Here is a 72,089-nt window from a genome sequence, read left to right on the forward strand (position 1 = left end):
GTGTTCATTATTTGGTTGGGTTTTGTGGTTTTAAGGTGTTTAAAAAAAAATCCCATTCTGTTGGTAGGTTGGCTTCCTGAAGACGCAGCATCGTTATGAGATAGTGTTCACCCTGCCGGAGGTCCCTGCTCTGGGTAAAGATGTGGTTCCAGCTCCATTGCCCAACCCACACCTTAAAATCACCAACATCTCAGCAGCGCCTGAGGGTAAGATGCATCAGTCACCCTGCAGAAAAACAGAAGCTAAGGTTTCTAACCTTTAAAGTAAAGCTCTACGCTCAGACACCTTACAGAACATTAGCCATCCTAACTGTTTAACTAAATTATTACTTTGGGCTGAAGATGATCGGCTAAAACCATTAAAACCATCTAAGTCAGATCAATATCACCATAAGGGTGGATATTGGATTAAATGTAACTATTTTTTATGATGTTTTACAGTAGGTGCTGCAGCTGATTAGGGATCTGGCTAAAGCGGGAAAGGCCTGCGTGAGGCCAGCATTGGATCAGGTTACAGTTTAACAGGCTCTGGGCAGCGAGTTGTGTGCTGCAGCTTTATTTAAACACTCACCCGAGCCTGTGGGTCAGGATGTGAGCACTCAGCTGCTGTTCAACACGCTGCAGATGATGACAATAAGGTGGTTAATTAGTGCAGGTAATGGGTGGGCAAGGAGAATACAGAAGGGTACAGCAGTTACTATGCATACTTCTTTTGATTTAAATCATTTTATGGATGAAATATGTCAATAAACAGCAAAAGTTTAGACTTGACTAGAAATTATGCCTTGAGTAAGTAGTGTTTAACAAAATCCTTTTAATTTAGTATTGCTTTTGATGTTAAGATAATGTATTTTTGTTTTATAGCTTAATTATTTATTCCTTAGCAGTTTGGAGCTAAAGAGATTACCGTCCCTGGGTGGGCTCGAACCACCAACCTTTCGGTTAACAGCCGAACGCGCTAACCGATTGCGCCACAGAGACTTGTGAAGCCCTCTGGATGTATCCTACAGAATTCTCGTCAGGGTTGTGTCATAGAAAGCAGAATAGAAAGCGATTTTACCACCCCTGAAATCACTTTCTATTCTGATATGACAAAACAAGGGTTCAGGTTCATTGCAGCAGCCCTAAAGAATTCCTGTGTTTCTTACCTGTGCAAGATTATTCATACTCCGTGCAGCTTTAATTTTAAACTCATCTAACCAGGAAGTTTGCTCGTGACAGAAAAAGAGAGGCATTTCCCAAAGGAAAACCAACATAGACCTTTAATGGCAATGAAAGCCTCAGTTTGCCCTCGATTAATTTTCATCGTGAGCTCTCAGGGTTATTTGCTATCCTTCTAACCTTTAGGTCCCTCCAGCAAGATTTTAGTCCGGACTCTGTCATGGGTTCCCTAGAACAGGGGTTTCCAAACATTTTAGCCTGTGACCCCAAAAAATAAAGTTCCATAGACTGGTGATCAATGAAGAAACAACATATTTCACTCACTCTGTCTGTCTGTCAGCCCTACTAAAAGGAAATGTAATTATTTAATAGACCCCTTTTCTGTCTACATCAGTCTGTTAGCTGAAGGTAAATCAAATTTGACAACTGGAGGCAGACAATACAATCTAGCACATTGTCAGCTACACTTAAATTAGCTTATTGGGTTGTTTTTGGTGCCAGAATCAACAGAATAAAGACAGTTTGAAGTTTTATGCAAAACCCGTGCCACTGAGGGAAAAAAAAAAACTATGGTGGCTGTGGAAAAACACAATACACAGAAACTATCATCAGACATGCTCATGTATGCAGCGCACACTTCTTAGCAGGTAAATGAAGGTATAAGGCATAAGCTATTATGGATTATGTTTTGGTCATGTTACTCACCCAGCTGTGCAAGTGTAGTTTGTCATCAAGATATGGCTGTTTCTTCTGTTTACCCAAGTTTTATGGGTAAATGGAAACCTTTTCTGGCATTGGCACAGTAGAACTATGGATCACCCTTTGCTTTTTCAGTATGCTAGGTGTAGATGTCACTCAACTCATCTACAGCCAGTCCTGTCAGATTGTCCGTCCATTAAGTGGGTGTTTACAGGCCGGCCGATCTGGTTAAGTCCGTGAAAGTTAACTTCTTTAAGTAAATATCCCAGCCCCAGAAAGTAAATAACCTCAGGATACATATTCAGTTAATATATTTTCTACAGGTGTTTTCTTGCTTTATACCATTGTTAAAGTGCTCTGCAGCAATCTTTGTGCCTCCAGCTAGGCTCAATCCACAGAAATACGTCACAATGTTTGCCTACTGACTATTGTACATTGTCTAATGTACGGGTTGATTAAGTGTACTATTTGAAACCAGGTGGTCCCGACCCATACTGTGTGAACCCCTGTTCTAGAACATTAATGTCACTTTTAGTCAAGAGAAACATTGTTGTACCTTTCTTATACCTAGATTCAAAGGAAGTGCATTCTTTATTTGCATGTTATTACCCATACAGTTAACATTTGCATATCAGTAGCTGCATTTCCATTTTGATCAGATGGCACATACTGTAATCATGCAAATTAATTCGCTAACTGTGATGGAAATGTTACAATTTAATAAAGATATTTATATATATATATTTCTTTTTTAGCCGTATTGGAATTGGAATCTCCTTTGTCGCATGGCATGAGTCATGTGATCAACAGCCAGATGGTATTAATGGCAGACAACAGACAGGAAGTGGTAGTAGGAGGAGTTATCATGTTAGCATACTTAGTCATGGGATTTTATTCACATTTCTTAATTAATAGAAACACTAAAAATGCGTAATTGTACGCTTTTGTTTTTTTTCTTCTTTGCCTTAGTATTATCAGCGTTTTATATTGAAAATCCATGTTGTTTCATACGGCAGAGGCACAGTCAGGGCAGAGGTCCGCGCCTGTCAGTTATGCTCCGTCTTGATCAGAGTTTAATACGGATCCCACCTGCCCGTCGCTCGGCAGCAGGGCCGTCATTATGACCTGCAGGATAAGATCCGCCCCTGCCTCCATCCGGGGCTGGAGCCGGTCCGCGGGCCTAGACTTTAACATATTAGGTCTAACCAATACAAGATATGTGCTGCCTATTTTTATTTTGGCAGATTTTTTATGCAGATTTTTTCTGTCTTCCTCCATTTAAACATTTAAAAATGACACAACTATAATAGCTGTTATGCAACTTTAATGTAAACAAAAAAAAAACAACTTTGCACTGGATGAATGGCCATGCATGTGGCTTACATGATCCTGAGAAAAATATGCAAATATCAGCCAAATACATCTGCTGCCTGATGTCTATGTTTATAAGGGCTGGCTGATTAATTGAGAAATTCAAATATTGGAAATTTTTGTGAAGATTTGTTTTCTCTCTTTGGGCTTCCATAGCTTAAAGTCACATCAGTTCATCACTTTTTTAGGGCTGAAACAATTAATCGGATTAATCGTTAACTTGAGTGTAGAGACCCACCTAGAGCAGCAATGATACCAAGATTTTAAAAACAAATGTATAAACATTTTTCATACAAGATTAAAAAAAAAAAAATGTCTGTCAGTAAGGTCCATTCAGAATTTCTGAAGTGGAAAAATTTGAGCTTTATCGGTTTTATTTCGCAATTTCCTCATAAGTAATACCAAGCTCTCTGTGTGGTGCCACTAGCTGTAAACATTTAGTTTATTCTATTTTTATTGGTGTGAAACATGATTATTTTCTTGCATCTTTCACAGCTTGAATTTTATTGCTCTTTACATTAAGGTCACCTCCCTGAGCTGATGATTGAACAAAAAAGGATAATTTTTGAAAGAAATGTATGTTCTTGAATGAGGAAACCAATTGATTAATCGGAGTTTGAAGGAAAGAAAATTAGATTTGATTTTTAAACCTTATTGCTGAGCTCAAATTTCTAGTTTTTACATTCTGTTGAAGTTAACCATATAACACAAAGTTTTGTTTTATAGCTCAGAAGAATCTTATTTTTCGACTAAATTATCCAAATGATGTGAAGGTGATTTTCTCATGACAGTCTGAACTAAAGAGTCTCTGTCCTTTACTTTTAGCTCACTGTCACACCCTTTATATTACTGTCTAAAACCTCTCAGCTGACCTGAGCAGGTGTGCTGCTGTGTTTATTTAATTTAGAGCTGGTTGGACGTCATGTTTGCTTGAGGTGGAATTATTCTGAACAGCATTGAAAGAATGTAACAGAGCTTGGAAACGAAAGGAAACCTCACCACTCTTTGTTTTTTTTTTGTTTTTTTTAAAGGTGGCCTGAAGGTAACGTGTGAGTACTTGGCCTTGAAGGAGGGCGTCCTGTGTGAAGAGGTGCTGCTGCTGAGCGAAACCAACGACGATGTCTGCGTCAGGGTCAAAGTTCACGCCAGAGTCATGGGTGAGGTTATTTTAACAGCATGATAAAAACAGCCGACCTCATTTTTTCCGCGTTGAAGAGCTCGTATTGCTCAGCTAACTCTGACCTCAGCTGCTGGGTGAGCTCTTTGAATTGAGTAATGAAGGAAATTCTGGTTTTGCAGAAGTCACGTATTACCCTCTTTAGCACTTGACTTGTAAAGTAGAAAAGCATCAAACACTGAGTTGCTATTATGGAACTTTTAGATGCTTTCTGTTAACCTAATAAACACACTGAGGACAAATTCATATTTCATCATACTTACCTTTTATTTATCTTTATATGCCAATCATCTAACACTGATTTGGGATTAAATAGTTTCCCAAATTTCTTAGAACTGCTAGATTTATTTTTTATTTCTTGAGAACCAAAAGATAGAGCAGTCCTTCTTAAAAGTATTTAGAAAATAGAAAAAATAGAATAAAAATAATCCCTTGCTTGTCCCACAATGGGGAAATCCTGATATTTATTTATTTATATATGAACTCTGAATTCTGCCAAAAGGGCACACACTTAATAAATACTATGAGCAGTTTTTTTTTTATTTAAAAAACGCACATTTACTATTTTTTACATATGTTTTGAATGCATATAAAATCGATACTATGAGCCACACAATTTGTCGCTAGCGTGAGTTCATGCTACTCTGCTCTCTTGCTTTTTATGGACATTTAGATTAAATTAGATTATTTTCATTAACAAAACTGAACAAATGATGAAAACTAGCATTAAAAAACATTTGTTTACTGCAATACTAGTAAAAGATAGACCTTGCAAAGAAAAAAAAAAAAACCCTTTAACTGTAATCAAAGTAATTAAAACTAACAGAATTTTAAGAGAGTAAGTGCTTAGTTTCCTTTATGTCTTTATCATAATGCAGGAGGTCGTGTTCCCATTCGCTTCTTTTCTTTTCTTGGCTGTACCGCACTACGCCAAGGGACAGCAGGTACAGCAGTCGGGTCATTTGTGTCGCTGCAGCCGTCTGTCCTTGTCTGGGATTTCATTACCGGTGCTAAGGAGGTTATGTTTTCCACCTTGTTCATTCATCTGTTAGCAGGATTATTTGAAAAGTTATGAACGGATTTGAATCTGGTATTGAAGAGATCATGGACTGAAACAGTTACATTTAGTTTATTCATTAAAGCTACAGTGTGTAATTTTTAGCGACATCTAGCGGTCAGACTGCAGACTGCAGCAACATGAACATCTCCCCCCCACCGCTTCTCCCCCCCAACAGTACGGCGAGCGTTACGGGACAAAATGTCTTCCACGACGTCCGCATCACCTACCTTCTCAAGTGATGAGGTTTGTTTACATAGATAATTTTACAGATAGTATTTCATTAGTCTGTGTGTTCAGTACCGTCTCAGTTCATCTCTCTCAACTTGCCGTAGTTACTTTCGAGCGTAATGGGAGATCTCGCAATCGCTAGTTTGTTGGCTCTGCGCTGCCGTAGTGCAAAGATGTCTGCCTCCATGGCTGCGAGACCCGCTCCTATGTAATTATAAATAACGAATTCTAGGGCAACGCAAATATTAAGGTTAAGAGGCTGAGCTCGTAGATAATGATAAATAACATAGTTATGTATAATATATTACATTTCTGACTGTATATCCCTGTAATTTTTACACACTGTAGCTTTAAAGCTAGCTGCAAATCCAGCAGACTATAGAGATGCTATAAGAATTAAGATGAATGCATTCACTGTTATATTTTTGTGTTATAAGTGCTATTAATGTGGTACGGCAAGCAATATTATATAATGAAATTGGTGGGTGGGGAGTTTACAGTAATTCAGTCAATTAAAACAGAAATGGTTTTACAACAGGGGCAAAAATGATGGTTAAAAATAAATATTTTGCTTTTTAAGACCCAAAATCAGTTAAAGGCGAGACTGTCGCTAAGTTAAACTCTAATATTTGACCAGTTGGTCACAGTTTCTCTGAATTCAAACAAAAAAGGACAGCATTGTTTCCTAATACCTGAGAACTGACAACTTTTCCTCCTGAGAACTGAGGATGTCCTAAAATTTGCTCTGTACTGGAGGCTTCTGGCTTGCTTGGATTGTAATTTAGCTGGTGTGCTGATGCCCCCTGCTGGAGATTTTGTGAACTGACTTTTTTGTTCACATTCAATTCAATTCCTAGATAGAATCTTACTATTTTGATCATGCTTATCATAATTTTATGATATTGTAAAGAGACAGTGATAGGTTTACATAGTTAATAAAAAACATATTTGGCAGGTTTTTAAGTAACATCCTGATAGAGAATATTATTATAAAATACGTGCACCAGCTGTTATTTCATAGTTTCTTTATTTTCAGTTTTTTTTATTATACGTACTTGCGTAAATACATGAAATACTTGTGGTATATTTGAGGATAATATATGTTTGTTGTGCTGCTTTTCATCATGTCTATTTTACCCTCTTAGTGCAGCATTCTGAACATCTGTCCAGATGTCAGCTTGTAATTTAAGCTTGGATGCAAACCAGATCAATGGATTAGGCTGTGCCTCCACCTCAGTTGTTGTTGTTGTAGTTGGCTGCACTGTGGCTCTTAGATACAATCCTGAATAATGAATATACTACATCCTGCTCTAGGCTGAGCCATCTGTCTTTATCAGATACACCTAATATTTAAACCTTATTAAATGAAGGCATTTGGTATTTTCTATCATATTAAGATCACAAAGCATGTTAGCACCTTTATTACTATTATAGAGATTACAGCTTGGATTGCTGGAATCTCAGGGGATTTTATGTACAGCCTGTTATGAAAGACAAGGAGTCCTACTAAATTGAGGCGTTTCTGCAATGCTTGTCAAAGGTGTTGAAATATAGTTATTTTCTAGTGTACAGCAGATTTGTTGGGATCGGAAAAGGAAACAAAGTTGTATTGGCCTGGAATTGAACCCTGAGCACCTAAACAGTTTCCCATTCATGTTCTATGGTAGTCCTAAACTACTATGGATGCAATACACTATTTGACCACTACCTGATCTGGCGCTGTTTCATCTAATTTTGTGGCAAAGACAAAACACTGTACAGGTCCTTTACAAAATATTAGCAAATTGTGATAAAGTTCATTATTTTCCAAATTGTAATGGTAAAACTTGAACATTCATATATTTTAGATTCATTGCACGCTAACTGAAATATTTCAGGTCTTTTATTGTCTTAATACGGATGATTTTGGCATTCAGCTCATGAAAACCCAAAGTTCCTATCTCACAAAATTAGCATATTTCATCTGACCAATAAAAGAAAAGTGTCCTTAATACAAAAAAAGTCAACCTTTAAATAATTATGCACAGTTATGCACTCAATACTTTGTGTGGAATCCTTTTGCAGAAATGTCTGCTTCAATGCGGCGTGGCATGGAGGCAATCAGCCTATGGCACTGCTGAGGTGTTATGGAGGCCCAGGATGCTTCCATAGCGGCCTTTAGCTCATCCAGAGTGTTGGGTCTTGCATCTCTCAACTTTCTCTTCACAATATCCCACAGATTGTCTATTGGGTTCAGGTCAGGAGAGTCTGCAGGCCAATTGAGCACAGTGATATCATGGTCAGTAAACCATTTACCAGTGGTTTTGGAACTGTGAGCAGGTGCCAGGTTGTGCTGAAAAATTAAATCTTCATCTCCATAAAGCTTTTCAGCAGATGGAAGCATGAAGTGCTCCAAAATCTCCTGATAGCTGCATTGACCTGCCCTTGATAAAACACAGTGGACCAACATCAGCAGCTGACATTTCACCCCAGACCATCACTGACTCTGGGTACTTGACACTGGACTTCTGGCATTTTGGCATTTCCTTCTCCCCAGTCTTCCTCCAGACTCTGGCACCTTGATTTCCAAATGACGTGCAAAACTGAGCAACAGTCCAGTGCTGCTTCTCTGCAGCCCAGGTCAGGCACCTCTGCTGCTGTTTCTGATTCAAGAGTGGCCTGACCTGGGGAATGCCGCACCTGTAGCCCATTTCCTGCACACGCCTGTTCACGTTGGCTCTGGATGTTTCTACTCCATACTCAGTCCACTGCTTCCGCAGGTCCCCCAAGGTCTGGAATCGGCCCTTCTCATCAATCTTCCTCAGCGTCCGGTCATCTCTTCTTGTTGTGCAGCGTTTTCTGCCACACTTTTTCCTTCCCACAGACTTCCCACTGAGGTGCCTTGATACAACACTCTAGGAACAGATTATTCATTTAGAAATATCTTTCTGTGTCACACCCTCTTGCTTGAGGGTGCCACTGATGGCCTTCTGGACAGCAGTCAGGTCGGCAGTCTTACCCATGATTGGGGTTTTGAGTGATGAACGAGGCTGAGAGTTTTAAAGGCCTCAGAAATCTTTTGCAGGTGTTTAGAGTTAATTTGTTGATTCAGGTGATTAGGTGCATAGCTCGTTTAGAGCTAGAGAACATCCGTATTAAGACAATAAAAGACCTGAAATATTTCAGTCAGTGTGCAATGAATCTAAAACATATGAATGTTCAAGTTTTATCATTACATTAAGGAAAATAATAAACTTTATCACAATAGGCTAATATTTTGAGAAGGACCTGTATTTACTAATGAGCATTGTTGGAAACAAATATTTGGAAAAATGTTAGTTAAGCTTGATGCTTAAACTTTAAAATATGGGATGTTTTTTACACTTGTGATGGCATTTTAGCATGTTATGCTTGTGTTCATGCATATATTTGTACCACCACTGTACTGTTTACTATTAATATATTTAATAATTCTATGTAATGTCACGGTTTTTTCTATTCCTTGCCAAATTTCTATCAAGTGTATGCAAAACATGAAAAAAAAAAGTGATCCCTGTTGCAGAACTGAGTATGTTATAGACCACGAGATTATGATCTATAAATTATAAGTGTAGAGGGACCTTTTTTATAGTAATTAATTTTGTTGAGCTGTGTAATTAAATCTGTGGGAGTGTTTTTGTCTGCTAAGAATTTAGGTGAAACTTTTTGTAGTAAATTGTCTCAAATAGCTTAGTAGAAATCTGATCACAGTATTGTCTTGTACATGTAGCTGGAGTGGAAAATGTTTTAAAATATGTTTCCTCTACTATTAGACTCAGTAATTAATAATCCTAAGTTTTGGACAAGATTTATTCTAAAAGGTTTTTATGTATTTCTTTGAACATGATCCAATATTCTTCACCCCATAACAAGAAAATAAATTGAAAATCATCTTTTATCTTGGGAAGATTTGTAGTTTTTCACAATGGACTACTCCATACATCCTCAGTATTTTCAGGGAAGTCCTGAATGTTTCGATACCATTTAAGGAAGAAATCAGTTATTAATTCAAGCATTTGTAAAATCGCTGCGTTATATCAGTCTGATATCCCACGTTTTGTTTTCGTAGTCTGTTTTCTTTTTAGTAGGGCTGTAACCAAACTCATTCTAGGTGCATTTCTGACATTCTGTTCCTTTTGCTCATTCTGGTCTTCTATCAAGCAGCACCTTATTGTCAGATTTGCAGCATTATCCCAGTATTTATTATTTCTTCCAGATAAATTTAGTTCTCAAAACTCAAAATTAAATAGATGGGGATCTAAACAGCTCTATTAGAAGCTGGTTTTCCATGTTTATAAGAAACATCTACTTTCTGCATTGATCTAATGTCTAGAATATATGTTTTTTTATAAAAATATAAGATTTAACTTTTATGTTATATAATAATATTAAATATGTAATTACTTATCCGTTCATCTAAACTTTTACGATTTGTAAATATTTGCTTGTTGAAAATAATTTAAACTCCCCATAGATCCGCCATAAAGAAGGTATCTGTGTATCAGAAGAATTTCTTGAAAAAAGCAAATTTATTTGTTTTGATTTCTAGGAAAGTCTCAAAATATGACAATAACTCTTGTTTTCAAGACACACAGAGAAAATCCTATCATAAATAAACAAAAATAATTCAGATGTATTTTTAGTTATTAAATTATTACAGCATTTTGGTTTTATAGATTAGAGCAAGCACTGATGCTATCCCTTATTCATTGGTCCTGCTATGTATGCAGAAGAATGTTGGTTTTTTTTAAATCTATGTATTATATACATTATTTAAACATTAAAAATAGGTATATGCAAGTGGCTGAATCGTGAGCATGGAGAATTCTACTGGTGATAAGAATATGACAGTGAGGAAATCCCCCACGTCACATACGGAGCCAGCCCCTGGATGCCAGGGTTCAGTGGAGGACAGGTTTTCCTTGTCTGTACGAGTAAAGCTCAAACAAAGAGGAGATTATCTGATTTCGGTCATCATAGATTGAGAGCTTTCTGTTGAATATTAGAGCTTTGCAGCATCTGCTGCAGCAAACTTCTTTGGTGGAGGATCTATGGGGGCACACGTTGACCAGAAAAATGTAGAAAAGAAAATGTGGAAAAGAAGAAGGGGGAGGGGTTTAACGGGGGGTGGTAATAATAAACGAGGGGCGAAAGGATCTTATTTTGCCTGCGGAGCCTCTCAGCCAGCTCTTTGTACATGCTTCCATATTTATATTTTTTTGTCAGTTTTTTTTTTTATACACCACACCAATGGGGGCAGTGTCAAAGCTAAGCCTTGTCAGCAAATCAGAATCCTTTGAAACAAACATGGCTTCCTTTTAGGAATGAATCATGAGCCGTTTCTTGATTCACAAGAACCTGAGTACGGACTCGTGTCCTCACCAAGAATGTTCTTGAGAAGAACTTAGGAAAGTATGGATTATGGGAGAGCAGGAGCACAAAGCATAAATCTGGGTCAATTGGAACAGTAGCATACTCATGACATCGCCACAGGCTCAGCACGTCTGGAGCTGCTTTTCACCTCCTGTTATTAATAATCTCTGGATAATAATAAATTCTGACTTTGTTCATTCAGATAAACACTAATCAAATTAACATTTTGCCAAATAAAACAAAAACATCACCATCAGTGCCAGCAGGCTTTCACACATGGCTCTGCCTAGAGAGGGTCTGCTGCAGATGGACTAAGATTAGACTTACTTTCACCAAAAATTGACACCAAAAATGTTATCTAAAGCAGGGATTCTCATTCTTTTTTTATATAGAAGCACCTATATTTATCAGAACAGAGTCATTGGAGGAGCTACACACTATATATTAATAAAATTTCATTAATTGCCTCTATTGATATCGCTGTTAGACATGTGTGATCATTTCAGCGGCCTCCTAACATCATCTTTAACCTGTGCCCCCAGATCGTCACCACGGTACACCCATGCTGCTGGAGGGGGTCCGCTGCATCGGCACGGAGCTGGAGTACGACTCGGAGCAGAGTGACTGGCAGGGATTCGACTGAACCTCAAGGCTCCTCCTCCAAGTCACATTTGCAGAAAACATCACATTCACAGTCGCACATCATCTGCCATGTCAGAGGTTTACACCCAGCTAAATCCACAGGACCCTCATCTTCTCACACAGGAAACGAATAAAAAAGCTTCCTTTCTGGTTTGTGTCTGATTAGTGAGCAGGAGACGGCGGTCGGCCTCTGGGGCGTCAGTGTTTAAGGTCAGACCTTAAAATGGGAAACATTCCTCCGCTGCCATGTCTCAGCAGCAGCATCAAAGCCTTCTTCCCACCTGTTCATCTTGTAAACTGTGTTTTCCTTAATAAACCTCTAGGGGGCAGCATTACCCTATAAATCAGCCTTTGATCCAGTTCAGCACTGCTTCTCCATTTCTTACTACTCTTGGGTTTATAGTTTTGGGTGGATTTAAGGGCTCATGCATTAACTATAAAATGTTTGCTTCTTAAGAAGGAAATAATAATGAGGAAAATCAGTCAAAGATCATCTAATATCTGTTTATCTAAGTAAGGGGACTGTATAGCACTGTCTGAGGTGGTTCCTGTATCTGAAGGTTTTCATTTGAAATGATTCTTTACATTCTGTAACTGACCTTTTCGCTCTGCTCTCTGACTTTAACCTGCTCTCGTCATTACTACTTCTTGTTGCTCTCCAATAGCTGCTGCTTAGGAGACCCTTAAAAAATGGGTCAGGGTATTTTAGTAAGGTCGGGTGAGGAATGCATGTGCAGCGTCTGTGTTAAAGGAAGGAAGAAATGATGCCTCATAACAAGCTCTCTGGGTTAATAGCACAAATCTGCAGCCAGCTTTCAGTTTTTTTTCTCCATTTCTTACTGTAATAGTTTAATTATTAAGAGGTCTTGGTTGTAATAGTTGAGATTTTTTCATCTTACCAATGTTCTCAGCTGCATTCATTTAAAGGTGAACTTATAAGTCAACAATGCACTGCAAAAACAATATTTTTTATGTTGATTTAGGTCTGCAGATATCATTTTCTTATGCCAAATTCTCTAAAAATGAAAAATTAATGTTTCTATTTTTTTTGTTTAACTTGTTGACTTTGTTTTTTTTTATTATTATTATACTGCCTTTGTTCAAGCCATCCATCAGTTAACTAACTTATGACTCCACAATGTGAATAATTCTATTTTCTATAATGAAACCTACTCTAAACGTTTAAGCTACATATGTAATTTTTACTCCATCTTGAGTGTGTTCAGGCTTGTTTTTTGATTATACTGTTATATTTATTTCCAGGTCGGAAATAAAGAAATATGTAAAAAGAAAAACAGAAGTAAAAGGCAGCTGAGGAATCTGCAGAAATGCACTGAAACAGAATAGATTCATGACATAATGGCTGCCAAAGACCAAAATTAGCAATACCAAAGGTCTCAGCTCATTTTGAAGTTATATTAATGTTATTATTTACCAAAGGGAAGAAGTCATCCCTGAGACAAATCTTTGAGATCTAACCAAGTGGCAGCATAATGGAGGGATTAAAAGGCGCTCTGTGTAGAGTCCAATCTGCCTAGAGGGGTGAAAATCAAATTCCTCATATATATTCTAGTACATGTTGTAATTTATGCTCCAGTTCTAACCAGGATTGCCACTGTAGCATCTCACAACAGTATCCCCTAAAAAATATATTAAAATCTCCCTTTTTCCCCTCCGCACTATCAGTCAATATTTAACCCATTTGGCTTAACGAATGTCGCTGATGTTTATCTGAGCAAACCAACTCATTCCACACACGCTATTTAACTGTCTGCTTTTTGCTCGTGTTGATTGATCATGAAAGCTACTTCCGGCTAATGCTACATGGTCGATGGAAGGGAGGCTAAATCACTTGGCATCAGACAGTCGGGTCTTTATTCGACACGAAAGGGAAAAGTTGATGCTGCTTAAATCTATTTATCAGTTAAAAAAAGAACAACATATAATACTACCTGATCAACCTCATGCCTACAAACAATCCTCAAACCCACTTTATCGGTCTGGCTGTTAACCCCTTGAGCTAGGAGTTGTAGATGGGATATGATCCCTTATATTTGAGTTGTTCCTTCCTCTAAATCCCAAGATATCAGTTGTTTCATACAAAGTGGTTCCACCATCGAGGCTGTTTTTCCTTCTTCCATACCTTTAGTTTACTTCCCTTGAGCGCACATTTCCTCCTTTCATCATATTTGAATCAAGATTTTTTTCATTTTCATCACTACATATCCTCCCCACATTTTTGTTTTTAAAAAAAGTCCTTATCAGTTTTATTACTGTGAGAAACGTCCAGGTAGCACTGTTAAAAATATGTCATCCTTATATGGGAGTGCCTTCCTGTTTTTGTAAGCCTGCTTTAGAGTCAAGAATGTGTTCTTTATCCACTTTAAAAACACAATAAAAAGGCTAATTTGGGTTTGTGTCTCTATCTTTCAAGATTTGTAACTTTAAAGGCTATGTCTCAGATTATATATGCCCCATTTCAAAAAGACCGGGAAATTTACAAAGCCTTTGGAAACACTCATGTGACAAAAGTGCCTTTTCAATTCCACCTTCAGGTCTCCCTTTGTTTTATCACTTCTTGTTAGCTACCCTCTTTAACTATCAGACAGAAACACCTTTGAATTGCACTGGTGAATAAAGAAATTCGAATTTAAAAGAAACTGATCAATTTAAATATTTTTGCCTTCATAGTCCAGAGCTCTGCCTGTAAAACTTTTCCACCTGTCTGTCTTTGATCCCTCGCATCGGTGCCATGATCAAAGCGCTAATTTAGACCCTTTCCCCCCTGCTTTGACATGATTCTTGTTTTTGTTTTTCTCAATGTAGTTAAAGGAATAGTACACCCAAAACATGATTAGCCTTCATTTTCTACTCACCCCCATGCTGAACAACACTCTGGAGTACTTTTTTGATATCTCAAATGCATCTGGAGATCTGGGAGGCTTCTTGCTGTCTGCTGACATTCAAATAATGGAGGTCTATGGTGCCCGAGACAGAAAGGTCCATAAAAGTCCACAAAAAACGTGTCAATATTCCTCCATACTGCTCGTCCAATGTATTCCAAGTGTCCTGAGTGGGTAGCGTCCATAATTTACTCGAAACAAAGTCATTTAGGATGTTTTTAGAGCATAAACAGTAGTGTATAGGATTTCCTAAAAGCGCGTTCACAAGTCTACGGAAACCGCGGCAGACCAAACCAGACGAAAGTGCGCATTCAGCTCGGCAAAGAACTCATGCCTTTCCTCAACACTGAAGTCCTCAGACATTTTTCTTTCGTTGTTTCTTTCTTTGCACAGGTAAACGGCACATTTCTTCTTCTACGCTTGCATTATCGGCAGAGCAGACGCTGAATGCGCACTTTCATCTGGTTTGGCCTGCCGCGTTTTCCGTAGACTCGTGAGCGCGCTTTTAGGAAATCCTATACACTACTGTTTATGCTCTAAAAACATTCTAAATGACTTCGTTTCGAGTAACTTATGGAAGCTACCCACTCAGGACACTTGGAATACATTGGACGAGCACTATGGAGGAATATTGACACGTTTTTTGTGGACTTTTATGGACCTTTCTGCCTCGGGCGCCATAGACCTCCATTATTTGAATGTCAGCAGACAGCGAGAAGCCTCCCAGATCTCCAGATGCATTTGAGATATCAAAAAAGTACTCCAGAGTGTTGTTCAGCATGGGGGTGAGTAGAAAATGAAGGCTAATCATGCTTTGGGTGTACTATTCCTTTAAGCCTTAAGTTTAAACAAACAATCCAAGGTCTCCTCTGTTTATTTTAGCACAAGCTTAGATTTAAACTGATGTTTTCTGAAACGTGATAGGTCAATGTTATGTGTTAGTGTAAAAGCAAGCATCTTTATAGCATAGTTTTTCAATGACTGTAGTGCTTTAACGTGTGCAGAATAAACGAGTGTTTGAGGCGCGTCTCTGTGTCGTTTCTTTGACTGGCCGCCAGGTGGCAGTGTAAGCTGATAAACACCCACATTGAACCCGCTCATGTTATTTTGCTATAAAGTTTCTCATTTTGTTTTAGATTGCAGAGAATAAAAAATACTATTCATCTGATGAGAAATTAAAAGATTTATTTTGTTTTATCTGAATATTTTAACACAATATTTATAAAACATTTAAAATAGGCTTTTGTTAACATTGACGCACATCCACACAAGAATGTTCAAGTTCATCAATCTGAAAGAAATTCAGATTTTTCACATTTAAATGTTAGTTTGCACTTCAATATTTTTTCCCAACATTATCAGCGTTTAGATTCCTATTTCAAAATATTAAAAGAAAAGTTTTAGTATAGTATAGTTTAATAGGAATAAAACCTTATCACCTGTTGGCTCTAGAGAATAGAAGTCATTTATTAAAGCTTTAAATGTTCCGTAACAAAATCATTATAGAGAAGCTTTGACATAACCTCTTTATGATCTGTTGGCCCTCAAATTATATGATGGGATATAAAGTTGACTAAATAAAAAGTGTTAAAAAAATAAACCTACAGTTGCAGAGGGGGTTAAGATGACTTATTTCATTCTCCCTTTCCAAAAAATATGATATATAAAATATAAAAAAGGTAAAACTGGTTTAGTATAAAGATAATTAGAAAAAGAAGGTGATATTAGTGTCCTAAACTCTCTGGGAAAAATGTAAACTTTATTTGATGTATTTTATTTTTTTAAGCCGCAACAAGGTAAAAACTAAATAAACTACTTGCACTAAAAGTTACTGCAAACGCGATAATACAGTCTTAATATATATATATATATATATATATATATATATATATATATATATATATATATATATATATATATATATATATATATATATATATATATATATATATATATATATATATACATACATACATTTGTTTAGGTAATGTTTATTTGAAGAACAATATTAGTTGCTTCATTAGGAAGCAGTTGTAGATCTCATGACCCAGTATGGCCTTTTGTTCAGCATCGACTTTGGTTTAATCTATAGAGGTTTAGTAGAAAGCTGTTTTGTTTGCTTTTATTTTTTTTAATAACCCGCATTTTTCTGTAGGTGTGTAACGCAGCCCTGGTTTTGGAACCAGAATTTCCCTGAAGAAGTAATCCCAATATATAAAAACGAAATTTGAGTTTAAGTCTCATGGAGAAAAACAACGTTTAAAAACCGTCGATGTGAAGGACTTTTTTAATCCTGCATGCAAAAACTTAGTTTGCAGCAAAACCAAAACAAATCGCATCTTAAAGATTGTATCGGTGTATAGGCCTAACTGTAAAATAAATCAGCCTTAGTTTATGAAAAGGTTTATTTAAAAAAAAAAAAAAAAAAAGGATAGTTAAAAGCTCTGAATCTGAAAAAAAGGAAACTTTTACTTTAATCTCAAGAATGTACATATTTAATCTGTCTGAGAACTTTCCCGATTTTTTTTTCTCAATTTCTCAGTTTTTGGAGCATTCATGGAAGTTAAATTAAATTAAGCTTTGGAGCCTTTAAATAAATTATATTTACCTGCTAGACATCATGCGCGCTCTTTTACAGTTTTATTTCCCCCCCATATCTTGATCTGTTTGGTCGTTTAATTATTTAGTCTTTACTCTAGAAACATCATTTTCTACCCGCCCACTAAATGAAAAAATAATTCTTAACATACAATACAAACCCTCTGGCGCAGTTCATTTATTAAAACGGTCTGATGGTCTCGGATTCACTTCCATTTTAATTAAATTTGCTTTCATGTCTTCTTTCTATAGCCTGCTCTTCACATCACATATTTTAATGTGCCCTTTTCTCCGGATTTTTCTAATAATAACAACTAAATAAAAAATAAAATAAAAATCCCGAAGCATCCAGCGTCCAAAACCAATCCATTAACTCCTGAAAGCGCACCGGCTCTGCAGACCTTTGCACAACTTCTTGCTTTCTATCTTTGCACTTTCTAATTGAAAACAGTCCCACGCAGGGATTTATTTTCAACCAACCTGCATATAACCTGTAACATTGTGGGCACTTTAAACCAAACCAAGACAGAATCTGAAATCTACACACGTGGCTCAGATGTGTGCCATTCCTGCACAGATTTGTCTGGGAGCTTGTGTGTGTGTGAGAGAGAGTGAACTCTGCGTGGCCCGGTGGCCTCCCACTGACCTGCGGGATTACAGTTATCTCTGCTGATTGATCTGATTGATCAGATTCATCTCCACGAGGCTGCAATCCAGCCCTGCACACGCGGGGAGAGGAGAGCAGGGGAGGGATGAAACTGTTGGTGCTTTGTGCAAACACATAGTTTTCCCTTTTAGCCCGTGGGTTGGTCCAGGCGGTCATGTGACGACATCTATCTGCTGCGGTTCTATGTAAATCTGAGTGTTATTTTGACCCACCTACATTGAAGGGTTACAATAGCCTTACTTTCTCTGATAGGTTTTCGCAAGCATAGTGCTAGTGGCAACTGCAAAAAAAGCATATAAAATGATTATTTGAAGCATCTGCAGAAACTGCATTCATATCAGAAATGATGAAGGCTACTAGATCATGAATGCAGACTATAGAGGCACATAAAGAATAAGAAAAAGCTGATTTTCTGTAAATAAAAAGGAAATAAAATAAATACCCATTAAAAATATGTCAGTTCATGGGGTTATTATTGGGTTTAAACTGTTAATCCCAGCATTTTGACCCTATGAAACCAATATTATGACGCAAAAACAGGAATGTACAAGGATATATGTGGACGTATTGAAACAGTCTGTTATAGAGTACTTAATTCATATGAAGGTTTTATGATTTGGAACCATGGGTTCCTTTCATACAAATAACTTATTTGAATGGTGAAGTTGATTTTTATTTCTTTCTGTTATGGAAGTTCTTTATTTTTGGCCAAGGTTTCGGCTTCAAACAAGTGTGACAGAAAAGAAAAAAAGATCTGCAGTAGCATAGTGATGCAAAAACAGGAGAAATCGACCCTGTTCTAACAAATTACTCTAAAACATTTTAGATATACACTATATTGCCAAAAGTATTTGCTCACCTGCCTTGACTCACATATGAGCTTAAGTGACATCCCGTTCCTAATCCATAGGGTTCAATATGACGTCGGTCCACCCTTTGCAGCTAGAACAGCTTCAACTCTTCTGGGAAGGCTGTCCACAAGGTTTAGGAGTGTGTTTATGGGAATTTTTGACCATTCTTCCAGAAGCGCATTTGTGAGGTCGCACACTGATGTTGGACGAGAAGGCCTGGCTCTCAGTCTCCGCTCTAATTCATCCCAAAGGTGTTCTATCGGGTTGAGGTCAGGACTCTGTGCAGGCCAGTCAAGTTCATCCACACCAGACTCTGTCATCCATGTCTTTATGGACCTTGCTTTGTGCACTGGTGCACAGTCATGTTGGAAGAGGAAGGGGCCAGCTCCAAACTGTTCCCACAAAGTTGGGAGCATGGAATTGTCCAAAATGTCTTGGGATGCTGAAGCATTCAGAGTTCCTTTCACTGGAACTAAGGGGCCAAGCCCAGCTCCTGAAAAACAACCCCACACCATAATCCCCCCTCCAACAAACTTTACACTTGGCACAATGCAGTCAGACAAGTACCGTTCTCCTGGCAACCGCCAAACCCAGACCCGTCCATCAGATTGCCAGATGGAGAAGCGCGATTCGTCACTCCAGAGAACGCGTCTCCACTGCTCTAGAGTCCAGTGGCGGCGTGCTTTACACCACCGCATCCGACGCTTTGCATTGCACTTGGTGATGTATGGCTTGGATGCAGCTGCTCGACCATGGAAACCCATTCCATGAAGCTCTCTGCGCACTGTTCTTGAGCTAATCTGAAGGCCACATGAAGTTTGGAGGTCTGTAGTGATTGACTCTGCAGAAAGTTGGCGACCTCTTCGCACTATGCGCGTCAGCATCCGCTGACCCCGCTCCGTCAGTTTACGTGGCCTACCACTTCGTGGCTGAGTTGCTGTCGTTCCCAAACACTTCCATTTTCTTATAATACAGCTGACAGTTGACTGTGGAATATTTAGGAGCGAGGAAATTTCACGACTGGATTTGTTGCACAGGTGGCATCCTATCACAGTTCCACGCTGGAATTCACTGAGCTCCTGAGAGCGACCCATTCTTTCACAAATGTTTGTAAAAACAGTCTGCATGCCTAGGTGCTTGAATTTATACACCTGTGGCCATGGAAGTGATTGGAACACCTGATTCCAATAATTTGGATGGGTGAGCAAATACTTTTGGCAATATAGTGTATTTCGTGTAGTTATGGTAACAAATGATGAAAGTGTAAAGGCTAACTGCATGAATTAGTTAGATGCACATGCACTCATCAGAATTGGAGTTAATGAATAAATAAATCACCTTTTAAATTCTTCAACACTTTCACTTCTACAGTAATTAATGTGCTCAAACAGGTTTTATGTAGGCAGACACACCACTGGTAACCCTGGTAGAATCATGAGTAACAAGCATGTTTGCCATTTCTTCTATCAAGTTGTCTAATTAATGAGCCATTGTTAAAAGAAATAAATATAGGATAAAATCAAGAAAGCAGAAATAAACCTTTTAACCTGAACCTAAAGTGGAAGACAAAGATGTTTGGGATATATACAGTATTGCAGTGCGTCCACATATTACAGCTTTTTTTTTTTATTGTAGGATTACTATACAGGGTTATTGCACAGGGTATTTATATAAATGGATATTTATATATACATAAAGTTATTGCACTGGGTGTCAAATGTAGATAAACAGGTTATTGCACAGGGTATCATATAGTAATTGATGTTTGTTGGTAATGTCTGCTTCCAGGTTCAGAGACTCAGCTACCAAGCATGCTAACCAGTTTGACTATAGCATTAGCACTGTCATAGGTCAGGTTAAAGCCGAACAAAAAAAATCAAATCTTTGCTCTAATACAGAAACTTTCTCAACAATTTTTATGTCAATTCTTAATCTTTACTATATCTATTTATATATATCTAGAGAAGCACTCTGAGACAGCAGACCTCCTCCAAGTAGCTAATTTCAGCCAACATATTGTGACTTCCACCTTAAGTTGATACCTGTATTCACAAAAACATTAAAATAATTCCTGGATCCAGATTGTGATTCGAATCACCACTTAAATTTAATGGATGGTTCCTTGGACCGAGGTGCAACTTTGCTAAAAATTTCACCGAATTTCATTCATAACTTTTCAAGTTATGCTGCACACAGACAGACAAAACACTCAAACTCTCCTAAATGCACAACCTCCTTGGTCATAATGAAAACCATATAACAATACTAGCTTTACGTTCAATCACTGAAGCAACAACTTCACATATCATCTAATCAAAACATTAAGATTTGTTGCAGAAAATTGGTTTTGTTGTCAAGATTAAACTCATGTAATAATGTAACTTAGTATAACGTAAAATGTTTTGAAGTCGAAATTAATAGCACCGCTTCTTAAAGGCTGGAAACAAAGTTAAATATTTTATTAACCCAGATTTTTTTGTGATAGATCTTTTTTTAAACCAGGCTCGTGTACGTTTTTGTATTCCAACCCATATTAATGTTTCAGAGAGGCTGAACCAACAAATTAACTCTTTAGATATTTAGTATTTGTTAGTAAATATAAGTCCAAAGTTTAGTTAGAATTTGACCATTATTCAGCATTATATATTTATAAATGTATATGTTTGAATGAAATTTAATCAATGATGTAAAAAACATGATTCTGTAGATAAAAAAGGCTGAAGAAGCCTGTTTAAGTTTTTAATTTCATAAAGCCTGAAAACAGAAGCAGAAATAAAACATACAGTGAGAAGATTTTATCTTAAGGAACCATGTATCAGTTTTAGTTGCATGACTAATTTAAAGGATTATGAATTATTATTTCTTTGCTGTTTCTTTATGCCGCTTGTCATGATGAATAAATCAATAACTGGTGATACTAAACCATTTTTTTCCTCTGCTATATTAGCTTATAGACTCCCATAAGAAGACCTTTTCCCGTTTATTTTGTTCTACAAACATGGATTAATTACATTTTTGTATTTGAGCATCCTTAGTGTGTTAAATATAAAAATATGTTTTTGGAGGGGTTTAGTTCTGCATCAGTGCAGGCAGAGAGAGTGTAAATACAAGATAGAAGGAGGAAGAAAAGGGTGTGTGTGTGGGTGTGTGCGTGTGGCAGTAGCAGCAGCAGCAATCAGTCCCCTCTTGTCTCGCTGCTGAGTGCAGCATCTGATTGACAGTTTCTATTCATCCTGTGTGAGATTAGGCCAGCTGAAAGGAGTACCGACCCATGGCTGTGTGCAGTAATTACGGCCTCGGATGAGGAAAAATAAGAAAAAAAAAAAATAACACACACACACACTGCAAAACTATAATTATATAATCCATGCTCAAAAAGCTCTCTTTGCGCTGTTTTCAGAGATGTTTCACCTGTAAAAAAGGAAATTCTGCCCACCCTTTCAGTTGTCCCCCTACAACCAAAATTATCTCACAATCACAACAAACTGCAGGCTGCAGCATCAACATCAAGCTGGCAGGGAAATAGGCTGGTGTTTGCTCAAGATTTGCTCTACATACATACATCGAAGCGCCGAATGAGATACTTTATCCTTACTAACGTCAAGTTGTGCTGGTTTATCACAGTGGTTCTGCTTTAACACTCTTATTTGGAAGTGTTTTTTTTGTGCTATGAAGAACATTTCTTGCGTAGAAAAAAAAATCAGCTGTATGTGAAAGAACATAAATGCAACTAATGTTATTCAGATGATTTTGTTGTGATTTGGCTTCTTTTACTGCGGATCTAGGCCGAAATTAACTAAAAAGGGGGTAACTGGAGGTTAAACACTGAAACAGAAAATACACTCACCGGTCACTTTATTAGGTACACCTGTCCAACTGCTCGTTAACACTTATTTTCTAAGCAACCAATCACATGGCGGCAACTCAGTGCATTTAGGCATGTAGACATGGTCAAGACAATCTTCTGCAGTTCAAACCGAGCATCAGTATGGGGAAGAAAGGTGATTTGAGTGACTTTGAACGTGGCATGATTGTTGGTGCCAGAAGGGCTGGTCTGAGTATTTCAGAAACTGCTGATCTACTGGGATTTTTTACGCACAACCATCTCTAGGGTTTACAGAGAATGGTCCGAAAAAGAAAAAACATCCAGTGAGCGGCAGTTCTGTGGGCGGAAATGCCTTGTTGATGCCAGAGGTCAGAGGAGAATGGCCAGACTGGTTCGAGCTGAGAGAAGGGCAACAGTGACTCAAATAACAACCCGTTACAACCAAGGTGGGCAGAAGAGCATCTCTGAACGCACAGTACGTCTAACTTTGAGGCAGATGGGCTACAGCAGCAGAAGACTCCACCGGGTGCCACTCCTTTCAGCTAAGAACAGGAAACTGAGGCTACAATTTGCACAAGCTCATCGAAATTGGACAATAGAAGATTGGAAAAACGTTGCCTGGTCTGATGAGTCTCAATTTCTGCTGCGACATTCAGATGGTAGGGTCAGAATTTGGTGTCTACAACATGAAAGCATGGATCCATCCTGCCTTGTATCAACGGTTCAGGCTGGTGGTGGTGGTGTCATGGTGTGGGGAATATTTTCTTGGCACTCTTTGGGCCCCTTGGTACCAATTGAGCATCGTTGCAACGCCACAGCCTACCTGAGTATTGTTGCTGACCATGTCCATCCCTTTATGACCACAATGTACCCAACTTCTGATGGCTACTTTCAGCAGGATAATGCGCCATGTCATAAAGCTGGAATCATCTCAGACTGGTTTCTTGAACATGACAAGTTCACTGTACTCAAATGGCCTCCACAGTCACCAGATCTCAATCCAATAGAGCATCTTTGGGATGTGGTGGAACGGGAGATTCGCATCATGGATGTGCAGCCGACAAATCTGCGGCAACTGTGTGATGCCATCATGTCAATATGGACCAGACTCCCTGAGGAATGCTTCCAGCACCTTGTTGAATCTATGCCACGAAGAATTGAGGCAGTTCTGAAGGCAAAAGGGGGTCCAACCCGTTACTAGCATGGGGTACCTAATAAAGTGGCCGGTGAGTGTATGTAGTTGTATACAGGCGCCACCATAGTGGAAAATAATAAGTGAAAGAATAACATAGGGATCTATTTTGTTTCAGTTACATCAGTTACTTCATCACAATATTAAGCTTTAAAGTGTTACAGCCAAAAAAACAAACCATTTTGAATTTAGTAAATAATATTTTACATATATTTCCTTTTCTTAACTCAGATATCTATATTTCTGAGGAAAAATGTGAGTTTAACAGCTAAAAGACTTAAAAAGATAAATAAATTGAATTGAATTGAAACAAACTGTTAAAAATGCCATCACTTAACCATGTTACTTAAATTCTTGCTAAATATGATATATTTTTGTTTATAGTATTTATCCTGTCAGGCTGTAAAGAATTAAAAGTCTTGAACTCATTATCATCCAACATCAAGATTGTAGCTGGTATTAAATATTTTACTACATGCTCAAAAACTGGTTGAAAACAGATCAGAATTGTACTCAATTTTAACTATTTTAAATAGGTGAGAGTCGTATATGAGATGTATGTTGTACATTTTGACTACCGGTATGTCTTTAATTTCTAATTAGAAGTAGTGTATGTAAATTCTACTTTATATAAAAGCCCAACCATGGACAGGAGCTGAAAATTAACTGTGCCATGAACTTTATGTGCAGCACTTAATTTGTGTTGTGATGTTTTATTGCATTGTCCCTGTCAAATAAAAATGAAATGAAATTAAAAAAAAAACATAATTCTCTGTCAATATGTTCTACAGATAATTGGTATAGTAAGAAACAACTTCAGGGTTGATAAGCTAGCCTTGCTAGCAAGATTGACTTTAGCATTAGCGCTGTAACTGAAGCAAACTTATGACTCTTTCTCCAGCATATAAATCTTATCATTGACAAGTTTTTAAAATTACATTCTTAACTTATTAATATTATAAAGAAAAGAGTTAAACATGACATCATAGCTAAAAAATAAGCTCATTGGTTGACACATTTACCATCGAGCTAACAGCTTTTAGCATTAGCGCTGTGACTGAACCAGTTTAAACTGGATATAAATGTCAGCTAATGCTGTAGCATATAATAATAATAATGATGATAATAATAATAATGATAATAATCCCAGCTAATGAAAGTTATTTCAATTTCTCCAATGTTATATCGCAATTCAGGAAGCAAACATACAAACACATCAAACTTGTAGTTTTGTCTAACAGTTAGGCTACCATGAAGTAAAATAACAGATTGAACATATTTAGGTTAATACTAATCATACATTTTTTGATTTACTACCATAAATTCACATGTATTTTTAAAATCAAACCATATTGTAAATTGTAAGATAATATAACTTATAACAAATTAGACAATTTAAAAGAATAATATTTCTTAGTGTTTGTTTATGTTCTGTGGTTTTGGTTATATACACTGTAAATTTTTTACGGCCAAAATCAAACAGAACTTTAGGACAAAATGGTAAAATTCAAATCCAGTTCTAAAAATCCCAAATTAAGGTCAAATTCATTCACATATGCATGCTTAAAAGTATGCATATGTGCATGCCTGCAGGTACTGTGCAGTATGTGTTTGGTTGGCCCTCCCATTTGCATGAATTACTGCATTGACGAATGCAGTAAGAAAGGTAATTAACCTCTAGTACTAAGGTGTAATGGAAGTTGTGTCATTTTATAGCCCTTTAGATCATCTACATTGTAGGGTCTGGTATCGCACAACTTCATCTTGAGAACACTCCATTAAAGGTTCGGGCCAGGTAGGTTTACTTGCAAACTGTCACTCAACCAGATGTTGGCTCCTTTGGCCATGTGAATAGGTAGCATTGTAAAAAGTTGTGAAATTGTTAAAAGTTAAATTAGCATCTCAAAAATACTTTTCATCAAAAGAAAGGCCCGTAGTCCTACAATTTTCTGGTAAATTGGTAGGAGTTGGTAAAAACAATCATTTCACACATTAGAGCTGATTGTGGAAGCACCACTACCCTAATATACTTAAAGCACGGATAAATAAGAAAAAAGGACCAAGGCAAGGGCAAATTCATTTGTATAGCACAATTCAGTACAAAGACAATGCAAAGTGCTTTACATGAAATATAGGAAAATAAAACAGAATCAAAGCAAGTAGGAAAATAAATGCAGAAACAAAAAAGAATATTAAAAACAGTTTGACTAAAGAAAATAAAAAAAATTAACTAATGATTTTTCAGTTAAACTGTTTAACTAGAACAGTCGAAGGCAATCCTAAACAAATGTGTTTTTAGTCTTGACCAGAGCAACATGCCAGTTATTTTTCTCCTTAGTCCATGTAAGACACCTCAGAATTTGTCTTTGGTTCAAGAGTGGCTTAACACAGCCAATATATATATTTGTGTTGGTGGCTCTTGAAACACTTACTCCAACACCTGCAGCCTTCGCTTTGTGAATCTCAAACCCTTGAAAAGGTTTTGCTTCCACAAAACCAGACATTTTTTTTTCACTTAACTTTCTTAAACTATGTGCACCATGTGAACAGCCAGAGCGTTTAGCTATGACCTTTTCTGGCTCACCCTTCTTGAGGCGCGTGTCAAATTTAAACTGTCAAGTTGACTATTTTCCACATGACTTTATAAGTCATAGCATCCCACTCTGCAATGCTTTTCTTTATAATACCCTTTCTATTATTTTTTTTTCTGAAAAACATTTTTAAATACCTGTGATCCATAATACCAAATTAACAGATATAGAACAAAAATATGGACCATTTACTTTTCGAAATGAATTCATGAATAATATACTTTATTTTTATGCATATACATCTGTGGTTTGCACCTTTTTAAACTCAACCATCATCTCAGTTCTTCTTGCCCCCCCTCCATCCTCATCCTCAGTCCATCTTCCCCGGCCCATCCTGTCAAAACATGCCCTGCCTGCAGACCAATCAGCGACGCGCCGGCAGCCGGCAGGAAATGACGTCAGGAGATCCTGCCTGTGTAAAACAGAGCGTATCAGCAGGCGCATTATTCACACGTCCTCCCTTCACCATCCTCTGCTCCGTTTGTCAAGACGGGGGTGGAACCTGATGCTCTGCTCTTAAGCAAATTATAACAAAAAACAAAAACCTAACAAGGGCGCTCTAAACTTCATCTGGAAGCCCTCTGGTGTTTTCCCATTTCCTAACAGTCCACACCTAGAGGGGGTTTCATTTAAGAGGTGTTTTTTTTCTGTGCGCCTTCCCCCTTTATGTGGCACCACCAACACACACTCCAAGGATCCGCAGAGGGAGCTGGTGTGGCTGGGAGTGAACGATTCTGGATAAACCAGCAGAAACTTTCCCCTGCTCACATTTTTTCCTCTCCCTTTTCCTGCGCACAGCCTCTCTCTCTCTTTTTTTTTTTCTCTTGAGGGTGATTTTTTTTTTTTTTTAAGGCACCTCCCTGCTCCTCTTAAGATCTTCCCCATGCATCTCCACCTGCACCTCCTGGCCGCTGCAGCTTGAGTTAAAAAAAAAAAGAGAAAACATCTCCTTCCCTTCTCCTGGTTTGGACTCTGGAGCCTGCGTCATGCCGCCACACCTGAGGTGCAAACCGGTTCCGCTGCTGGAGCGCACCGCGTTCTTCTAATTGGATCTACTTCTGATATCCTCTGAGGGAGACTTGGGCATGCTCTGCTTTCCTCTGGAGAACATTTGCAACGGGAAGAAAGTAGAAATAGCAGAGTGAGTATTAGAGAAGGAAGAGAGCAATAAGAAGAAAAAAAAAGGAGTAGAAACTTTACCTGAGAAAGACTCTAACTTAGTTGTAGATGTTCGATCAGGCCACGACTATGGGCGATGGGAGCCACCGCTGTGGCCCCAACCCACTGGACAGGATGGAGGGGAAGTGCCGCCCCGACATGGGCAGCAGGTCCCCGGTGCAGAGCTCCATAGACACTCCGGGGACCTCGGCATCCACGCCGACGTCCTCCAGCGAGGACGGACACGAGAAACTTCTGGGGGTGGACCCGGACTACTGCCGCAGGATATTAGTGAGGGGTAAGTGAGCTAAAAAAATACTAAACCTGAACTTGAAAAGTAAAGGTAGAAAAAAAAAAATCACAGAGCAATCTGGATGGAATTGAACCAGAAATGATCAGAAAGAGAAAAAAAAAAAAATCAATAACTGGTAAAGTTCAGAGGATCAACATATTGGCAGTTTCAATTTTCCTTAGAATTAAAAAAAAGATGCAAGAAATAGTTAATTTTTAAAATTTAAATATACTAAAACGTGCTTGTAAAGAATATAAAATGATAATTTGGGTTTAAAGAGATACAGTATATGCACAACTTTCTTTTGCAGTGGTGGAAGAAGAGCACCTCTGCTGCTGGGAGGACTGTAGAGACCTATTATTACAAGCATCAGCTTCAGCTTAAAAAAAAAAAAAAATATATATATATACATATATATATATATATATATATATATATATATATATATATATATATATATATATATATATATATATATATATATATATATATATATATATATATATAAATACACTACCAATGTAAACACAATTATTTTCGTTCACACATAAAATTGACTATTATGGAGATTTTAAATTTAGGCTAAATACGCACTTTATTTGTGGTATATAGTTAATAATAATAATAATAATAGGTTTTATTTATAGGCGCTTTTCAGGAGGCTTTTCAGACACAATCAACTACAAGTCAAAGAAACAACCGGTACAGAAATATAAATTATTGCTTGGTTGGATCTATAAGATTTCCACAATTCTGTTCTTAAAATGAAGATGAACTTTTATAGAAAAGTTTAAGAAAAAAAAAAAAGGAGGAAAAAAAACAACTGCAGGCTATAAATAATATCCTCCCTGTTAAGCTTCTTCTAATGAAGGAAAAAATTTGATAAAAAAATGAAGCAGGAAAAAACACACAAAAAAAACTAAATGTGTATTTTTCTGCTTTTTTTTATTTAAAGATATCAGCAAAAAATGTCACTTATGTGCACATCCTGCTGCAGGAGGTCACCACAGGATAGGAGGTTATGCACTGCAAAACTCCAGAAACTACATTAGAAATAGCACAAAAGTCCTTTATTGTTTGTTTTTTATTGCAACACAATTACAGATTTTTGATAAAATATAAATTGTTGAGAGTAAACATGTTATATTGTATAATATTAAGAAGAAAAAAATAGTGTAATATCTACATGATTAAACATGCATTCCAGTTAAAATGGGTGTTAAATATATATAATAAAATATTAATTATTATTATTTTTTTTTAATCAAATATCCTTGATTTTTTTTCTTGGTTATATTTCGTATCTTTTATCTTAAATTGATTCTGAGAAATTTCAGACAGACATGAAGAATTCCAACGTGGCCCCTGCAGCTGTGTGTGTTTGGAAGATTTGCTAAAGACAGAATCAATATGTCGGCCCATGTTGGTGTGGCAGGAGGCCGATGCTGAGGAGGTGATGATCACTGCTGCCTGGGCGCGTTTAAAGAAACACATTGCTCAAACCAGTCGGACATATAAAGAAAATGCTGATAAATAAATAAATAAATTTAATAAATAAATAAATAAAACAGGAAAAGACAGAGAGATGGGAAGACACGAGAAAATAAAAGGAAAAAGACATTATAGGCATCCGTTTAAATTAGGTAGAAATGCTTAAGTTAATACTGGGTTTTGCATTTTTCTAAATTCTTATGTTCAGTAATAATAATAACATTAAAACGGAATTATTTTTGTTGTTTTGTAGGTCATTGATTGCCAAAATTAGAATAATCCTGGAAATGACCCGGTTAATGTCACCGTTAGGCCTACCCCATATATTTTATTTACTAATTTATTTATGCATTGGAGCTGCCTATAAGCTCTAATGTATAAATAAGCATGGGTTTGTGAATCACTGTCTCCAACAAGCATCTTCACTGCAGGCTGTAGCATTATTTATAATGGAAAAATAAAAACTGGTATAGATGAGGAATGGTTTCAGTGCGCACACAGTCCAGCTGTTATTGGCTGCATGTTTGCAGGGATGGGATGTGTTTCTGAATCAGAGTCCCGGTTGCTTCGGGTTTTTTTTTTTTCCGCAGAGCGACCGGGGTCACAGAGAGGTCAGCAGGTCTCTGTACTCAGCCGCTGCGCTCAGCCTCTGTGGTAGAAACACGCTGCACACTTTGAGCTGCTGTTTGATTTTAAACTGAATAAAATGGGAGAACAAAAAAAAATCAAGTATCGTGTCTAGCTATTTAATTGTGCTTAGTGTCTTTTTTTTAAAGCTACGAATCAGGATCGGCAGAGCCATAAATAATAATAAAAAAAACAAAAAAAAAAAAAAAACAGATGCAGATAAAACAAGGAGGAAAATATTGAGGTTTTTGATTAATCTCTGCATGCAAAGTACCTAACAGAATATTTTATATTTTATAAAGCTGCAAATAATTTTTTGTTTTGTGTTTCTATTAGCCCAAATGTGTGTGAACTTTTTCATAAGACCCCGGCGAGCGGATAGGAAAGCTGCAATAAGCTCACACAATCCAGCCGTTCATCCATCAAATAAATAAATACATGAATAAATGTTTGCAGGTATTTTGGGCCTTTTTGCTACTGCTTGATTTACCGCCTGAAACGCCCCATGCAGCTGCCTCTGTTTCATATTTAATTCAGCTTTCTTCATATTTTATTTGACTGCATATTTTATGAATGAACAAAGAGGAGTTTTTTGGCTGCTGCTGCGTGTCCACCCACAGGATAAAAAAAAAAAAAAAAAAAAACAGGAACATGCTCAGTCTTAAAAAAACAAATCACATATCGATAAAAAAAATGCAATTCGTGTTGGTTAATCATTTTAACGTAGGCTATATATGATTACCATTAATATATATTTCTACCGTTATTTTATTTTTATTTTTCCGGTCAGTCCTGATTTAAAAAAAGTGTAAAAAAAAACACCAAACAAACAACAACAAAAAAAAACCCCGAAGGAAATAAAAAAAAACACAGCTAAACGAAATCATAAAATACCAAATAAAATCATATATCTATAGAATAATATTTTAATACGCGGAATAAGATGAAGTAGTTTGGAAACAGCGCGCTTTGTTTGCGGAGAGAAAAGATGCGGATCCGAGTGTGCGCTGCTTTGCTTTGAGCTTCAGCGACATGAAACAAACTCTCAGCCAATCACATCTGAGATGGCCTATATGGCTCAATGGGCAGATGGAGTTACATCTATTTATTTATTTTGAAAAATGCATCTGTGTGGAGTTTATTTCCTAGTGTTTCCAGAATAACTTTAGTGAGTTTGTATTTTTACAGTCAAAGTCCCTATGAATTTATTGGTTAAGTCTACAAATGGAGCATGTATTCATAACAAAACAACAACAAAACCTACTCTTAGGCATTGCAGGTGATGCCTCACACTTGAGACAAATATTCGAGGAAAAACACCAGATTGGAACCAATTATCAGTCTTATATTTTACATCTTAAGCCAGTTTTTGCACCATTGTTACTGTATTTTCTACCTGGAATAAACATTAAAATCTTTTCTGGCAGAAATAAAAGAAAAAAAAAACCCAAAATGAATATTATTTATTGCGTTTGATAACTATAGGTTCTCTATCTGGAACATTAAAAACAAAGAACCCAACTAATAGGACATATTTCTAATAGAATATTTTCATATAGTAATTTAACATCACAGCCTGCAGTAAAATGATTTTCTATAGATGTGCTTTCTAAAACAAACACAAGCAGTTACTCATTCATGCTCTTTTGAACCCTGAAGCCATATGCCTTTATGTGTGTGTTCATAAATATTACATCAGTGCGGAATCATATGGGCCTGAGTCACACCAGCCTAACAGGCATGTGTGTTTCTCTGAAAATAATAAACCAATTTTTTTCATTATCTGTAATAATATAGCAGCTAATAATACATGCACTCTTTGTGTTTTCCACCATTTTCACAGACGCCAAAGGAACCATCCGGGAGATCGTCCTGCCCAAAGGTCTGGACCTGGACCGGCCCAAACGAACCCGGACCTCCTTCACGGCTGAGCAGCTGTACCGGCTGGAGCTGGAGTTCCAGCGGTGCCAGTACGTGGTGGGCCGCGAGCGCACGGAGCTGGCACGGCAGCTCAACCTGTCAGAAACACAGGTAGGAACTCCAGCAAGCTTTAATTTAAAACAGTTACTACTATATTATTTCATTTTTTACAGTTGTAAACAGCCTGCCGGTGGCTTTAATAATAGTAAAAAAAAAAAAAAAAAAAAAAATCATAAAGGTCACAGCTGTTTGCCTACTCTGTGATTTTTTTCTTAGCCAATCAGAGAGGGAGGGGACGGGGCATCATTGCCACGCCCAGAATTGCTTCTTTAAATGTGGTAAAAAACAAAACAAACAAACACACACAAATAGGGCTAAATTCAGGGCAAGAAAATAAATACAAAACAAGACGAAGCTGGGTTGAGTTTTAAGCGCACAGAACTAGAAAGGAAAAAAATGTTATGTATAATCCCACAGTAATAACAATTAGATTATTATTATTTAACCAGGAAAAAAAAAAAATCCCATTGAGATTAAAAACCTCTTTTTCAAAGGAGTCCTGGCCAAGAGGCAGCAAAATACATAAGAAACGGAAGTACATTAATTTAAATGACAGGTACATTAAAAAAAAAACATATGAAGTAAAAAAATTACAGATCATTGAGGCTGCTTCAAGTTCTTTCACTTTCAACTTAAAAGCATTTAAAGATAAAAACTCAGTCAACTTCCTGTTTCTTTATAAAAAATTCCAAGCACAAGGAGTGACTTAGCTAAAGGCTTTCTTCCCCAGTTCTGTGTGGGCAAAAGGAACAGAGCAACAGCTGATCGTTGGATCTCAGGCTATAGGAAGCCATGCTTTTCTGTGTAAGTACAAATGCAAGAGGGCAGTAATCATAGAAGGGCCTTGCAAATAAAAGTGTACCAATGACACTGGCTTCTTATAGAGAGGGAAGGCCATCCCACCTGAGAGCACAGGTCACAGTGATGTCATGGCTCTATAGTTTGTGATGAACCGTAATGAAGCATGTTAAAGTAGTGGAAGTAGGAGCCCAGTGCAGCTGCTGAGGCCCTCATTAGTGCTGACTCCGGGGGTGTTAATGTGAAGGCCTCAGCTTCCTGCTGCTGCTGCTGCCGAGGAGGAGGAGGAGGAAGGCTGGATGAATGGAACTGTCTAAAAAATACCTCCAATGGCCTTCAACTGTGAACAAACTCTAAATCATACAAAGCATCAATGCACTATAACATTTATTACCTTCATTGAAGCACCTTTTAGAAAGGATGGAAAAGGCTTTTAGCTGGCATCAAGAGGAGTTTTTTATGTCTCATTACAATATGAGCACAGTTTGGGAGGGTTTTTAAGCAAATATGCCATCTGTTCAAGACTAATCATGCAAAAAAGGAATCTATCTATCTATCTATCTATCTATCTATCTATCTATCTATCTATCTATCTATCTATCTATCTATCTATCTATCTATCTATCTATCTATCTATCTATCTATCTATCTATCTATCTATCTATCTATCTATCTATCTATCTATCTATCTATCTATCTATCTATCTATCTATCTATCTATCTATCTATCTATCTATCTATCTATCTATCTATCTATCTATCTATCTATCTATCTATCTATCTATCTATCTGTTTCAGTTGTAGAAAGCAGGAGAAGTTTTGATGTTTTTCATGAGTCTTCCCATTGCCCTGCCACAAAAGAGCCAAGGTCCGAATGTAAATCTTTCATTCTATTTATTTATTTCTAACAATGTTTTGAAATGGTTAATTTAAATGGCCTCACTTTTTATGGGCTTTATCTCAATGTTTTCTTTTTCCAAATGCATGGAACAATTTATAATGGACATTTAAATACAATGAACACAATCCTTTGCAGGCAAGGAAATGTATATATATATATTGTTTTATCAAATATATGGTCTACATCACAAGTTCTATTTTATCTTTAAGTTAAGATGGTGTTTTAGTGGAAAACATAGTCCCATTTTAATTGAAATGAGACATACTGGCTAACTTGAGGCTTCTGTATTTTTTTCTTGTTCCTTTAATGTTTTCCTTCCAAGCAGTTTTGATTTTTGTTCATGCTCTGTCCCTTAAGGAAAATAAAAAAATCTGCAAAGAACAGTTTTCCTAATTATGTTATGTATAACAACTATAATATATCTTTGTAAAATAAAATAAAAAAAAGGAATACCTGCTTTAATCCCAAGTATAACAGCATACCTGTTAGATACCGTATATAAGGAACTTGAAAGAAAAAATTAAAAAGTGAAGTTGTTATATATATATATATATATATATATATATATATATATATATATATATATATATATATATATATATATATATATATATATATATATATATATATATATATATATATATATATATATATATATATATAATTTTTTAAGGTAGTAATCTCTAATCCGATCTACATTCATTGCTTTGATGAAGTTTAATGGCGGAAAGCTCCAAATTAGAAATAAACGAAGAAACGTTCGGAAACATGCACGTGAAAAAAAATAAATCTCAGAAAAGAACAACAAAAACAGATACATAAATGGGCGCATAATTATCAACAGCAAATTCTCTGCAGTAAGACTTTAGACTCTTTAATCTATTAACTATTCTGCACACAACAACCAGAGGCGCTCTCTGCGTCATTTTGTCGCTTTTTGCGTATTTTGAGCAGATTTAAAAGAGAGCAAAACTGATTTAATTCAGTTTCCTTTTAATCAAAGAAAGATCACATGCATTTAATTAAGAATCGTATTAAGATGCAGTTTTCACCAATCACAATAACCCGGTGCCTCATTGTCAAACCATCAATAAAGCAATGAAGTAACGTAAATAAATGCAAATACCGAAACGCAGAAACATATTCATGTTATGCATATATCTTCCTTAATTACTTTCAAGCTCACGTCATGTATGTTTAACCTTCGATAAATATATATATATATATTTTATATGTTTAATTGATCGCGAGCTCTCTATTTTCAAAATAAAAGCCGTTTTATAAAATTCTTCTTTACATAACTCTACTTTTAAAAAGTCATAATAAGAAAATCCTAATTGAAAAAAAACAACAACAACATATTTTACAAGAAAAAATAAGAATCCACAATTTTGTTTCTAAATTATGACACGAACCAAACTTTATTGAAATAATTTTTTTATATTGGATCCATTAGCTGTTTTTTTTATACCTTTCTTCTGTCACCAATTTCATTTTTATATTTAAGAGCTATTAAAGATAAATTCTTGTTTATTTTTTATTTATTTCTGAGGACCCCAGACTACAAGTTAGTCATTATTTGGAGTCTTTGTATTGATTTCTGACATGTATTGTTAAAGTAAAATCCACAGTAGCATTCATTTTAGTTAAAATTATAACAAAAGCTACAGACTAAAAACCATAAACAAGGACTTTTTTTCCTTATTCAAAATATTTCACCCTAATTGTGAAGGGTTAGTGCAGGATCCCAACCGGAAGTGGGAACCCCCTGTCCTGAGTCATCCATTACCAGGTCTCTCTCCCTTGGTCCCGGCAGGTGGCTCCCCGCTCCAGGGTAACACAGCGGGGGGAGGGGGAGTATAAATAAGCTTGCTTTCCAACATGAGGGAGAGAGAGCCTGTAGATCTGTAGTCGTTTTCCTCAGAAATGATGGCAGATTACCACTGGCTATTTTTAAGATGTGTCAGCTTTTATTGTGAAGGTCTGTCTCTAGCAGCGTGGAAGGAATAGTAGGATTCAAGTCATATTTTTAGGGTCATCTCATCAGGTTCTAAAAGTTTCCTGTCTTTCCTGATGATCAAAACTCTGAAGAGTGAGTGAAACCCCTCCCAAACTTTTTATCAGAATAAACGTGGAGGCATGCAGTTAAACAAGCCGTCAGGCTCCTCCTTACAAAGTTCCTTGCAAAAATATTCACAATATATATATATATATATATATATATATATATATATATATATATATATATATATATATATATATATATATATATATATATATATATATATATATATATATATATATATATATATATATATATATATATATATATATATATATATGTTCTCTCCAAACTAAGAAATAGAGTAGATAGAGGACTGTGCAATTTTGATATGACAGAAAATAAAAACCATCAAATGCTTTGCTTATCAGACCTACATTAGCCTTAATAAAACAAACAGCTATGAGGCTGATGGTCCCTTTAGAGGAGCTGCAGAGATCCACAGCAATGAAAAAAACTAGTGATGCAATCCACAAATCAAAGGCAAGAAGAACATTTTTGGAGAATACAGCAAAGATGCGAGGCTTTTCAGATTTTAATCTGTAAAAAAAAAAAACTTTTGATACTGATAAAAACAAATTGTGATGTGAATACAGGATGACCTTGTAACTTGGTGCTTTCACACCAAGGTCATGAAAAAGCTATTAAATGAATTGTATGCTGTGGGGACAATCTTAACTCTGCTAAAAAAAAAAAAAGCAGCAAAGACCTGAAGGTACCTCGCTCATGGAATCATGTTTTAATCTTTAATGTAAAGCAGAGTGAGCATCCTTTGGATGTAGGCAGATTATTGTGTTTTCCTTTCCTCATCTGACAGTGTTCAAAGAGGGATTTTGATTCGACGCATTTCGGCTCTTATTTCGATGTCTTTTTTACATTGAGCTTAGCAAGGGTTAGGTCAAACATGCCTTAAATTCATTCAAAACACAGCCTTTGTTGCAGAGAGGGACTACAAATGATCCCATCAAGGAACATTCTGTTGCAATACTGTGGTAACCTAGCTTTTTATTCGGTGACAAATAGAATATTTCTTTTATCAGTGTTTTTTAACCTTACATTTACATAATCCTGTATAAGGTTTGTGATCCAGGCCTAAATTTTTTATTCAAGCTATATTTTTCAGAAAGCGATAACAACACCAGTTCACCTCTTTCTTATATTAGCTCCCACTTGTTGATGAAGTTTAAAAAAGGACTGCTGAGGAGAGCAACAGAGAAGCAGCCAAGACACAAGAACTCTGGAGGAGAGTAGAGATCCTGAGAAAATTAGTTTGGATAAGCCACAGATTTGGCACTTATTTTTACACTTACTCCTAATTTATTTAGCCAACTAAACCGCACCATTTTTTTGGTACATAACCTCAACATGCTACAAAAATCAGGGAAACTCTACTGTATGGCAGAAATCTCTCCTTGGATGTTAACCAGGTGCCTATTGGAACCACTTAATGGAGAAGCTAAAGAGACTATATACATGTGTGTAAATATACAGTATATATATGTATGTGTAAATATATATAAATATATAAATGTGATATATCATATTTACACATATACATATATATATATATATATATATATATATATATATATATATATATATTTATGTGTATGCATATATGTATATATATATATGTATATGTGTAAATATGAATGGATGTATATATATATGCATACATACACACACGATAGGAACATTAAATTTAAACTAAAATGTAATTTAAGAATCATTTTGTTATTTTTCACTTTGAAGATGGACCTAAGAAGGATCATTTTAGTCTTACAAGGTCCGCAAATAGAATTGGCAGTATTATCTCCAGCCCTGGTGTTATGCGAGTCTTTCCCCTTGCTGAGAATATACGATTGGGCTTGGAGCCACAGGCTTTGTAAGCTGTCTATATTTAACAGACCCTCTCACGATCTGCGCATGAACTGTACCAGACTTTCTCAGAATGGTGACACCATTTCTAGGGAGAAGAGATTGGTCAAGGGGCCAGGCTCTTACGTTCGATGATTCGTTTGACCGAACTGGGTGCAATAATATGTGATTGTTTTCAATATTATCATAGTTTTGTCGAACACTGTATAAAATATGCAAAAGCTAATATGAAGGCCTATTGTTATGAACTATAAGCTCGTCCTAAAAATAATATTATTAATAACATTAATATATTAAATAAAATTGTAATAATGATAATAATAACAATATTATTATTATAAGCACACCATTATGAGCTATTATTATACCAACCATTCTGAAGAAGAATAAAGAAAGAAAGAAGAGATAGAGCACAACATTGTTGTTTCCATTTGCTGGCAGTAAAGATGAACACATCTAAAAAAATAAAATAAAAACAACAGCAAAACTACAGCCCTACCAACTCTTAGACAACTTGTCCAGGTAATCATTAAAATCAGTATCTCATGGCTTGTAGACTAATTGCAAGTGAACATGGAGCCTTACTGAGGTAAGTTTTTAGTAATAAATATTTCTCTCTTTTTTTAAGGTTTATAGCCAGAGTATTTCTCTAATTTGTAAAACACACTATCAGTTGAGCAGATTTCATGAGGATGAGATATGTGTCTTCTAACTGTGAATGAGCTCATTGTGAGCATTGTCGCCATGACGGCGCAGACAGACGATGTCTGGCCACTTGTCTGGAGCATTGAGGACCCAGCTACGGTGCAAAGGCGTGCAGATGTAGGCGAGAGGCAGATACACAGTGCAGGAATTGTCCGCAAACACTCGGAGTAGAGAAAGAAATAGGAAGGGACTGTGACAGAAGGACGGATGGTTAGACGGATAGACAGACGGACACTTGGTCCCTTTGTGCTTTCATTCACTGGACGTGATGCTGCGTTGCACTATGGGTAAAACAGGAACTTTTGACTGACTCAATGATGGTCAGAAACAAACCTCTAAGGCGCTGATTATCTAATCAGTTGATTAGATAATCAGGGAAAACATAATAGCAATTAAGTCTCAGCCGAGTCCATCCATAATGACTCGCTCAGACAGTTGCCTGGCTTCATCAGCCGATCTTAAAGAGCCCAGGATAGTGTAATTTTCCAGGCGTACTAAGCAATATATAATCTTTATACTCATGTAGAAACAAGAAATCAGTAAAATTAGATAGAGGGGTTTCTACACACATGATCCTCCCTCAGCACACACGCATTCAGCACCTTTAGTGTGACCTCAGGCAATTGTTTTCTGACAATTGCTTCTTCTCTAAGTGAGACACAGAGACACTTGCATGGAAACCTAGAGCACCAGTCAGGTGATGCAACACTGACTGCCAATAAAGAGGTTTTCATTTCAAAACGTTGATTGGATATGACCTGACATAACCCCAGATTTCACTGCAAACTCTTTCTTTAATATTTTCTAAATTTGGTGCGCAGAGCTAAATATAATCAGTTTTTTTGGATTCTGCCTGAGCTCACGCAGATTTTAATTAAACTCGACTGAAATTTAAACCCAATGTTTAAAACCTCAGGACAGTTGAAATTCATGCAGTTTGCAATTTAGTTTTAAACTGATCCTTCAGTTTTACCAACAGCTTTGACTTAAATCTAACAAAGATATCTTAAGTACGGTGTATCAGAGATTATTATATATAGATGCATATTCTAGAGGGGGTCACTGGAAACTGAAACTACTGCCGTCAAACATGTAGTGGAATCTTATTCGATAGCAACCGTGCTTAACTGCGTTTTAGCAAATGAGCAGGCTGACCTTGAGGGACCTGAACCACATGAGGAGAAGACAATCTATGGAGAGTGGTATATGGGGAGGGGCAAAGCCATGAGGAAAGAGGGATGAAGAGAGTGAAAGAGAGGGAGAGATGGGCTTCATAACAGACCCAAGTGCTTTTGCACTAAGGAGGATTAGTCAGCAATATCTACTAGCTATTCAGTAAGATGGGGTTAACCCCCAGCTGAACCATGACCGGAGCTGCTCTGAGGTCTAGAGGTCAGGGAGAATGTGATGATGACGACAATGATGTTAACATCATAAAAAGCTTGTTATTTATTCATTTATCTCATTTACTGTAAGGCCAGAAGTAAAGCATGTGAATAGGTAATGAGGACACGGAGTAGAAACAGGAGCACTGTTGAGAGAGCCGTTTCTATCAATTAGAGACGTGTTTACATGAAGCAGCTCGTAGCGCCAAGCAGAGGCGATGGTAAACTTCACAAGCAGCTGACGTCAGAGACAGCAGAGTGCTGTTTTGTGATCACAGTGCTGATGTAATGCCCTAGATTCACATTCAAAGATTCAACATATTTCACCCATTGCTTCCTTCGTGTATTATCTGTAGTTAGTGCATCCCCAAACATATGAACACATCTAGCCTAAAGTTTGGCAGCAATCCCAGATATATTCCAATATGAACAGGGGGTATTAATCCTGTCTAATTCCTAGAAACAAGTGTGAGATTAGGTTCAGTCAAAACAAATGATCCACATATGCAGTCATGGAGATAAAATCACTAAAGTAGACAGCAGCTAAACAGGGAGTAGGCTACAGCTTTCCAAAATAATTAAACTTTAGTTTATTCATACAGAGCTAAGTTAATGTAAATTTCATTTCAGGGCTTTTTGTAGATCCATAGGAGAATAGAGGTCAATTTTCTTCAAATTAATTTAGTTGAGTTCAGTTTGATCTAAAGAAACTGCAGTTATATTCAGTTCTATTAGGATTCTCCATCCCTACTGATCTTACATCACCTCACTGCAGTTATCCCTTTGGAACTATTTTATATTTTGGTCACATCACAACCACTTAGGATTTGTTTACGATCCACCAATAGTTCAGTCTGACTGGATTAAAAGTGCGTGTACCCCGGCACCTTTCCTGGGTTAACATGGACTATAGGAGTGGAGGTGTTCTGGGGATATCTGATTGTATAGTTTGTACACCAACAAGCAAATAATCCACACAGATGAAGGTCATACAAAAAAAAAAAAAAATCCTACTCAGGACTGCATCTATTAGTTATTTTCATATTAGATTAATTAATATTTCTTCTGATTGATCAATTAATCTAAAAGAGATGTTTTAAGTAAATTGACATTTATGAATAATCAAATGTTTGAAATAAAAGTAAAGCTTTATTGGACTAATTTTATTACTTTTAAATCTCTGTCAGTCTAACTAGCCAGCTAGCTACTTAGCTGTTTAGCTCACTTATCTCTATTTATTCACTGTATTTCTGACTGGCCATTGGTAGCACAGGGTGGAGTGAAGTCATAGGCCTCCATATTGGTACTCCCTACTTAGACCAGTTGTCAAATTCAACCCATTAAGTCATCAGGTTAAGACTAGACTCACCTTGATGAGATGAATGGAGTCTGGTGTGCTACTGCTTGGGTGGAAAGAAAACCAGCAGCCACACGGCCCTTTCTGGAACGACTTTGACACCTGTGATGTAAACAGTACGAGCGCTACCGCATCGACCAATGAGGATTTTCTCATTTTCATGGGGGCTTAAGACTTTTCAAAATAAAGATAGAGTCATCACTTTGACGCACTTGCAGTTTCATAGCATCAATAGATTACTGTAATTTATGGTAAAGAATAGGCCCATCAGATTTCATATTCGGTATAAAGACCATGAAGTCTATAAATCATGTAATATAACATATTACCCAAATCCATCACAACAATATTAGCTTGTTAATGGAGCATAACAAAAGTGATAAATTGATGATGTACATATAATATACATGCATTGATCACATTGTTATGGTAATTACATCAGATTACAGGCAATTTTATGCCGCGATTCTGTGAAAGTGGGGAGTACCAAGATGGCGGCAGGTGACTTCGGTTTTTTTCGGTCCATCATCACTCGTGTGAATAAATAGAGATCAGTGGTGTAGCTAGCTATCTGAAATGAATTCAACCTTTTTTTGTGCTAACTGCTCAGGTTATCTTAAAAAATATATATTTTTAAAGCTTGTATACAGTTACTCTAGGTAGAAATTTGATTATTAGTTGGCAATTACTTCAGTAATAATTTATGATCTATCTATTACTATTGCTTCTCCAGCCTCTTTTCTTTAAGCATTGTCCTGTTTTTATCCCTAGTGTCAGCTCCAATTAACTTTCTTTTTTCTGCTAAGGGCAGTTATTCTCACAGCATGATGCTACGACTAAAACTTCTTAGTAAGAGGTTATGGTTGTGCAAAAAATTAAATCTTTCGTGTCATCCAAGAAAAAAAAAATGTTTTTTTTGAACAACACATTTCTACTGGCAAATGTGTAAAGGACATATTTGTTGACCCCATTATTCATAACTGTCTTACTGAGAAAGTCTCCAACTTAAGCTGCAAATCTCTGCATCTCCTGTAAAGTTACCATGGGCCTCTTATCTTCTTCTCTGATTGGTGATCTCCTTGAGAAGCCCTGTTAGTCTGGGTTGAAGACACTTGTTCTGTCCTCCTTTGTTATTATGCATTGGTCTTTATCGAGGTGTAAAATAACATACTGGTACATACTTACGGTTCAGATGTGTATTTGTACACTTCTTCCACATCATTATGCACTGTTTTGTGTTGGTAAAGCTTATAGTAGTATGTAATTTCAGTAAAACTGTATAAAAGGTTTGCATCCTGAGTAAGCATGTGGCAGAAGTAGAGAGAAATGACTCCCTTCCAGGTTATATACAGGTGTTTTCATTTGGTGTATTACTGTGCTTATTTAGTATAGTAGTAGAAGGCTTTTTTTTTCATCATATCTGTGTGCTCAGGTTGGGTACATGAAGTTCTAAAGTCCCTGGTGTGCCTGGTACGATCTTTGTGCAAAAAGTTTTTTTTTTTTTGTGTGCATGCTTGTCACATGGCTGGGATCACAGGGTCTGATCAGGGTCATGGTGAGAGCAAAGAGCTGCTGCAGGGGTCATTAAAAGTGTGAAAGAGTCACCCAGTGTCCTTATTAAAACGACAAAGTGCTTCTCTTCACTGTAGGGTTTTTTAACACCAACATGTTTCAGTTAATGATGTTTCCCATCGGCACAGCTTTACTACATGGTGTTGAGTGGGAAACATTTTTCCTGGCCTATTGTTTATCTCTGATTGGGCTCAATGTTGTTCCAGGACAAAGATGGGTTTATAGGTGAGTTATCAAATACCCACTTGATCTCCACTCTTAGTGGCTTAACCTTTCTACCTCTGGGGCAGTTCACCAGCCTGCACTGGTTTCACCACTGGCATAACTGGTCTACACGTATACACATGCCTTATCCTTCGTTCCATGAGCTCGACCATATGCGGCCGCCTTAACACCAGCATCTGCTTTAGAGATACAAAATAGATTAAACTCCAACCAACGTTGCAACATCAGCTATGCAATATCCCATTATCATTATTGTATGCAGTTTTTTGTTGCTGTGTTTTAAGTGTGATGAATTCCTAGAATATTTCTGGCTGGTTGGATGGAAAATATCAGATGTAGATTTTGGTGAAAGCTCATGGGAGCATTTTGATGGCAAAAAAAAAAAAAAAGAAAGAGACTAGTGACAAAAAAGGGGGTAAATTGCGGCCAATATCAAAATATCCAGCATTAATGTTGTAATAGCTTGTTGTCTTTAAACCGAAGAGCCCTAATCTGGTTGCATTGTTTTCATCATTTTATGCTTCTGTGTTGTTTTGGCTATTTCTCTGTTCTTCTGTCTATCAAAAGGAGATTAAAGGCTGATTCAATACTGTATATGGATGGTATGGTGAACAGATATATCCATGTTTCACATAGGAAACCTGCTGCTATTGCCTGTCTTTGTGTTCTAAAGTAAAATAATACATTGGGTTACCATTGTAAAGATTTGGGCATTTGGTAGGAAGCAGCAGGGGTTTGTCTGTTGGCTAAATGCAGATTTAGGTTGTTAATCTTAAGAATGCAGCTGTTCATTGTAGCTGCACCCCAAGGGATGGTTCCCAAAACAAAGAAAATATGTAGGAACCCCTATTTAATCTGGCAATAAATATATGACCTTAACAAAAAAGATATATTTGTTAGGAAAAAAGGTGAGTAAATTTAAATAGGTGTAATGATTGTTTTAGCACATCCTACCCTCTGGCATTCCTGGCATCGTCAGCGTTGGCGTTTTCATCACAGTGCAAACGGAGAAGGCCAGAGGGTGAATCCCAGGGCAAATGCAGGTCACGCCAGATCTAGATCTCCCTCGGTAATCTCTGCCCCAGCTCTGAACTCTGGATCCCATTAACAAGGATTTGCGTGTAATAGTGTAGCTGTACCAAAGGCAGTATTGCTTCCTTTTCTGCTCATCATTTCCACCCATCTAATAAAAACCCTGTAAAATATCATCAAGCTTCTTTTTGGTCTGCTCTGTTCTTTTTTTCCCCTTCAGTAAGATGTAGGAGGACTATAATTGTGAAACGTGCCTTTAGCCCCGCCCTCCACCCAGGGATAAGGGAAATGGATTGGCAGAGAGTGTTATCTGTTGTCAAAGCCATTTATGGGATATCGTTGTTTTGGAAAGAGCTGGCATATGACGAAAATAAAAGCGGAGATCGAAAGACGGTGTAGGGACTTAAAAACTGCATCCAGCATGAGAAGAAGTCTGTACCGTCTTGCGTACCTTCAATCCATCACTCTGTCTCTTTCTGGATCCCACAGCTCAGTGTAGAGTGCTGTCCCCGGCACTCTACACTGAGCTGTGGGATCTTCTCCTATCCCATTATTTGCGCCGAAGTCTGCAGTCAAACCCATGATCTCACTTGACCTAATGTCCCGCTGAGCTTGCTTTTACAGAGCGGTGATACGATGGTTTACACCTGCAAGCTTGATTACCAAACACACCATCGATCTATAACTTCATCCACTGGAGAAGTCGACTGCTGTACTTGTTCAGATCCTGCATAAATAAAGATCCAAAGATTAAAAGCAGCTTGTTGTCCAAGGGAAAACATTAAACTAAAGGAAATTTAATAAAGTAACAGGGTTGCAAGGCGGGGTTTTAAGCACTTGTCGGTATATTGGATCAGTTGTAAAACCAACTAAACCCACCGACTCTAATCCAATGCTGCAATCCTTTTAGCCAGCCTAGCTACTAATTACAGCAGATATTCCCTCATGCTCCATCCCTTTAAGTGATCTAACTCGGTGCAAGCAATGTAAAACTTGAAGATTTCAATCTTTCTCATAGACTATCTTGTTTTTAAACCCCATGTCATTAAAGTCTACAAGACTGTAAATTCAGGTATTAAGGAACCCCTGTACCACAGAAATACTGACTCAAAATTTAAAACTGAAATTAGACAATAAGTAGAGAGGTAATGTGATCTTCCCTTTAATAAAAACTCTTATTTTGAATTATGGGATTATTTCCTGCTTTCCCACTTCTGACAATGTGTTTGTAGGGAAGTGGTGGTCTAGTGGTTAGGGCATTGCGCTTGAGTTCAAGCACTACTCCCATAGACTGCCACTGTGGGTCCCTGAGCAAAGACCCTTAACCCCACACTGCTCCCCGGTCGCCGCACAATGGCAGCCCACTGGTCCCCAATGGGATGTGTCAAATGCAGAGAGTAAAATTCATGCTCTGTACTTGTGAGGGTGTAATGACTTGTACTGACTTAGACCTACTGTAATCCCAAACCACCCCCTATGCTCTACCGCTATTGAGTGTCTCACCCAAGGAAGTCACACTTGCAGCTGTGGAGGGCACATTAATGAAGGTTTAAATGACGGGGACAGCCTCTTTCCTCCACCGATCCCCTTTCCTATTGGTTTCCATGTACAAACCCATATGGATCTTTAGAGTTAAATAAACTCCATTGTGCATGTGCGTAAAGCCAGCATTACGTTTTTTCTCTTTACTCCTTACCTTCATCTACTGGCTTCTGGTCCTTGGTGGAGGAAGTGGCACTAAGACATGTAATGTGCAAAGGTACTGCTGAGCCCTTAACGAAGATGACCACCAAAAACAAAACTATGGAAACAAAGATGTGACGAAGGTCCATAATGGAAATAACTACATCAACAGACATGACTGAAGAAAATAAATATGAGGGGCAGGCACAAAAAGTAGCTAAAGTTGAGGATGAATGGAAAAGTATGGGTTTGTTTACAAAACAGGCGGCTTCTTCGTCCACTACCAAAGCGTTTCTGGAAAATTACACAATTCTGTGCGTTCTTAAATGATTTAATCTAATGGAACGCTTGGTACATGTATACACACCTCATTATTGGATCATTTTATTTTAGTGTCCATGTAAATAGAGATTTGGAATTTTCGATCAACCAAGCTTTCCATCAGATTGGGGAAATTTAAATGTGTAGCTAGTGTGACAAAGATGCAGGAAACCATTGAAACTTTCATTTAAATGTGTCCCCTCACCCTACTCACTATTGGGTTTGGGATGGCCCTTATTATGGTGGAGCCTAATGGAGACTACAGAAGGTTAGTGCTTAGGGATAGGGTTTAGGGGTCAGTTTGGGACTGGGCCATAGTAATACTGGGCAGTCTGCAGAAACTGGCTTTAAGAACAACTCCACTACTTCCTGAACTTAAGGCAGCTCCTTAGTGTCCTTAATTTTCTACTAATTAATCCAGGTATGCCTGACCTCGGTAACCATGGTCAGACACACCTGGATTAATTAGTTCATCTAGTAATGAAAGAAAGGAAACAAAGGAACTGCCTTAAGTTCAAGAAGAAGTGTAGTTGTGCATAGAGCCCATTAGATCTGGATAAAATCTGTATAAAGTTAAAAAGAATGTACGACATGATATGAAGACATTGAAAACAATGAAATCATCCTGCTAACTGTTAGCTGCTAATTATACAAACTTAGCATTTCTACTTCTTTCCAAGGTTCTATGTTTATTGCTAAATAACCTAAAGGAATCTTACCATCAAACTTAACATTTCTTTCATATTTCTGAAGTATAAACAAGAATAATTTGAATGAGCTGATAAAACAGATGACAGTTAAACACAAGGAAATAATAGTGTATACCTACTGTACCTACTGTACCTTTAAATGAGAAACATGGGTCTGGGAATTGAATTATACTTAGTCTGACTGTAGCTGCTCTTCCATTACTAAAGTGTGCCAATATATTTTGCAATTACAAGTGTTTCCATTAAATAATCGCCTTCCTACGACTTTCTCCGCTGACGTCTTAGACTTTTTTGCCTGCAGTAACATCTTGTTGCTTGTTATGACTCGTGATGTGAAAAAAGTGTTTCCATTGTAGTTTTGTCAAATTTTTGTAGGACCAAAACAACCCCCAAAAGTTTGAGTTTTTCCATTGAATACATTTATTTTCATTGTTATTATTTGCACAACTTGGAAATACAGCTTGTGTTGCAGCTTAATGGTTGGAAACAGTTGGATTTATTAACTATTTTGTTCATAGCTAAGGTATCTGTTAGTTACTGTTAGTGAATTTCTTGGAGTACTATAAGTTGGTTAGTTTGTGTATTTGTGTTGCTTTTTTTCCAGGGTTGTATTAGTTAAACGAAAATGTCTTTTCCAGCTGTTTGTGTTTTCAAACTCAGTAGCCAAATCTTCACTATACGAGGTACAGTGTGAGTGAAAGATACAATTAAAATCTACATTTATAGAAAAATGTTTTTACATTCAATATTCATACATTTGTAATGCATGTCAGCTATATTGGCTTTCAAGTTTTGGGTTAGTGATTCAATTTGACTTTCCTCTCTGGAAATCTGGCTTCTGCCAACATTTCTTATATTCAACTTTTTTTCTTAAAAATTGAAAATTTAAACCTTTAAGTAAATACAGCATGACGTATACTAGGTTTCCTTTAACCCTGCCGATGAAAGTCAACTTTACTGTGTTTTTCTTATTTATTATTTTCTTACTTTTTCTGAACACAATAGTTCTGAGTTTCTTCTTGTTATAATCTAAATAGTGCTGGCAGTTAGGAAAGAGCTCAGACGAGGAAGCAGGATGCTTCCTAGACCCAATTAATTAAGCATGCTCACGCTCCTAGCTGCCCCTAGGAGCTAGATGGTTGCCCACAATTCTTTGCTAACAGGATGTATAGACACAGCCCACCTCAATGAGTTAAACAAAACCACATTATTTCTTCACATGTACTGTGAGTGACACATACTAATGCACACACTTTCATATGTTTTGGATTCTATGAGGGAGAACTTTAGCCATTTACTACTTGTGCGGCAGACGAAATACTGCGATCCCAACTTCACCAGTGTCATCTATATCATCTATGTGTATGTCCATATTGTATTGACATCTTTAAGGCTTAGGGCTGTCTGGATTCAGCAGTCCAGAGCTCCTTTCCAACCCTGGATAGTGTTTTTACTGTTGTTTTTTGTGTGTGTTTTACTTGCAAAAGATGAAGAGTGAGGAGCTAGGAACAAGAGATAGGAGACAGAGATGGGGGATCTGGAGTCAACAAGACATCTCTATGTCATGTATTTATTCTGCCTAGCAACTGAACCAGGTGAGTCCAATCTGCACAGGTTAATTCACTCTGCAGATTGGACTCACCTGGTTCAGTGGCTGGGTAGAACAAATACATGATATAGAGAAGCTTCATTTTTCAAATTTCGGTAAAATTCGACCTCTTGTTTTTACAACCTGAGCATTCGCCCTCTATTGGCCAGTCAGATTAAAGCAGTTCTTCATTGGCTTAAATGCTCACATCTTTTAGGCATTTCATCAAAAACACACCACAAAGGTCTGATTTCAAATGGTGCCTTTGAAGGTGCGATGGGTTGAAGAGCGAGTATAAAATGGTGGTGAATTTTTTTTAAATTTTTTTTTGCTGAGAACATTGCTTCCTTTTGTTAGATGAAATACATAGAGGCTTAAACAAAAGAAAAAAAACTGAGTACTGCAAGAATTTAGAATTTAGTTAAAGTGCAAATGGGAACATTTCCAAAAGCTCCACTGCAAAGAGCTAAATCCGAACAGCCCCAATACTCACTGTTTCTTTGGCTTTGGTTTACAGATCAAAAAGAGCAACATTGTTGGGTTAGTCAGTGAAAAAGCATTTACATATAAATTATTAGCATACTTTTTTTGCCTGGTTAAAATTGTTATTTTTTTTTACTGGTAATAACACCAATCTATAGGGGTCTGGTCTAAAACTCTTATGTAAAGTAGCATCACGTTACAGATGCGAGAAATGTCTCCCTGCTCTGTGCTTTACTGCTTCCTCTAAGTTGCATGAAACAAGCAATACTTTAATAAAGAAGTTTAAATGCAGCGTATATAAACGAAGAATTCCCTTCATGCTGCCCTAAACCTGCAGAGATCAGGGAGTTGGCTATATCTTGGTCAGCAGTGACTACATTATTCATGTGTGTGATTCCTCTCAAGTCACCTAGGATTTGGGCTCTCCGTCCAGCAACCTCCCATGACCCCCCCGTGCCCTCCACTCTTCATCACACACTCTCTAAGTTGTTCACGTGACATGAAGCTACGCTGGGCTCCATCAATTAAACATGAGAGACAAGGACAGGTGGAGTTCACTGCACTTTCAACCAACGTGCTGCTTCTGCTAGAGAGATGGATCATGACCTAGAACTCTTAGTCTTTCTATCATACATCTTTTGAAAACATTCATATTATCTTTGGTGGTGATGTAAATGCACTAAATGAGCTGAAACTTTCCACTGAATTTAACATACAGTATAAACCTAAAAAGTATGAACAGTAAAAAAAAAAAAAAACTCATTGTCATAACATTTAAAACCCTTAATACCTTAAAAGCTGTTTCTTTTTATTGAGTTGAAAAGATTTAAGGTAAAAATCTGTAGTTTACTGTATTTATGCTTAATAGCAGCAGGTTGTTAATTTTTTATTGTAAAAAATGTATTTAGCTCTATACCTCTTCTCTACTATAACATTTCTAGCTTTGATTGAGAAAAGCATCCCCACAGAATGATGTGGCCCCCCTTATGTTTCAACATGTGAATGGTTCGCTCAGTCTGATGTGAAGTGTTAAGTTTTCTCGTATAAGCCATGTGGAAAACTTCCAACTGGATGCCTTATCTTTGCAATAGTTTTCCTCTCAGTAAGTTTTTGTTCAGGCCAGATTTGTCTGTTGCACATCTAATGGTTGCCCTGCCAACGTATTCTACCAACAAAGGTGTAAATACTTGCATGTCCTCCAGTTTCCATCTGCCTGTCATTTTTTTTGTAATTTTCTCCTTGTAAATTTTGCAGCTACACTTTCCAATCATTTTACTATAATTGTTTGAAGAGAAGTCTCTGAGATGCTTGGCATGTTTATTTAATTTTTTTTTTTACGCTGCTTTGCAATTGAAAAGGGTAAAGCTGATTTTATTCATGTGAATAAAATTCAAGACTTTTCAGGTTGTGTTTACTAAAAAAAAAACAGATTTTTATATTAGATTTGGACTGATAAAACCCAATAAGAAATCATTGAAAAAATGTCAAAAGGCCCAGTGTTTTCAAGATGTGATATATTCAAATTTTCACACCCAAATGTGATTTCTGTCTGGATCGCTTTTTGCATGTGTTCCCTCATCTCCTCTGAGTTAACTTCCTTTTGACCAAATGTGTTTTACTGTTGCAGGTGAAGGTCTGGTTCCAGAATCGCCGGACCAAACAGAAGAAGGACACCACCAAGGATTCAGACAAGCGCTCCTCCTCCACGTCAGAGTCTTTGGCAACCTGTAACATCCTGCGTCTCCTGGAGCAGGGCCGGCTCCTGTCAGGACCTGCCCCACCTCCAAATTCCCTCCTGGGGCCCCCAGCCCACCCCACGAACGGCTCCCTGTTGAGCAGCCCCGGTGGGGGCTCCTCTTCCTCCCCGGGAATCAATAGCAGCACCTCACCCAGCTCCTTAGCGGGCGGGACATTCGGGCTCTCACTGCCATCTCTGGGCGGCACTCCATCGTCGCCACGACTGGGGGTACCGCCCCCACACTCCCTCTGCTTCTCCATGCCCTTACTAGGGGGGGCCCATCATGAACTGACGTCCACATATGGCTGCGGGTCCTCGGCCTTCGAGCCATACATGCGATTAGACAGGAAGGAGGCAGATCTAGGTGGGAAGAAAACCGTTTCCTAAACGGTGAGGCCGTCTTTCAGGAGCCAAAAGGAGGATTTGACTATACGAGCTTCATCCTGCCACTGGACAGGCAAAGAAAATATGAAACAGTGACAGGGTTGCTTTGTAGCAGCACTATTTTGTGAAAAATGACACTCAAAAAGTAAAAAAAAAAAACACTTGATGGAAAGTGTTAAAAAAATTTTGTTTTGTTTTAATTACCATATGTGGCAGACAGTTCTCATCATCACTCTCTCTTTCCAGTAGTTTTAAGTGACTCTTTGCTTTCTGTCCAGTGAGTTTGTGTGTATGTGTGTGATTTCCTCTCTCTCTTTATGGGCCTTCATTTACTGTTCATTGAAAAAAAAAAAAATTACAAAAAATAACAAAACAAAAAACATACCTGACATGAATAATTTGAACCCATTATCAGCAGACCACCTGTAACAGGACCGCCACAGTACGGCGTTACCTATTCTCCTGTTTAAGGTGTATTCTTGTACATTTTTTAAGCTGTAACAGGTTCTGTGGTGAGGCTGGTAAGAGACGAGCGGTAATTACATCTTAATATTCTTGTTCAAGTGGCCATGTTTGATTTTTAGTTAATGTGCTATCACAGTAGAAAAGAAACACATGAAAAAAAAAGAACCGTAGCATCTTAATATCAGTCTGTTTGGTGTCCAGATGTAGTTTTTGTAAAACCGTCTTTTTTTGTTTTCTTTGTTTGTTGATTATTATTTCAATTTTGGTTGTAAATGAAACAGTAAATGTTAGGATCCAGATGAACGGTGCAAACTTACAGTACATATCTAGATCTTATGTGTAAACGTGAAAGGAAATGAAAACAAAGATGAGGGTGAGAAAGATAGTGAGGAAGCATCCCACGGAAAAAGCTTTGGAGGTGGATGAGCTAACGTTTATCGAGGTCAAGCTTCAAAGAAGGAGAGAGGGAGAAAGAGAAGACCTCTGAACCAAGACTAACGTTTGATTCACAAGTCTTACAGCTTTTAAATCAAACCCCGAAAGAGTTCACAGAACGAAAAATAATCCATTTACAGAGAATATTTTGTAGAGTTTTGCTCCTGCTGTCTTTTTGAGGCTCGAGCTGCAGCTGCAGGCGGCGGATCGACATGTCGCTCCGTCGAAAATTCATGTCCAACAAAGATACTGGCTCCAATGAAAGAAAACTCTAAAGAGACACCAAAATATTAGAAAAAGTTTCATTTATTCAGGTCATTGTAAAGAACAGAATTAAAGAAAAGAAGATAAAGTATTTCCCTCCAAAAATATATAGGGCAACATTTTTCCTGTTATCCCTGAGGCTGTTGCAAAGACATGGATTTTAACATGTGGGAAAATCAACGGTTTAAATTTATTGACACACATCTAACAAACATAAGGAGGATGCATGGGCGGTTCTAGAAAGGGGCCAACAGGGGCCAGTGCCCCTTTAGAACCAGTCCTGGCACCTGTTATGGCCCCTTGACTGAAGACAAATTCTGTTCTATATGATGGCATGCATTTGTGCTGAAACAGTAACTAATTGGTTCCTTGGATAAAAAAATGATATATTGAATTTGAATTTAAAATTGATTAAAAAAATTTACGTGTTGCACCATTAGCTCCAGCTGTATGTAGATAGGAGCACCATCTTCATCTGCTAGATCAGGGTCCTGTGGTCTTCTGATTTTTTTTCTTCTTTTAATTCTGCTGCTCTGTGCCCCCCATGAAAAAACATTAAAATGTCTAGAACTGCCACTAGGAGGATAAATTGAAGAAATGAAATATTTCTACTTACACCGTCATATTTCGCTGCTTCTTTAATCCATTAATATAGGCAGAGAATGTAGGTCAGCATACATTAATGGTGATGAGTTATTACCAATCCTAATAATATGGACTATAACAGGTTATATCTTTTGAGATCTAAAATCAGATCTGATATTTCACAGGAATTGATTTGTTACCCGTGTTACTCTACTCTGACACATAAAATCTAATTATTTGCAACAATTAGCAAGCCACATAAACAATCTAAATGGATCAAAGATAGGAGATATTTCTAAATGGTCTGAATGTGGTAAAAGCAGCTTTAACTGCCGCTAGGAGGTATTTTTTGGAGAGATGGATGCAATCTGTAGGCGCTTTTTTGATGGCCAACTGGAGCAGCCATTTGTTAAAAACATAGAAAGCAATAGAGACTTTTACAGCTGTCAAAATCTTTTGTAACACCAAAACAATTCTCTTAATTTATCGGTAGAGAAAAAAAAACATACTAACACTAAATTGGTGATGATATAAGAAACACGGGGACGGATTTATATTTAGTCTTTCCAGCCTCCTCATTTGATGTTAACTGTAGGAAAATAAATCACTAGATGCGTTTCTATTAACCCTAAAGTTGCGCAAATCGTAATTATGAAAATGCATTTACTAAATGTAAACACTGCAGTATTGAAAAGAAACCCGGCAATTGCGAAGATTTGCATTTTCGATTTTAGCAGAATATCGACATAGTTTTGTGCACATTTGTAATTAGAAATGCAGCTACCAGTTGAAGCAGCAAGCCTGTTTTTACCTAAAGGGGATTTTTAAAATGAACCTGCAAATTTTAAAAGTTAAGCTTCTTCTGAATGAAAGAAAAAAATGAAACATTTACACAATTACAGCTGTGCTCAAATAGGTAGCTACAAAGTCTTGGTTTAACTTTTTTAACCTCCAAACTCTTAACAGATGTCTCAAAAACAAATAATCTTTCAGTAGCATTGTCAGGAATACATTAATAGAATAAGACTTTGACAGAATGGATATCAGCTGGTTAATTAGTCAGGCTATTTGCTGGTTTACAAACTGCAGTCTGCCATTTTTGCTCATAGCTAACAGTATTTTTGGCCATTGTATTGGTAGGTGTGAAAAGTGGGGTCGTTTAAGATGCCATGGTGCTCTGGATAAGCCAGCTGAGATATTGTGCAGCAACAGGTGAGGGAGGGGCAGAAAAGTGTAATTACATGCTTGATGTGGTGTGAAAAAACTAATTTACCTCTGAGTATTTACCTAATTAACTCAAAAGAACAATAAGATGCCAAGCTTTAACCCTTTACCTCAACAGTTTTGTCTTTGTAGGATTTAAATCAAAATCTTTAAAAATCTTTAAAAGTATAACTTATTATACCCTGATAACAATGATCAGCTCTTGCTTGTCGAGATGCTTTGCGCCGCATCACAGGAACAATACTACAGTGTTTTTATTTTATCTGCTTTTTTGGGGTTTTGTTTTCCACCTCCCATCACACTTTACCTTGGTCCTTCCTTTCGATTGCTCTTTATTGAAAGCACTTTATGGTTTTATTTATTTTTTTCACATCCCACTTGTTTCATCTTTTCTTTTAGGTTATATTAGTTGAAATTGGAGCCATTTAGTGAAGAAAAAATGTTTCACATTTTCGGTTCACATTTTAAGGCAGTTTATTTGTAGAAACTGGGACTTTCATTATTGTAGTCCCTCTGCTGGTGTTATAATTACTACACTTTTTCTAACTGAATGATTGGAAGCTAAGCTGACCTGCATGTGTTTGAATTGGGAGATATTACATTCATTCAGGGTACAGAGAAGGAAAGGAAAAGGAAGAATCACCTGTTTCATGTTGTTTTTCTTTCTCATAAAAAGCAATTCGTCCAGGTTTCCTTCTTGTCCGACTCACCCACAAAAACCTGCAATTTGCAACACTTTGCCCTCAATTTGTGGGTGTCATTTGAGTTTTCTTTCCCCTTTTCACTCCTGTTTGTCATCGGTTTTCCTTTGAAAGTTTTTTCCTTTCTCATGTTATGTGTTTTTCTTTTTATTATCGCTTTCTCTCAATCTAAGGCGTTTCAGCAGCAAAGGAAAAAAAAGCAAAAAGCAGAAAGCCACTGCCGTGACATCAATTTATAAAACGCTTAGGAGTAAAGGCAGGTTGAATTTTTCAGATAAATTTCCCGTGCAGCACATGGAGAGGATCTGACCTCGGTCTGTCGGCTCGCGGGGCCTTTTTGCACCCATGTAGCAGCAGCTTGTAGCTGATAATTTTTGAGCACAGCAGTACTGCAAAAAGAAGAAAAAAAACAACAACAAAAACACCCACTCTATGCTCTTTGCAACAGTAAACCTGTGCTCTGGTTGAACACTGTATTATTTTCTATAAGCACCATCCATTATTCACACGTTCTTGTATCAAATATTGAGGAAGTGAAATGGAGCTGAGAGGTCAGGAGGCCTGCTTCTCATGTAAAACCGCCACCCTCCTCTGCAAATCACTCTTCTCATGCCGTATCTCTCCCTTCACAGCATAAAAACAGCCTCTGTTGTCTTTCTTTTCTCGTTTGCTTCAGTTACGACTCGCTGCAAAACCTATTTATTAGTGAAACCTGCTCAGTTTCAGTCTCAGCCGCCATGATTTGTAAATGAAGGGAAAAAAAATACAGGTTAAGGCTTTTCACAGTTCTTGTTTTTCTCTTAAGATGCAGCACTGACTCCTTTTTATCTCATTGATCGATGGTGTTTTGTAATGTATATCTGCTGTTATTGTATCGTGTGCTCAGCTCTGAGGGGCAGGAAAAAGGGTGAAGGAGGAAGACGCCGCCTCTTAGCGTGTAAAGAGAAAAACCTGATAAAGCCTTGCTTCAGTTAGACAAAGCCCTTTTCTAGTTTATCTGTTTCTTCTCATTCCAGCTGAGAGGAAGTGTTTTCATTTTGATTTAAAAAAAGATGATATGCCACAGGCTTGTATGGGCCTCTCCATGTTGATTTGTTGTTGTTATTTTTATAAAGCTTTTGTTTTAATTTCTCACGATGCACAGTCAAGGTGCTGCAGAGGCTCTTGACTGCTTTCTTTGAGCAGTAAAACAAACCTGAAGTCAAGCTAACAGCACCAGCTACTACTTGTGACGAGCATGTACATAGATATAAATTTATATATAAATATATATATAAATCGGTCTTTGCACAAGGTATCTCCGTGTCTGCTCTGTGTGATTTTACCAGCAAATAAAAAAGCAAAATGTGAAAGAAAGCGTAGGTAAAAGAAACAAAAAAAAGACTTTATATATGCTTTACAGTTCATTGTCTCATTAACATTTTGCACTTATTTAAAGAGGCTTTCTTTGGTTTTTGGGCTGATGGAGCTGTTTTCATGCTCTGATATTGTACAATATGTATATGTATTTTTATTCATATGCATATAAATATATGTCTATGTAATTTGACTCTTGTGTTCTGCCTGTTTCTCTCTGCCATCATCAAGGCCAGAAAAGTAAATTTGCAACTCTCTGCTCTGTCTCTATTCATTCTTTTTTATGTCTTATGTCTGTGCATTAGCCTGCTTTATTATAGCTTTGGAGTTTATTCATGCAGCAAATGAAGGCAGGAGACATTTAAGCTCTTTTAGTATAAACAAGTTATCTTTAAACGTAATATGCACTTTCAGCTATGTTATTCATTGGAGGAAACCATCAGAAATATAAGGTTAGACAAGCATTAAATCACTTATAAATCTAACAAGTGAAGAAACACGTTGATAGGAGCATTTGTTTAATGCAAATTGAGAAAAACTGTTAATTTAAGTCATCAGATTTTTTTTTCCTAAAGAGTATTTTTGTTGGTTTAGAATGTATCTTCCAATTTTCAAGACATACAGCAAGTGTTCTTGTTAAACAGCTAAAATAGATTAAATGTGAGGATGTTTACTCTAAGTTTGATAGGAAAAATATAGTCAGTGAACTAAGCTTCTTTCATAAACTGCTCTTTTTTCTTTTTAATTCCAACTTCAATCAATCAATCAATCAATCAATCAATCTATCTATCTATCTATCTATCTATCTATCTATCTATCTATCTATCTATCTATCTATCTATCTATCTATCTATCTATCTATCTATCTATCTATCTATCTATCTATCTATCTATCTATCTATCTATCTATCTATCTATCTATCTATCTATCTATCTATCTATCTATCTATCTATCTATCTATCTATCTATCTATCTATCTATCTATCTATCTATCTATCTATCTATCTATCTATCTATCTATCTATCTATATCCCCTCTTTCCTTCCCTTGTATCCTTTCCTTTACCCATTCATCTGTCCCCTGTTTATGTATTTTCATCAAACCTCCCTTGCCACCGTGGTTTATATCTTGCAGGTCTTCTTTTTGTCTGCTTCCTTACTTCTAATTTCTAGAAATAATCTTGTCATTTCTCGTTAAAATGCCTCCACGTCAAACATAATAAAAAACCAATTCAGTCCGACCATCACAAGTGTAAACATTGAGAGTTAAATAGATTGAGCCCACACTGTAACTGCACCTTTGTTCCCTGGTTTAGATCAGATCGCAGTCAGGAACCTTTTTAATTAAAAGAGCTTCTTTATACTTAAAAAAAACCTGTAAAGAAATTAGACTTTACTGATAAGTGCTGCATGAAATCATTTATTTTGAAAGTCTTGAAAGAGCACAATACCATGAATTATTAGAGATACTTGAACATGTAAGATAAACATCTGGTAACTGAAAATTGCATTTATAATTAATCTTTTAGTAGGATAATGATCCCGGACTTGTCATTGAATAAATAAAGAAACTGTTAATCAGAAAGTGAGTCTTCTTCCAGAGCCACAACAGTTCAAAGATATAAATCCTGTAGAAGACCTGTGGTCTGAGCTGAGGAGGGGATGGAATAAGGGAAGATCCAAGGCTTTGGATGGTTTTTGTGAAGGTCAAAGGTCCCTATGGCTCTACCATAGAAGTGCTAAAAATGAGGGCACAAAAAATATTAACCAAAAATGGATCAATAATTGTACCCTTAGTTTTTTAAGAAATAAGTTTTGGAAACAAACCCTAACAGGTCGGTTTCAGGCCAAAAGGGGCAACTCCCACAATTTTTTTTTCTAAATTCCTAGAAAGATCAGGTTTTAATTGTTTCTAATACAACTTACATAAATTTCCTGTTCAAATTTTTAGTCATCCGTTTCACAGCAACCAGAAAACAGGCTTAAATCGATTACATTCAGACTTTCATTCGCTTCTTTTTTGGAAAAATAACATTTTTCAAAATTAGCACTTTTTTTTAACCAGATTCTCTTTTATTAGGTGAAAAACAGGTTTGGGATAATTTATGTACATCTGGTTAAATTGTACAACAATGACAACTCTAAAACTCTAGTCCACTAAAACTATTGTAGGTCTAATATATTTCAATTAATTCAGTCTCAATGTTCTGCAGTTATAGTAAAGATGTTAATAAATGCACTCTGATATTTCTCATGGGTTTCCATAAAAAATGTTTTTTTCACTGATGATTAAAAGAAAAAAGTCAGACCACTTTTTTTTTGTTTAATCAGGTATAAATCAGATTTTGACAGGTGTGATAGGGATTCCCACTGGAAAATGCTCTTTAATATCTTACCTTTAGACCATTTAATAAAATAAAAAATAAAATAAAGACCTTATAATTGTGAAGCTACTGTACTTGATTTCTTCCAGTTGTGTTTTTTCATGCGGAAATTGCCTTTGAAACCCTCTGGGGTTAAGTGAATTTCCTTTTCTAAATTGACCAGTTTGAGATTATGCATCTAACATGAAACAAACAATAAATAATGTTAGTTTTTTTTTTTAACACATCTTTGCCAGGAGCCCCAGTGAATCTGGCGAATGTTTCAAAGTAGTAAGCAAGTCTGTTAACAAAAAGAAAAAGAAACCAACATCTTGCTGCTCTAAAAAGTTTTCTTATCACATATAATAAAGTTTATTAACAAAAACCTGTTAATTATGTAGAAGTTAATTGATACAACCTTTTATCTTTACATACAAATGAAACTCTGATGTTTACCACCTGTAAAGGTACAAGACTAAAGCTAATTCACTGCCACATTCTTCCTAAAACGAATAAACCAGATGTCAGAACATCAACAAGAACCAAAGTGCTAAAGCTCTTAAGGTACCACACTAAATCTATCCCCCCTGTTCCCCCAGAATTTAGTGAGGGCACCTCTTCACACGGGGACAATTGATCTGCGGGGTGCCAATTACAGCGATTGGCACCTTTATTTGAGCGAGGAAGAGGCGAGCAGAGCAGCAGAAAGAAAACCAGATGGGTGGCCTGCTTTAAAAGGAGAGGGAGAGGTGGGGGCGAAGCAGGGAGGGGGGCGGTAGAGCAGAGGAAGAAGCTGCAGAGCTAAGCAGCTCCTGCAGGGGAATGAACTAATTGACTCTTTATTGCTCTTCCTAAAAGGTGATCTACGTCCTGCTGTAAACACATGCAAACATAAACAGCTTTTCTGTTGGAGTTAGATCAACAACATAACAGGACTGTTGTTTTTCTGCAATATTATCTATCGTTATGATATCAGGTTAACATCTGCTCAGTCTAACTTACTGGTAAACTGCAGGATGATTGTCATTTATCCTCTTACAAAGCTTCACTTTTTTAACTATGATTTTAAGAGGAATCAGTTAATCTATGTTAATAAGATGATTAGCAGAGGGATGGATTAATTATTTCAGTATTTTATTAATCCTCCAATACATTAAAGAGAAACCAGGTAAGCAAGACTTTGATAATGTTCAATGACTTACATATATTCCTCTACAAAAAGAAGTAAATAAAACCTTATATGATAATAAAACAATAGAACACATGCAGCATTTGCTGAGGATAAACTCAATAACAGTGTATCACAATGATAAAGATAAAGCTTACTCCCAGCTCATTCTGATATTTCATAGAAAACAAAAAATGTAAGTGCAACTTAAATGGCTTTAAATTCTATATGTTTTATTTATTAATTCTAATTAATTATCATATAATGTACATAATATATTTATATAATATATTTTGTATATATTATTCATACTAAATAGGTGTATAATATAATGCATTTGTAAAACTGTAAAAAATTGAACACTACAAATAGCAATTTCATTAAAAATGACATTTATTTTCATAATATTATTAAATCCAGCATCTATTTACTTATCTTTTAAAACTGTCATATTTCTGATAAGCTTCATCATAAGTTTCACTCTCTTCCTGTTCAAGACGACAAACAACAGATCACAATATTCAGCTGCTATATATTGTAATCAAAATTTTTGATACATAGAAAATACAGAAAAAAACAGAATATAGGGCATGGAGATGGCGCAGTGCACAACCCATGTATGGAGGCCTTAGTCCTCGACGTGCCCGACCCAGGTTCGAATCTGGCCTGTGGTGCTTTGCCGCATGTCTCTCCCCTTCCCTAATACCACCTTTCATGTCAGCCTACTGTAAAAAAACGAGCCACTAGTGCCATAAAAAATAAATAAATACAAGATAAAATTGTGAAATAGTTTACTCGAAACATTCTGTCGTGACAAAAACTGGTTGATGCTATATATATATATATATATATGTGTAGAGGAATATATATATATATATATAATATTTTGATGTAAACACGGTATTATCTAATGTTTCTTTTACTTTTTGGATCAGATACTTGAATCAGGAATTCATTTTACCGATTACTGATAACTAATTTATTCTAATTTGTTTGATGTGATTTTATGTAAGATCCTGAAAATGAATAAACTATTTGGTGACAGTATTGAGTGCAGTTTATTTTATTTTATTTTGATCTGTTGTTGTTTTGAGGACTATTTCATATTTATGCTGCTCTCACACTTTGGTGTTCAATGCTTTACCGATAAATCAAATGTCTCTCTAATACGAGCAGGAAAAAGCAGGAGCAGAGGTTTGCATCTGCAGCCTGTATCTGTCCCTCTGTAATTAGCAGGAAGTAAACGTCTCCCATGCACCTGATGCCTTCACTGTCTGTTCTCCTGTAGGAAAACATCAGATCAGTTCCACTCCAGCTCTCAGAGGCTGTTGTTTGTTGCTGTGCAGCGAATGAACTCTCTGCTCCACATTGGCTCTGTTTCTCTATATCACTGTATGTGTTTGTATGTCTGTGTTTCTGGAGGGTCCACTGACCTTCAGGAATGCCTCACTGTCCAGCCACAGCCCCCATCTTTTCTTCTCTCATCTCCCAGTCCACGCCCCCTCCATCCAATAAAGCAGCTCAGTAGCCCATCGGGGGGCCTCTCCACTAATTAGGGTCACTAATTGGACGTCGGCCAGAGCAGAGACCCCTCCACACCTGCACGGTCATGTGACTTTCAAAGAGGTGCGTAGGGTTAAAGGTCATGCAGTCGGGTTGGTGTTGGTGGGGGTGTTGGATTAGTTGGACTTAGCAGTCGAGGGGAAGGGATGCGGGACCATGGAAGGCAACAAGACAATGAAAAGGGTAAAAACAGACCTAGAGCTGTGGAGGCTCTCTAGAAACCTTCTAAACCAAAAGAAGAAAACAACAAACATTTGTGGACAGGAAGACACGTAAAGTAACACATGCTCGGTTAAAGGTTAATTGTCAGGTGACCTAAAGGGCTGAGAGCTCAGAGAAACCGCCCGCCTCTCTTAGCCTGCATGGACTAAGTGATGTCTCCCTGTTTTGACACGATTCACACAAGAGTTGAGCTTAAGCTCCCCAGAAAGCTTCACAGCTGCATTCCTGAGAACCAGATGGACCCATGCAGCCGGGCGGGAAGCAGGAGGAACTTTCCATTCCTCACTGCAAAAGAGTCCGAACGTGGAACTCAGGAAAATACAGTACTGAACAAAAGTATGTCTGCTCTATAAACTTCTACACAACTGTCACATCACAACCAGATTTTGTTAGGATTTTATTAGGATTTTATATAATAGTAAGGCAGAACACATCACTGAAAAACAGATGCAAGTGGATTAAGAAATGTTCATTAAAAAGAATCTAAAACTCTGGGGGTTCTCTTTTTTTTAAACCCTTTTTCCTCTAACATCGCTAAATAAAATACCAGGAAATCAACTTTCTGTAGAAATCATCTAATGACTAAATAGAATCCATCTGTGTGTAACTTATTCTTATTATGAATCCAGCTGTTCAGTGAAGGACACAGAAGTTTGTTTGAGAACATTTGCGAGCAAACAGCATCATGAAGACCAAGGAACCCTGCAGACAGGTCAGAGAGGAGGTTGTTTACGGGTTTAAAGGAAAAGACAAAGTTTCATGCTTTTTATGTCCATCAGAGCACCTCTCAATCAGTTAAAAGTTGAAAATAGAAAGAGAATCGTGCAACCATGGCCATCCATCTAAACTACGTCAACACTGGAGGAGCAACAAAGATCTACAGCTAGCTCTTAATTTGCTCAAAGAAAATAATAAAAAACAACACCCCAGCGATACAATATATGCCAAATGCTAGCAAAATGAACAAAAGTAAATTAAATATGATGATATAAATATATTTTTAAACCTCAAGGGTATGAAAAGGAACCAATAGAAAATGTAATTCCTGTTGTTTAAAAGAGTTTGGTTTGTCATCTATCCTCTTTTTTGGATTTAATAAATTCAGTTCCTCATGCAATCCTTGCATTACAGATGGAACTGACTCAGTTGGCTTTATAACACCAATAATAGTATAGATAAACCCTTAAAAATGTAATTACGCTAAAACAATACATTCTTATGCATTTTTGTTATCATATCTTTTTCTGACAATTTTGAAAGCTTCTTGATTAAAACCAAAAATTGTCAAGATCTTGGTGCCGAGAACCGGTTTGATTACTCATTTCACTCACCTGCTTAGCTCCATCCAGTTTTCATTACCACTCATCTGATCCACCTGCTCTAGTCTCTGTTTAACCAGCCTACATCCAGTCATCTGTGCCAGATTATTTCGGCATTTGATGAGAGTTCTCTAGTGTTTGTGTTGTGACAATCCCCTTCTGTCCAGTAGGTGTCTCTAGTCCTCTACATGTTTGTTCTTGTTTTTTTTCAGGAAGCAGGTAGATGGACTGTTAATTGCACACACCGGTGAATGATAAAAGGGGACGACTAGTCAGTCACTCGCTCTTCTTGTTTGCCCTCCGGACCAGGCCGGAACGAGCAGCATTGGTCCACACTTCTCTCCGACTGGCTGGCCTGATCTCACGGAGCGTATTTTTGTAATCAATAAATCGTTGTTGCTATGGATCCGCTCGTCTGTCTCCCTTTTTGTCCTCGCCCTTGAGATGGGCGTGACAAATGGGGGCTTGTCAGTTTGAACCCGGATTGGAGATCAGCTTTCAGGTAGTGTGTTGAGTTGTGAACTCTGTTTGTTGGGGGACGTTGACGAGCGTGCTGGGTTTGGTGAGTGAGGCAGCCGTTGTACATCTATTCTGAGAGAGCGTGTTTGTGTAGCAGTGATCGCTCCTTCATAGCAGGTCGCGGTGGTTCTGTCCCTGTCAGGCTTAACAACGATTTCCCTTATGGAGTGTGTTGTGGGGGGATTTTAGTGTGGTGTGAACGTGGGAAGAGCAGTTGTCTCGGGAGCACATCCGGAGTTGCAGGGAGTCGCCATTTATTGGTTGCTTTTTCGGACTCTCGGGCGTTAGTGCATAAATACCCATCACAAGTAACACCCGAAGACTAGCGGGGGAGATTAGTTAGATTCTGGTTAGGCAGTTAGAGGGACGGGGTCGCTGTGACGTTGTGGTTGTTTTGGGAGCGTGGGAGCTCAGAGTGCTACTGGTTGGAATTCCGGTGTTGTGTGGATAACTGTAGATGTTATGGCTGCTGTTGAGGATTTTTTGCGGGATCCGTCTGAGGAGGGGTTGGAGCGCTGCACACGCGAACAGTTACTAAAGATAGCTGAACATTTTACGTTGGAGGTCAGTGACAAGCGGTCTAAGGAGAGTATAAAAGCCGCCATTAAAGCTAATTTAACTGACTCCGGTGTGTTAGGACAAGCTAAGTTGCAAGCTGGCGCGACGTGGTTGGACACTGACGTTTTTGATACTAGATTGACTTTTGAACAAAAGCGGGAGCTGCTTTTACTGCAGGCTGGGATAGAACAGAAAAGATTGGATGTGAAAAGGCTGGAGTTGGAAGAACGCAGACTGAGCTCAACTAGTGCGGGCAACGTCCCCCTTGATGCTTCCGGTGGGGGGGCGTCTAGCTCGTTTGATGTTGGGAATAATCTGCGTTTAGTTCCTCAGTTTTCTGAATGGGATCCGGATACCTTCTTTTCCCTGTTTGAGCGTGTTGCTGATAGTCGAGGTTGGTCTGATTTGGACCGGACACTGCTTTTACAGTGTGTGTTCACAGGCAAAGCACAAGAAGCATACTCTGCCCTCACAGGGGAGGAAAGTAAAGTTTATGCCACTGTGAAGAAGGCTGTTTTAACAGCTTATGAGTTGGTACCAGAGGCTTACCGACAGAGGTTTCGGACATGGGAGAAGGCCGGGAAACAAACCCATGTTGAGTTTGCCAGGGAGCTGGGAATCCATTTCAATAGGTGGTGTGCTTCCTTACAAATTAGCACTTTTGTTGACCTCTGTAATTTGGTTGTCCTGGAACAGTTTAAAAACTCTGTTCCGAGTCACCTTGCGGTATATATCAGTGAACATAACGTGAAGACAGCTGCTGAAGCTGCTAAGCTGGCAGATGAATATGTTCTTATACACAGGGGTGGCCGTGAGTATCAACCTCGCAGTGATTTTGGTTACAGGAGTGGCAATCAATCTTTTGTGGGAAGTCATGCAAAGGAGGAAGGCATTGGTTCTGATGTGAACAGTAGGTCAGAACGGATTTCCAGTGGGCATGTGTATGTGGATCTATCTGATGTGTGTCATTATTGCAAAGCCAGAGGCCATTGGAAGCGGGAATGCCCAAAAAGAGGTGCTCAGGTGAAATCGGTTGCTTTTGCTGCGTCTGAAACGCATGGTTTTGTTTCCTCTAAACAGGTGGACACAGGACGGAGGTATACTTTGGATCAGGAGGATTTTTCACCTTTTCTTTCTGACGGCCATGTGTCCATGGTGGGGAGTGATGCTACGGTACCGGTAAAAATTTTGAGGGATACTGGAGCTTTTAATTCATATATTGTGAGCTCTGTATTACCCTTTTCTGAGGAAACCAACACTGGAGACCATGTATTGATGCGGGGAATGGGACTTATGGTGGAACCAGTTCCGCTGCATAAGTTGACTTTGACGTGTGGATTGGTTCAGGGGGAGGTTATCATGGGGGTGCGCCCTGCACTTCCGCTGGAGGGAGTGGATGTAATCTTGGGCAATGATCTGTCTGGTGGCCGGGTGTGGGCTGATTGTCCACTACCTGCTCCCATAGTAACTTCTTCCCCTGTTCTAGGGAAGTTGGATGAGAGTGCTCAGTGTTTCCCTGGGGTTTTTACAGCTTGTGCGGTGACGCGAGCTATGTACCATGCTGAGTCGGCATCCATCCCTGACCATGAAGGTGGAGGTGCCGAAGATGGTGATTTTTTCTCTCTTTATGTCCCTGATTCTCTTTTGTCTGTTTCTCACAGTGACCTGGTGGCGGAGCAGAGAGCGGATTCTTCTCTTCGTCATCTTTTTGACCAGGTTGTCACTGATGACGAGAGTGTGGCCTGTGGGTATGTGTTGAAGGATGGATTGTTGGTGCGGAAATGGTTGGTACATGGGGAGGATTTTGTTGGGGGTTCCCTTTGTCAGACTGTTGTTCCCTCGAAATTTCGCAGTGAAGTGTTGCGGGCTTCCCATGATCAATCAGGTCATTTGGGGGTCCACAAGACTTATCATTATATCCTGCGTTATTTTTTTTGGCCTCGGTTAAAAAGGGATGTGTCTGAATATATCAAAACCTGCCACACATGTCAGTTGGCAGGGAAGCCAAATCAGAGCATTAAGCCGGTTCCCTTGTATCCGATTCCGGTGGTGATGCAACCTTTTGAACACCTCATTATTGATTGTGTTGGTCCTTTACCTCGTTCTAAGGCTGGGAGTAATTATTTGTTGACGGTAATGTGTCAGACAACAAGATATCCAGCTGCATACCCACTGCGGACCATTACTGCTAGGTCTGTGGTAAAGGCTCTGACTCAGTTCATTTCTATTTTTGGTATTCCAAAAGTTATCCAGTCTGATCAAGGTTCAAATTTTTCTTCTCATTTGTTCGCTCAAGTTTTGAAACTTTTACAGGTCAAACATAATCAGGCTTCTGCATATCATGCTCAGAGTCAAGGTGCTCTGGAGAGGTTCCATCAGACCCTCAAGTCCTTGTTGCGTACTTACTGTGTGGAGTTAAATCAGGATTGGGAAGATGGCTTACCATGGCTTCTGTTAGCTGCTCGTGAGGTGGTGCACGAGAGTACTGGGTTTAGCCCAAACAAGCTTGTTTTTGGACATGCAGTGCGTGGGCCACTTAAACTGTTACATGATGCTGTGAGTCCTTCAGAACCTCCGAGTAAGTTAATTGACTATGTCAATGGGTTTAGACATCGTTTGCATGTGGGGGTGGAAATGGCTCGGGAGAAGTTGACCTCTTCTCAGGAGAAGATGAAGCGCATCTATGACCGTAAGGTGGACCATCGATGTTTTAGTCCTGGTGATCAGGTACTTGCATTATTGCCAGTTGTCAGCTCCCCCTTTCAGGCTAAATTTAAAGGCCCATTTACAGTCCTGCGCAAGCTTTCGGATCAAAACTATCTGCTGTCCACACCGAGGCGTAGGAAGTCAACACAGCTTTGCCATGCAAATTTGTTAAAACCCTATTACACTCGGGAGTCACAGGTATCCAGCAAAGATGAGGAGGTGCAGGTTGATAAGACTGTCTCTGTGGCTACTACAGTAAGTGGATTAGGTTTCTTATCTGCACTTGAAAACGATGGGGTGATTCCACCTAATGAGAGTTTGTTGACTGGCAGGCTGAAAAATTCTGATGTACTGAGGAATTTGGATTCTTTGTTTGCACATTTGTCTCAGGAGGAGGGCACTGAGTTGACTGCTATGTTTAATGAGTATCTTTGTTTGTTTGGTGATGTGCCCAGTCGAACTCACTTAGTTCAACATGATATCGATGTGGGTGAGGCACAGCCAATTCGCCAGCGCTTTTACAGGATTTCTGAGGAGAAGCGGAAGGTAATGGAGGGGGAGATTCGGTATATGCTTGAAAATAGTATTGCTGAATCCTCTGCATCTAGCTGGGCATCACCTTGTTTGTTGGTCGAGAAGGCTGATAAAAGTTTTAGATTTTGTACAGATTATCGGAAAGTGAACATGGTTACAAAATCTGATGCTTATCCGATGCCACGCATGGAAGATTGTGTCGATCAGGTGGGTTCAGCTCAGTTTGTTAGCAAATTTGATTTATTGAAGGGTTATTGGCAAGTTCCATTGTCTGAGAGAGCTAGAGAGATTTCTGCCTTTATAACTCCCTTTGGTCTGTTCTCTTACTCTGTAATGAGTTTTGGATTGCGAAATGCACCTGCAACCTTTCAGCGTCTCATGAATATGGTTGTGTCTGGGTTGGAAGGGTGTGCCGTATATTTGGATGATGTGGTGGTCTTTAGTGATACGTGGAAGGAACATCTGGCTCACATACGTAAGCTGTTTGAACGACTGGCTGAAGCACACCTGACCATTAACTTGGCGAAGTGTGAGTTTGCTAAGGCTACGGTTACCTATCTGGGTAAGGTGGTGGGGCAAGGGGTGGTGCGTCCAGTGGAAGCCAAAGTAACTGCAATTTTACAGTATCCCGTACCAACAACAAAAAAAGAACTCCAGCGGTTCCTGGGTCTTGTGGGGTACTACCGCAGTTTTTGTAAGAACTTTTCTACAGTGGTTTCCCCATTAACAGATTTGCTGAAGGATAAAGTGAAGTACACCTGGACAGCTTCCTGTCAGAAAGCTTTTGATGATGTCAAATTTGTCCTCTGTTCCTTCCCTGTTCTTGCAGCTCCACAATGGGATCGTCCTTTTGTCCTGCATGTGGATGCAAGTGATGTAGGTGCAGGTGCTGTCTTATTTCAACAAGATGATGATGGAGTTGATCGACCTGTGAGTTTCTACTCTAAAAAATTCAACCATTTTCAGGTGAACTATTCTGTCATTGAAAAAGAGACATTGGCACTAATTTGGGCTTTACAGCATTTTGAAATATATCTGGATTCTGGAAGTGTTCCTCTGGTGGTCTATACTGATCACAATCCCTTAACATTTTTGCATTCATTGCAGTGTCCAAATCGCAGACTGATGCGATGGATGTTGTTTTTGCAGCCCTATTGTCTGGATATCCGCCACATTAGGGGCTCGGACAATATTGTGGCAGATGCTTTGTCCAGGGCACTATGTGCTTAGGTTTAATGTTCAGTCCCTTTTTTTTTCTCCAAGTTTCTTATAGGCTTTTTCCAGTGGCTAGGGTGGCTGAGCTATTGAGGTGGGGATTGAATGGGTGATTGTGGTAAGACTGCAAAGTCCATTAGTATTGCAATTGTCACCTAGTTGTTAGTATAAATCGCTGTCTTTTTGGAGTCCCAGTTAGGACTCCATTTGTATGGGGGGGAGTGTGACAATCCCCTTCTGTCCAGTAGGTGTCTCTAGTCCTCTACATGTTTGTTCTTGTTTTTTTTCAGGAAGCAGGTAGATGGACTGTTAATTGCACACACCGGTGAATGATAAAAGGGGACGACTAGTCAGTCACTCGCTCTGCTTGTTTGCCCTCCGGACCAGGCCGGAACGAGCAGCATTGGTCCACACTTCTCTCCGACTGGCTGGCCTGATCTCACGGAGCGTATTTTTGTAATCAATAAATCGTTGTTGCTATGGATCCGCTCGTCTGTCTCCCTTTTTGTCCTCGTCCTTGAGATGGGCGTGACAGTGTTAGCAAGTGTTTTGTGATCCTGACCCGTTCTGCCTCTGGACCTCTGGACCTGCCTGTCCCTGTTCTGATCTGTTTGCCTGACCTGCCTTTGGAGTCATGCTGGATTCTGTGTGTCTTTGAAACGAACCTGGAACTGGCTCCTGACACCGTCCTGGAATTCCATTCAGCGTCTATTTGGACCTCTGATCTCCTGGTTCTGACTACCGAGCATGTCTTCGCCCTCAAGATTATCCTGCCTTCCTTGGTCTGCTCTGTTCTGATCTCCTGCCTGTCCTCTGACCACTGATACATCAGCGTCTGGGATTCTCTGGGTGGCGCCGTCCGCACCATGTTGGCAGCCGACTGGCTGGAACCATGCTCATCCTCTGGGCTTGGACTGAACTATAAGAGCAGTGTCAGATGGCTCAAAATGTAGGACCAAGAATTCAGGCAAGACAGAGAGTGATATATTTAAAAGGTGTTTATTCAATGTAGCATGTGGCTGCTTGTCTGCTGCAGCGGGCTCACTGGAAACTCTACAGAAGTAGAGGCTCAGGTCAGTGACTTCAAAACTCAAATGAGGAACGACAATGAGAATGGAAGCCAACAACCTGGCAAAGTTCATTTTGTGCCTAGAAGAAGGAGTGTTGTCCAGAGGAGCGGAACTCCATTATTCGTTATTGAGCCGAGGCCAGAGATCCAGTAGGAAAGAGGAGCTGCGTCTTGCAGCAGCCAGTGCATGGAGAGGACCCAGAGGGATAATCCAAGCCATGGTCAGAAAACAGGTCCAAGATCGTCAACAAACAGAAACCAGGTACCAGACCGGAAACGCAAGGGAAACAGGGGGGGCCAAAACTCAGAAGTCCGGGGGCAGAAACAGGTCAGAAACAGGCAGAACAGAATACAAATGGGAACGGTAGAATTAGTCTTGTCAGGAGCTTGAACAATCTGGCAACAATGGCTGGGAACTGCAGGTATAAATAGCAGCAGGAACTGTTGGATCTAATAAGAGATAATGAATGCAGGGAGAAGCAAAGCAGACAAGAGAAAAAGGAGCAAAACCCAGCCTATGGTGCCTTGATCATGACAACCAATTAGTGATTCACACGTTAATACTGGTCCTCCGCCAGATAGACATGGTCACTAACCTGTGTTTTCCCCCTGCATAGGTTCCTGCTTTAGACACGGATGCTGTTCACTGCAGTGCCGTCTTAAAAAAACATTTTGTTTAAGTAAAAGTCCAGTCACATTTAAAATACAAACTTCTTAAAGTACTTTAAGTATGAAATTATTACATACTGTTAAATAAATGATAAGTGTCTTTAATCAAGAGTAATTTTATCTGAATGTGCTTTACCGGAGGCACCCATGTTTTCAAAGAACATTACTGCCACCTACTGGTTTGTGACTTCATTGTGCGGTATTGGTTGTTAAGCAAGTCCCAATGCTGTATTTGGTGTTTGTCAAAACGCGTTATTATCCATGATGGTGACGACCAGTGCATTGCGTGAAGCAGAGAGAAATAGATTAATGACGTTTTTTTTTCTCTGGCCAGAAGTTCGATGGCAAATCCTCCCTCTTCAAGTTGGAAATGCAACAACCGTGGTGGATCGTGAATTGGAAAGGTGAAATAACTAATTGTTTTTTCACTTTTAGTCGATGTATTACAACATCCAACTGCCATGCACGTGGGTATTTTCAGTTTAGCTATAGCTCTCTTGAATTTCAATGGTGAAGTCCTCTCAAAATCTTAAATAATTGGTGATTGCAGATGTGTCTAGTAGTTCCCATTAATTTTGCTTGTAAAGCGACGATGTCAGTGACCTCACTGCTGGAAGATGTCAGGAGTGAGGTGTTACTATATTTGGGCAAAAATTACCATTCCAGAACTCAGTGATCACATTGAAAAATAATGTTTTTATTTTTTCATTAAATCACCGCAAACGTAGTAGTTTTAGTTATAAATAATGACCCCTTGGTTAGTCCTTGCTGACTGGACTTTACCTTTAAACTCAACCGCCTCTTTGCCTTTTGTTCTGAGCGTGACAAAAACGGAAAAACCATTATTGCAAAGTAGTGTTTTAAAAACATACAAGGAATTTGCACGGTAGTTATTAAAAAAATAGAACAACAATATGTAATTGGATTAAAGTATAAAAAATGCTTAGATTTTCATAATTTTCTTTTTTTGATAATGGGGTGAGTGTCATTGGGGGACTTGGGGTTGTTAATAAGGCTAACTGCAGACGGTAAGAACCTGTCTTTGTGGTAGGAGGTTTAGATACTGATGGATTGCAGCCTTCTGCTGGAGGGAGCAAGGGTGGGAGGGGGTCAGCTGCAATCTTTTTCTGCTCACCTCTGAAGGTTTACAGTTTTAGAAGAGAAAGAATGATGAATTTTGCATCCAAACATAAAAGTATTTCCTCTCAGTCCCTTCTGCAAACATGGAAATCAAGGCCTGCGGCAATATGAAGTCTGACATAGCAGGCATTCATGAACAAGAATTGAAGGTGAGCTGTCATATTTTGTGTATTTTGCAGGATTGTAAAACACAAACACTCAGCCCCACACACTGCCCATCACTGCCGTCCAAATCTTTTCCTATTTCATTCTAACCTGTCCAACCTTTCACAGCACTAAATAAATCGCCTCCTTCATGCAAAGAGGTGCAGCCGGTTGCTTGGAAAGTTGAGATTGCGCATTTAGTTTGGCCTTTTTATAATGATGAAATCTAAACCATGTTGTAAGAGGAAGGGAGCCCCAAGTGTTCTTCTGCAAATGAGTGTGGCCATGTTGCCCAAATATCTTTTTTTCATTTCCTAAATCCTTTCATTCAAACTCACTGCCCTGTTTATAGAGGATTCAAGGTTGCTTCTTTTGTTTGTGCAACCAAGTACATGAGCGGCCGTTACTTTCCATCACCTCCTCTCCTCTGCCTTTACACCTCTGATCGTTTTATTCAGGTAAATGATGCGTAGAAGCCTCAGCTCGAACACATTCCTACCTTGTTGTGAATCTTGGTAAAAGTCATTGGACCGAGCTCCGCGGTGTCTGTATAGATTTGAGTGTGGGTATGAAGCTACAGTCGGGAAGGCGGCGTTTCTGTGCTCATCTGGCTTGATTAGGTCATTGTTATTTTCAGAAAGTGATCACAACTCAAGGACACAAGATGACAGAGCGATTTGTTTCCAAGAGCACAATAAACAAGGTCTCCACAGCACCCATTTGTCTGTTAACCACTGCCAACCTTGAAAGAAAGACAAAAAAGCTAGTTTTCTTTAACGCAAAGTAATTGCTTCCACTTTTTCTTTTTTACCTTCAGCCATACAACTAACGACTGTAAAACACGGAGTGCTTCCCTTCATAATGAATGCAAGGTTCTTTTTTTCGGGTGGGGGGCGGAAAGCAACATGTACGTCTTTGTCATTAGAAAATGAAGACTCCCTGAGCTGGAAAAGCAGTGACGGTAAACTGATAGAGGCTAATTAGATACCCAGGGACTTTAAGGAGGAGCAAGTTATTCAGGATTCGAGGACATAAAGGTGGCTTTTGAAAATAACTTGTGTAATTTGCAAACTATGGTCAAAATGCCGCAGCTATTTTCAAAGAAAGATCGGAACAAGGACAAAGAAGAAGAATCTATTCAAGA

General features: G+C 38.0%; 2 protein-coding genes and 1 non-coding gene across 3 annotated transcripts in view; 2 read left to right on the top strand and 1 right to left on the bottom strand.

The window, feature by feature from the left end:
* The window catches only part of cunh20orf27 (chromosome unknown C20orf27 homolog), a 48,481-nt gene extending 35,414 nt beyond the window's left edge, over nt 1–13,067 (top strand). Inside the window, exons 4-6 of the mRNA XM_038270377.1 lie at nt 68–206; nt 4,262–4,387; nt 11,629–13,067. Of these exons, the coding sequence (XP_038126305.1) occupies nt 68–206; nt 4,262–4,387; nt 11,629–11,729 (366 nt within the window). The 3' untranslated portion in view covers nt 11,730–13,067. The remainder of the gene's footprint in view (nt 1–67; nt 207–4,261; nt 4,388–11,628) is intronic.
* On the bottom strand, nt 907–980 carry trnan-guu. The gene has a single exon. It is a non-coding gene; the product is annotated as a tRNA-Asn (tRNA).
* A 13,745-nt stretch (nt 13,068–26,812) lies between the features above and the next one.
* vax2 (ventral anterior homeobox 2) lies at nt 26,813–53,004 on the top strand. Its single transcript, XM_038270373.1, has 3 exons — nt 26,813–27,812; nt 31,768–31,955; nt 50,232–53,004. Exons 1-3 carry the CDS (start codon nt 27,584–27,586, stop codon nt 50,727–50,729), a joined length of 915 nt encoding a protein of 304 aa, XP_038126301.1. The 5' UTR covers nt 26,813–27,583; the 3' UTR covers nt 50,730–53,004.
* Nucleotides 53,005–72,089: the final 19,085 nt, after the last annotated feature.

Source organism: Cyprinodon tularosa, unplaced genomic scaffold (genome assembly GCF_016077235.1).
Source record: "Cyprinodon tularosa strain WSP-4 unplaced genomic scaffold, ASM1607723v1 ctg76, whole genome shotgun sequence".
Taxonomy (NCBI): domain Eukaryota; kingdom Metazoa; phylum Chordata; class Actinopteri; order Cyprinodontiformes; family Cyprinodontidae; genus Cyprinodon; species Cyprinodon tularosa.

Bases quoted from the DNA above. Each gene is read 5' to 3' on its own strand.
- vax2 (XM_038270373.1), top strand. From the start codon at position 27,584: ATGTTCGATCAGGCCACGACTATGGGCGATGGGAGCCACCGCTGTGGC. The intron at 27,813-31,767 runs GTAAGTGAGCTA...CCATTTTCACAG, and splicing joins CCGCAGGATATTAGTGAGGG to ACGCCAAAGGAACCATCCGG. The intron at 31,956-50,231 runs GTAGGAACTCCA...TTACTGTTGCAG, and splicing joins TCAACCTGTCAGAAACACAG to GTGAAGGTCTGGTTCCAGAA.